This window comes from Hetaerina americana, unplaced genomic scaffold (genome assembly GCF_022747635.1).
Source record: "Hetaerina americana unplaced genomic scaffold, ioHetAmer1.1.p SCAF_6, whole genome shotgun sequence".
In the NCBI taxonomy this organism is placed as follows: Eukaryota; Metazoa; Arthropoda; class Insecta; order Odonata; family Calopterygidae; genus Hetaerina; species Hetaerina americana.
In genome coordinates this window covers 53,165,426-53,226,373 of record NW_027287205.1, presented here as the reverse complement: position 1 = coordinate 53,226,373, position 60,948 = coordinate 53,165,426, and the positions used below count along the sequence as shown (strand labels likewise).

General features: G+C 39.0%; 1 protein-coding gene across 1 annotated transcript; it reads right to left on the bottom strand.

Moving 5' to 3' along the window:
* Window positions 1-409: 409 nt before the first annotated feature.
* On the bottom strand, window positions 410-26,924 carry Iyd (Iodotyrosine deiodinase). Its single transcript, XM_071593809.1, has 6 exons — window positions 26,695-26,924; window positions 15,087-15,237; window positions 4,212-4,297; window positions 3,556-3,681; window positions 1,397-1,587; window positions 410-1,127 (listed from the first exon to the last, which is right to left on the bottom strand). Exons 1-6 carry the CDS (start codon window positions 26,873-26,875, stop codon window positions 945-947), a joined length of 918 nt encoding a protein of 305 aa, XP_071449910.1. The 5' UTR covers window positions 26,876-26,924; the 3' UTR covers window positions 410-944.
* Window positions 26,925-60,948: the final 34,024 nt, after the last annotated feature.

The window sequence follows — 60,948 nt, the reverse complement described above, 5'->3', positions numbered from 1 at the left end:
TTGGTTTGGTAAGTGATGATAGAGTTCAACCAGTTCTAAGCCAGCGGTGTGCAAAATTCACTCTGTTGGTAGGGGGGTGCCAGTCCCTTTCCCTGTGGCGGTTAAGGTTTTCAAGGAAAATCTGGTGCCCAAAAAATCACACAGCATGTGGTGAAATGAGGATGTCTGGAGAGGCTTGCCAGGGAATCAAACCTGGGCCCTCAAGTCAGTCGTCCAATGCTGTACAGTTCCCCACAAGGAATTATATAAACTTTCTAAAATTATTTTTTTTAAATCTAATAATTATAAATATATTGGTTCATTTGAACATTTAAAGAAAAAGTAATTATGATTTGAATACTTAATTATTTTATTTTTATTAAATATAAATGTAAAACAAAGTATTATTAAATGAGAATGTAGCAAATAATTTAATTAATTAAAGGATGGGAATTATTTTCAACAATTACCATGCTTGCAAAGTCGGTCTCATGTAGTTATGGAAACAATTAAAATTGAGTATTTTGAATAAATGTGGTCAAATTTAACTGATGCTTTCCTGAGTAAAGCATTATATGCTTTACTCAGGAATGCCCCATCCAGAAGTCCCTAATGGGTAATAAATTAATGAAGCAAGAGTATTTCCACTCTAAATAGACCAAACCAAAACTCTAAAAAGGCCAACCATGGCTTTCACATTGTTATTATCAATAACATAAGTAAACAATGTGGAAATTAGTTGCCTTTATATTACTATTCCAGAATGGCATATGCATACCCATTTACTTGGGCTAATTAGATAGGTACTCTCAATTGATTTAAAAAATTCCTCAGTACAGTGGAGATAGCATAATGACTAGGTGGGATGGAATATTAATATTTCTGGTCTGGTTTTTAATTCTGTGGTGAGCATAACAAGATGGCTAAAATATAAATTGTGGCATTATTTTGAACTTTTTCATGTATTAAATGTGTACCATAATGTCTTCAATTGGTTTGCGAGACAAGTTTGGGACTGTAGCATCCTTTGCTGGGTATCCCACAGGCAAGAGCAAGGTGAGTTTTTCTGATGCTGGCCTTCCGAGAAGGGTGCGAAGAGCTGGACCACAATTTAGTGGTGTGCTTGTCAAAGACACTAATCCAGAGTACTGGAATGGAAAACAAGGATAAATATGGGAAAAAGCCTCTTAATTTTGAATTGAAACATAAAAGTATATATGGATAGTTTGTGATATGGTTCTTTAGATTCAGTAATTAGTATAATTTCCAGGATTAGAAGTGTACACAAATTGGTGATGTACATGTAAAAATGACCATCATACATTTTTAAACTGTAGAGCATAAGCTACCAGCTAATGACTGAAAAATATTAGCATTAATATGCATATCAATACGATATACTCCATTATTTACTCACATGAACTGCAGTAAGTAAGAGACCTGATGCCATTGCCACACTCATTTCATTATAATAGTGAATTTTCTTTCCTCCATCTGGCTTGATCCCATACATTTGTTTGAATACTAAAATAATGTATGGTGCCTCTGTTAAATATTCCTTGATCCAGTTGGTACGCAAAGGTCTCAAATCTGTGGTCCACTGAACACCTGATAAGTTTTGAAAAGATGAAAAATATTAAATATAGTTTTTCGATATAATGCAAAACTTTTAAAGAGGAAGAATCTATTCTATGTATTATTTAAATGACTTAAGCTAGGATGTTATCAAAATCTATTCATGTAAGATAGGTAGGTGCTAAATAGTTATATATCTTCTCAGGTGACTTTGCTACTCTTAATGAAAACAATCCTCTTTTACAAAAACAAGAAAATTTATCTTCATCGAATTTCTTACTGTTATGAATAAAATTGTGAAATCTATCATTTTCAATATGGCTGGTAGGCGCCTAAAATGGATTTGGTCTCAACACTCGTAGGTAGGTGTTGGAAGGAATTACATTTTCAATCCATATGGATTTCATTCACATTTAAAACAGTATTCAACAGGTAGATGGGTTTAATAGGTGAAGGTAGAACTCATATAATTTTAACGCCAATAGCATGTGAAATTCACTGAGGAGGGGGATGAGTTTCTTTCCCAGTCCACATTTGGTTTACCAGGAAGATATAGTAGTCTAAAAACGCTGCTTTGGTTTAGCTGAGAGTGCTCAGAGGCACCTCTCAGTAGACCAGCACACTACCCGTTGGACCACCACATCAGACATATTAGAATTTCTTTCCCACCCTGTTCACATTCTCCAATTTTCGCCAGATCCATATTTCAGAGCTTTTTACTTTTGTACATTCTATACCAAGCACACCTGCTTAATATATACGCTCTCTGAAAACCATATATTTGCTTCTCTGGCAAGATCATCATTTAAACGATTCTCAATTATTTTATAGTAAATGTCAACCTCACTTTATTTCTTTCTGTCTCTGCCTTTGGTTTTAAAGAGGTATATAGCTTTACCTGTGCTATTTATTAACATTAAATGTTAATGTTAACCAATCGTTAATTCAAAGTAAAATTCCCTTATTTTATTTCAATTTAACTAAAATAGAATTTATCCAATTTCCAATCAATTAAGTCAACCATTATAATTTAATTTTTGTTTTATATGCACCTCAAAATTTTACCATGAAAGTCACTCCTCATATCACATTCCCTAAATATAATGTTTATCCATATTTGTAAAGGTTTCTTTATATGCATTACTTCATAAAATCTCTCAATTGTTTTTCGAGTGTCATTTTACCTGATACTGCTCAAATTCATAGGAACAAATAGAATTTAAAATTATTTTATTTAGAGTGTGAAAATGTCCGTTGGTATTAAAACCTGGCTAGAAGAATAATATTACTTTTTAATGAAGGGTTTATTCTTGATGTAGTAATAGTTAATTCTATTTAATGTGATAATATGTACAGTTATTTATGAGAATACACACAAGGCAATTACGGGAGCAAGGGGTAATGCTGCGAATGTTAAAATTTGAGAGGTTTAGAGGTATTTACGGACGAAAACTACATAATTTGTGTTTAATTTAACAATCAGTTGTTCAAATTAGTAATATTGGTCGGAAAAAGTTTCATAACTCAACTGTTTTCATGTTTGCCATGGAAACGAGGAGCACAGGTGTTTATTTGGTCCAATTACGATAAAACTTTTTAAAAATTAAGTTTATTTGTGGATAACCTAGCGTGTAAAGAGTTTGTAAGTGTGTTATATAAATACGAGTATTAACTCAAATTCAGGCGTCTTTACTAGAAAAATATGTACAATCTCTGATGTCGCGGTAATTTGCAAAAATTACCGCGGTAATTTTCAAACTGCTCTGTCACTAGGTAGGTTCCTAAAAGATGATATGTGATTTTCTGTCAATTGTAATCCGTTGTGATAAAGGATGTGAATCTTAAAATGTGCCATTTGTTAAGCATATAGCATGAATATTATATTAACTCGTGAATGCTATATAGGAACACCAGTGAATCCCATAGTTTTCTGTACTGCCTTTTACGAAGAAATTAGAGATTGACGTGTTCTTAATTGATTTACTTAAAACTTTATCTTACCCATCCTTTTTTTATAGTTTACCTCCTCTTCATCCTCAATAATTTGTCTTATCTTTTCTTTGACCTCTTGATCAGAAACAACTACAAAAGTCCATGGTTCTGTATGTGCCCCACTTGGGCCAGTACCTGAAGAGTATAAGAATATGGTGTACATTAAAATGGTATCATGGGTGATGAAGCCAATTGGTGGAAAAATAAGAAAACAGTTATGACAAAATAGTGAAAAACTATGAACAAGTTTAAGATGCCAAGTAAAAGTGAAGATTAATTGGTAGGTACACTTAAATTAGAAGTTATTTTATATCATATTGTTATCAAAAGGTTAATCTTTAAACTATATATAATTATTTGCTTTCAATAATACTTCTGAAACGTCTGCAGAAATATAAGTGAACAGCATGAGATCAACTTAAAAAGTAATCCAATGAATAACTGATAGAAGCATTTTTCCACTTGATATCAAGTGGCAAAGTGCTTAGATCAGTTATTCATCATGTTGGACTTCAACCACATCACGCCTGAAGCTACTCAACTTGAATCTTTAACTATTAACTATAAATAGTTGGGTAACTTTTGCCTCTTTTGTAAAATTTGAGTATTTAGACGTCTTGACAAGTAACTCCCTAAGAAATAATATAAATTTCAATAATTTTTACCTGCAGCTCTGACTACATTCTCGATGACCTTAAATGGCACTGGTTCAGAACTAAAAAATCTGATTGTTCTTCGTCGGTTCATTAATCTAGAAAATAAATAAAACATCATTTCATAAATAAAACGTTGGGCAGCATTAAAGAATCTCATGGTCATTCCAAATAATTGTATAGAAATTTTTTTACCAAAAAAGGTACAGGTATTACCTTGACATTAATAGCATAAAATGTATCTTGTGGAGTTAGTAAATTATATTGTTATTCTGAAAAGGATAAGGAAATCATCTGGTGCCGTACGTGAATTTTCATCTTTCTATAGCTGCTCATTTTTCTAAATTTCTTTAATGAATTAAATTGTGTTCATCTTTTCAAGATTGTCCATTGACATTGCACAGGAAAATGTTTCAGCAGTGGTTGGAATCTTTGCATCATGATGCCCATTCTATATGAATTAATTCATAACTATGCTAACATATTTCCTAATTTAGGGGCTGTAGTCACTAAGCTTCATTGATCAATTACTCATTTTGTGAGGTTTTACATTTCATGTTTTCTTATTTGAGAGTCTTTTCAATGCTTTGATGATAGAAGGCATTCCTAATTCCTTCTGTTATTTAGATTTTGGATATTTTTTTTTAAGGTAATCTACCGGTTAAGGTAGGTTTTTGGATGGACACAACTACCACACAAATATTTTATTACTCCTAACAAAACACAAAATCCATCATCCTACTCTATATCAGGTCCCTCTTCATCTCTGAGTACTTTCTTCCTCCCTTCATCCCGTCCAACATCCCTATCCTGTTCCTTCCCCTTCCTCTTTTGCCCAACATTCTACCCTCTATCACAGTCTTCAACATCCCACTGCCGGTCAACACCCCCTTCATCCACCTTTCCTGCCTCCATAGGATTACTCCCAACAAACCCCTCTCTTTGCCCACCATGCCAAGTACTTCCTCATTTGTTTTCTTCTCTGTCCATTTCACCTTCTCCATTCTTCTCCACACCCACATTTCAAAAGCCTCCAATCTACGTCTATCCTCCTGCTTCAATGACCGCGTTTCCGCACCCTACATAGCTACGCTCCACATCAAAGTTTTCATGAGTCTTTTCTTAACATCCTTACTCAAAGTCCCTGTCATCAATTCCCTCCTCCTTGTGAAAGCCTCTTTGCCTAGCGCAATTCTTCTCCTTACGTCCCTACTACTTTGACCGTGTTGGTCCAAAACACTACCAAGATACGTAAACTGTTCTACCTGCTCTAGTTTTTGCCCTCCTATTTTAATGTTAAGCTTGGCCTTTTTCTCTCTAGAAAATCGCATAAGCTTTGTTTTATTAACATTGATTCTCATCCCATACCTGTCGCACTGAATTTCCAATTCACAAAGCAATGCTTGCAGCCCATTGGCTGACTGACAAACTAAAGCTTGGTCATCAGCAAACCTAACTGATTTTACGAATTCCACGCCCACTTTCATTCCTACCTCGAGTTCTTCCCATGCCTCTTTGATCATTTCCTCTGCATACAGGTTGAACAGCAACGGTGATAATGGGCAACCCCGCCTTACACCCCTACCTAACACTGCCCATCCTGACTCCCCGTTTCCCACCCGCACCTGAGCAGTCTGAGACATGTACAGGTTGCGGATTAGCCTCCTTTCCCTCCAATCTATTCCTATTTTCTGCAATATACTCATTAGTTTTTCCCAATTCACTCTATGAAATGCTTTTTCGAAATCTACGAAACAGGCAAATACCTCCTGGTTGTGTTCTATATTCCTCTCGATTAATAATCTCATTACTGCAATGGCATCACGCGTACCTCTCCCCTTCCTAAACCCAAACTGATCATCCCCTAAGTAATCATTTGCCCTACTCTCTATCCTTTTGTTTATGATCCTGAGAACAACTTTAGCCGCGTGGGATATCAAACTAATTGTCCTATAGTCCTCACATGACGTGGCCTTTACCTTTTTCGGAATAGGAACTAAAACTGATCTCACAAAGTCTTCCGGCCAGATTCCCTCCTCATAAATACTACGGATCAGCCCATATAGCCTCTTCCTCCCACATTTTCCTAAGCATTTTAAAAGTTCCACGGGAATGTTATCCACCCCCACGGCCTTATTTAGTTTCATCTCTCTTAATGCCCTTTCTATCTCATTGTCTAGTATGCCTGGACCTAAGCTGTCTTCCTCTATGTCATTTTCTTTTTCAATGTCTAACTTTCTTGGTCTAAGTTCTTTACTATACAGTTCTTCTATATACTCCTTCCATCTCTCTTGGATCTTTCCTACGTCAACTATTACCTTACCCGCCTTATCTCTAACTGTTAGCATAGCTCTTCCTTTCTTACTTCCCGATAACGATTTAACTTTGCTGTACAGCGCACCGATTTCACCCATCCTCTGCAGACTTTCCATATCCTCGCACTGCGTCTTCCACCATGCTTCTTTTGCTTTATTTGTTGCCCGCCTCAATTTATTGTTCAATTCTTTGTACTTCATTTTGCCTAATTCTGTATTTGTATTCTTCCATTTTCGCCGCTCATCCATCTTTGTAATCATCTCATCCGTGATCCATGGTTTCCTAGTCCTTTTAGCGTTAATGGTTCCAGTAGTGTCTTTTGCGGCTTTAGACAACCCTTTCTTGATACTTTCCCATTTTCTATTCGATATTACTTATCTCTTTACCATCCTGCATGATTTCCTCTCTCGCCTGTTTGTATTCCTTCCTTTTCCACCCATTTAATGCTTCTACATTCCATTTTCTCACTCGCCGCCTCTGCCTTATCTTTTTGAAACGTACGCTACATTTCCGCATCCGCTCCCAGGAAGCTGTGGGAATTTATCACACTGTTCCTAAACCTGTGTCTAACCAGGATATAATCTAGCTGATATCTTCCTGAGTCGCCTGGCATTTTCCATGTATACTTGCGTCTTTTGTGGTGTCTAAACCAAGTGTTGGTGATGACTAACCCCTGTCTCCTGCAGAACTCAACTTCTTTCTCCCCGCGGTCATTCCTCGTGCCTAAACCGTAGTCCCCCACGTCATCACCATCTCTTCCTTCGCCTACCGTCGCATTCCAATCCCCCATCACTATCAAATGTTTCCCTGCAGGAACACACGCGATCATGTCCTCTAACTGATCGTATATCCTATCGACCTCTTCTTCCTATGGTTACTCGGTGGCATGTATACCTGAATAATAACCGAGTTCGTCGGTTCAGCTTTTATCTCCACCAGTAGTATTCTATCCGTTACCTGCTCTATGTTGACTACGCTTCTTCCTACCTCTTCATTTAATACTATGGCAACCCCTCGTTGGCTCTCGTCCCCACCGCAGTATATTATTCTATACTTATCACTCCAGTAAACCCCGCTATCTTTCCATCTCACCTCGCATAGACCTAAAATATCTATATTTCCCCTTTCCATCTCTCGCTTCACATTCCCCAATTTCCCTGTCCTCATCATTGTCCTAACATTCCACGTTCCTATTCTAACTAATTTGGTATTCTTCTCCTGCGTCTTCTGTCCTGCTGCTGCTGGTGTTCCCTTGCAAGGGTTTCGTGGGATGACGACCGCGGAAGCTTTGCCTCCCCCGCTGCCGGGCACGACACACGGCCGATTGGGCCGAGCCCCGTGGTTGCCAGGACTCAAAATATCTCTATTGTCCATCATATTTTTCTAGGGAATGATAATTGAGGTGGTTTCCCGTTGCCTTCCTCAATAGTGTTTTTAACGTGACACCATCACTTACTGGCCGCCCCACTGGGGTCAGACCCCATTGCAGCCGCCTCACTGAGGAACAGACGCTGCGTGGACTACCTTTCGTCTGGCTCCTAACCTTCGACCTATCTGGCATGGGTGACCCTACCAGGAGCAATAATTATTACTCCCGCCACAGCTCTAGGGATCGTCGGAACGCACAAGCCCTTCCACCACGTCAAGGTTGTAGTCCGGGGAGGGGATTTAGGATATAATAGGGTAAATATTATCTTGCTCAAAACAGTTAAAGGAAAGACAGACACCCTTCAGGAGAATTTGTCGTACTTTTGAGAATACAATTTTGTAGTATGCGTGAATTCCATTACATATTTGTCTTCCGCTTAGAGTCAAAATTCAGTTGGCAATCCATTAAGCTGGTTGTGTAGAATGTGCATGGAAGCTTCTGTAGATCACTGAAGACAATTTAGGCGCAAATTATGGTAAATATTTATTTTTATTTTCATAAAATAATATAGTGGATTTATAACTATAGTTTTGTGTATAGCCTAAGGTCTCATGAGTGTAATGAGTTGATGAACATGTTGTCTCGTACATTATTCCATTGTTAATGTGCTACTATCTCTGGACCATTGGTCGAAAAACGGATTAAAAAGTACTCCTTGTAAACATTTAAAGTATGAGGGGGTCAGATGAAGTGGTGGGTTGCTAGTTTTGTATATCAATAAAATTGACCATTTGGCCTCCTGCTTCAAGGATATTTGGTAATCAATCCAGCTTTTTGAGGATCCCTTATGCATGCCAGCAGCATATTCGAAATGAGTTCTAACCAGCAAGATAATATTTCTCAATGACCTTTTCATCACATTTACTCAATACTCCTTTATTAAACCCTAAGTTTTTGTTAGTTGGTTGATATATTCTTAGTAATCCTTTACTCAGGATAGGTCGTGAGTGAGGGTAACGCCTAAATATTTAATCGAGTTTGCAGTTTCTATTTCGGTGCTCCAGATGCAGTAGGCGTTCGGTAGGGAATTGCTCTTTTTCCGAAAATTCATCACGACACACTTTTTTAAGTTTAATTCTTATAGCCAAGTGTCGTACCAGCGTTGTAAAGCGTTTAGGTCATCTGCTAAAGCTAATTTATACTCAGGAATACGGGTACATCTATAAACCACTGCATCGTCGGCAAATAAAGGTATTTTACTTGTGACTACGGAGTAATTGTAAAATTTCTCTCTGTTAAGGCGATCAGAGCGTCATTCATAGTTTGCGAGGTGACGGAGTACTATTAAAATAATGTATATTTTTGTGATAATCAGCTGGCTGAGTCTTACATATTAATCTTATTAGTATTGGCATCTGCCCTTCTTGGAACCCTATTATGCATATTCCCTTCTCCTAAGTTCTTTAAAATATCATTCTATTAGTCAGCTCTTGTTTTTCGTATGGTTTTTTCGTAGGGGCGTCATTTCCGTTTTCTTTGGAGGGTTGAGGGGAGGATAGCTTAGATAACTTAACGGAATAACCGCTTAGCTTTAACTCGTAAATCAACAACTTCCCATAAATTTTTGAATTCACGTTTCCAATTTACTTCAGATTGTATTTTGCAAGCCGTCGCTCACTGTTAATGTGACAAAAATGATTTTTTTTACGAAAATCTTTGACGCGTGGGAAGGGGGAAATTTCGTGTCTCCGTCCTCCCTGATAAAGCCTCTTCTCTTCCCTAAGTATGGACTTGCTGCATGGTGAATGAAATCCTAACTTTAATGAACTTCAGTTCACATCTTTGTGCCGCCTATCTTTTTCCCTCAGAGTTCTGTCCTTTTGAGATTGAAAAATCAGGACGTAGCCGGACATAACTGGAGGTGTAAACGGGATTCGAATCCGTCACCCTACGTTCGTCAACCGAAATCTCTTCTCACTACAACACGCTTCCTCTTGTTTATATTCAGCTGATTGGTGACCTTTGAATTGCCTCTTCTTTAATATGGAAACATTTCTATGACCTTGCTATGGCTTTAATCAGGGTTGAAAGCGTACAATGATACTGATTATTTTTACCTTAACTTTTGGTCTGCGCCTTTTGGAATTAAAACGATGTTCGAATTACCCAGAGTCGTCCTACTGTGGAGGCAATAGGAGGAATGTAAATACACGAAGTCAACTCGCTGTCAGATGTGTATTAACACCGAGCATCTTTTTGAGGTGGAAAGTAAGGAACAGCCTCGCGAGACTCTTCCCGCCGTTCCAACGAGAATGGTCGAGGTTGTTTCGGGGATAAGCTTTTAGAAGAGAGGAAACTTGATGACGACAAATTAATGTATGGTTCAACAGTGCACTAACACAAAATGCATAGCGCTGATATCTGATGCTTTTCTCATAAACAGCTATATGAACAATGAAACTTGCCATAGGTGTAATTACAGAGGATCACGTCATTTTTCTGGGATGTGTAGATTTTCCGTCTCAGACAGGTTGGGTCAATGGAATAGACGCCCAAGCAAAAAGTGAGGGCAAAATGAAAGGTATAACTTAATTTATTTTAATTGGATAATTTACCTTTCACAGGATTTAAGTCTAGAAATAAATAATTGAAAGGGGTTTACCATTGTAATTAATGTGTATATTAACTTTATTCCTGGATGGCGCTAGCTGTAAAAAAATGTGAAATATCATTTCTGCCCTTATCAGATTTAAACACCATTCGTTTCAGGAATCGATATAAGTGACATTGAATGCTTTCCGTCAGTATTTCACGGTATTCGTGGGTCAGATGTGTTTTTGAGAATAACACTTTCATTATATGTTCTACGATCCCTGTGATTCCGAATTTGGCAGGTTTCCATCTCAGGCAAATTCCTTTCTAAAATGGCTTCACCGTAAATTATTTAATGTTAATGACGTGACTTGATTCCATTATCTTCGGCAAAGAAATTTTGAAATAAACATAGTGGGAGAGTTGGGGAAAAAATTAAATTGCCAATTGAAGTGAGTGGGTGATGTGGAATGCGATATGACGTACTTATGCTTAGAATTAAGTCCAGTTTTTTATTATAATTAGAGTTCGCTTTTCCCAGGACATGTCCCCTTTTAAGAGAGCCCGGGTGGAAATGATTTTTGGTGGAGTTGATTTTCTCCGGACTTAAATCTCAGGACAAACTCGTCTTTGTAAAAGAATTTCCATATTTTGCCCTACTTCGACCTCAAAGGTCTAGTAACCAAACCTATCCTGTAAATAGGTGCTGAAAGTTAAAATCCCTCAAAATAAATCAAAACTCACGATTTTTAGATTCCACTGATATTTTCTTGCTGAAGTTTCGCCATCTGCTTGGCGCCTTTACTGTCTAAAAATCCTGTCTGACTAGTGTATGTAAACTGTGGCACCTTTACTGTCTTAAAAATCCTGGCTGACTAGAATATGTGAACTGTGAGCGTTATGAAAGTTATTCTATACCAGTCGCCCTTCACATTTTGGTATTTCGGTCAATGAAATGCTTTAAGAAGCTTCGATGTTCGATAAATAATTAAAAATACCAATAATGTAAAAAATATAAGGTCTCTTCTAATGAAGCCTTGGAAAAACATCAATAGAAATAGCATCTTCAAACAGAAATAGCATCTTGAATTAAATTGAATGATCCCACCACTAAATTAATCGCCCAGTTGATATAGTTCAGGGATAACTCAGCGAAAATAAGTGTACGAATCTTCATTTTCCTTCAAGGGCTGCACTATTTATTTACGAACTTTCACAGTGCTACCACGCAGGTTACGTAACAAGTTAATCTACCTGATTAGTCGTTAGAAACATATTCCAAGAAACTGCGGGAGATGCCGCGGCAGTAACTTTTTATGGAGTCATCCTCCAAATTAATATCCATAAATTTCAGAGTGTAAAAATTATTCTGCTTGATTGGGATTCGAACCCGGATCCTAGTCAATTATTCTTATAAAAATGAAACGGGGAATGATTTTTACACTCTGACATTATTCCATTGTAATGAGTTGCATGCTTTAGAAGCTGCCAGTAAATCGGGAAAAGCGTTTGAAGGGATGGGAAGGTTCACGATCGATATACTATAATGTGAACATTTTGAACGAGGGAGGCATATGTAAAAATATAACACACGATACAATATGACTCGATGCTTTTTAAACTAAATGACAAAATTCTCGCCACGAACATCCTTTCATTGCCAATGTTTGTTGTTTTTCGAAAATGTACTGAAAATACTTCAACTACTAGTTCAAAACTATTATATCATAATAAGGGTTACGGGGATACTGCTTTCTACTGGATTAAATTTCATTCTATTTTTCGCCCATTTGTCACGCTTGATACCTACTACGATAGCTTGTATTTATTTATAGACAGATATCTTTATTCGGATAATAATAAAAAAATAACGCGCCAATTTTTTGTTTTCCTAGCCATAAATTACGCCTCCCGTGGATGATGCCTTAGTCTACCCTCGTATTTCTAGGCATTTACTGTTCATTGTCCCAAAGACGCGCAGGGTAACCGGATAGAAAATGACTACTTTTTCATTCCCTTTAATTTATGACGAAGGATTTAACCGAGCTACATTACAGTGAGTTGAAGTTTGCCAAAATTTCTAGGCTTCTAGTTTCCCTATCATACGTGATAGTACATAACGGGGATGGGTGGAAGATGTGGTGTACCTGCCTACAAATGAGCGTTGGTAGGTCGAAATTTACTTGAAGGTGTGAGAGACTAGCAGGTCATTATGTTTACCCTTTCCTCACATGTTTTATATCATATAATTGTCTTCCAGTACATGTAGGTACTAGGTTGGCAAAAATGGCTGGAGTGACACTCTACGTACACATTACCTGTACCATATTAGTAGAAGTTTTAGGGGAGGCGATCGACAGCTAAGGTAATTTGCACCATTAAGGATGGATGGGAAAGGAGGAAGGGTGGAGAGAAACCTGTGTCGTCGGCATTAGCCTACTCATAACGAAAGGTGCCAAGGTTTCCGCAGTTTAACGTCCCATCCGATTGACGGCGTACTCACTCAAAGGGGTCTCCATAAAGCACCTAACTAGGGATCGGAATACCACTGAAAAATATCTACCGTCTCCACGTTTTGAACCCGGGCCCTCTGGGTGGCAAGCCACCATGTTAGCCACCGCACCATCCTGAACCCATTAACTATACACTAATACATTTGAATGTTGTAAGAGCGCTGACTATCTATGGAGTGGGGGATACCCGCATACCGTAATCAATGGTAACCTATCGATAAAATGTTGAACATTCCGTGAAGGTCCATATGAATTTGTGTTTCTATTGATAATCTATTTCATTTGTTGTAATACAACAATGTGTAATTTTAATCATGCGGTCCATCTCACCACTAATTAGTAGACTGTCTATGATGATAATATTGGCATTCAAATATCATATTCAATATTGCAGTTAACCCTCTTTATGTTGAATTTGTCAAACGTTATTTTCCTACTTGGCATGCCTGTCATGATAGTCAATGTTTTCCAGCCTAATATTTTTATTAAAATAGGCCAAGAAAAATAATCTAGTGACAAGTTAATGAAATGGGTACTTTGAAGCAGTACATCCGCTTTTCTTTGAGCCAGGCATCAAACCTATACATGTACAGCCTTCAAAAGGGCTCAGTATTTGTGTGCGTGTTTTTTTTAGTTTTCCAGTTTACGGAACTATGGGATATTCCCAAGGAAAATTAATGCAAGGACGTCGATTACTAAGTGTTAAAAATATCACATGTGACGATATAAAAGACTCCATTTATCCCTTGATGCATCTCTTATCTTATCCATCTTAATCTTATCCTAAATAAATAAGCCCTCTTTACCTCCTTACGATTGATCTGGGCAAAGATTTTTCAAATTTTGTCGATGAAGTTATATTTGTAATTGTTTCATTAAATTTATTTTCTTTGGAATGGAATTTCCTAGGTCCTTCGAACAGTACCGAAAAAACCTAGGAAAATCATTGCGACGTCATTTAAATTCTAAAAAACTTGTTTTTCCTCAAATGGGATTTCTATAGATAGGTTCGGAGAAAACTTTAGGTCAAACCATTGCGAAATCATTTGAAATGTAAAAATACATTTATTTCTCCTTAAATTGAATTTCCTGAGCTAGTACTGAAAAATCGCTTAAAATAAATGCGACGTCATTTAAAATCTAAAAATACATATTTAAATTTCACAAACTACCCAGTTGTAGTTTATCACTTATAATCAAACATATCGCATGTGTATCATCATTTTCCAATGGAATGCTTCGTTAAAATAATTATTACATAGATACCTCCAGGTCTTGCAAATTCCAGTATTTGACTTGTTAGTGGGTACCTTTGAGTGCCGAAGTGACTTTATTAAAACCGTTTTATTTCTGGTCAATCACATTTGCATGCATTTGTAGCTACCTCCATATTTGCACTCATTATCAAAAAGGCAGTATAAGAGGCATATTTGGGTGATTACGTTTGAGTTTATGGTCATAAATAACTATAGAAAGATGAGATTTAAATATAAAATTTGAGCTTTGGACATAGCCATGAGATAAGATTAAGGATATCGATCTATTAGTTGTTGCCTGCGAAAAGTTTCTACAATTGTTGGTTTTGACATCCATTTCCCATTTGCTATTATTTTTCCGGATGGACAAATAATAGTAATGAGAAATAGGTGGTAAAACACAAGCAAACCTAATATTGATTCAAATTCCGTTTTAAACCCACCCGCTCATACTTTCTTAAACATTATTTCAATGGAGCATTAGTTACCTTACGTGTAGTGTTTCAAACTTCAGAAAAAATCCTAGTCCTGGCTTCAAAAAGGAGTGAAGTATCAAAAAATATCGTAGTGACTCTTACAGCCTTCACGTGACATTAAACGAATCGGCCAGCCTCCTATAGGCCTTTTTGGTGCATAGGCGCCTAAAAAGGCACTATACATATATTTGAGTAATGAATATTTATTCGTCTAGATACCAGTTACTGAGCGCGTGCTTAGACTGCTTGCCTTGTTCTCAGTAATACATACACCTTAAGCAATGGAGGGAACAATAACGACATGTTCTTCATAAACCAGTAATTCATAGGCTCTAGTTTAGTTAGGCTTTAGTTTAATTTCTTACCTATAAAATTCTTCCGATCTTTTGACCATTTCTTCAGGTGTGAATCGCTCGAAGTTAAATGGTATGTGTTCTAAGTCCGCAGGAAGGGCACTTGAAATATCGGGAAACTCTGTCTCTTCATCCCAGTCTTCATCTTCTTTTATTTCAGCCACTGATGGAGCATAAAAATTGCTTTAATGTTTACATTTTGTTATGAATAATTTGATTATAATAATGGTACCAACAGGTCTCCAAAAAAATTAAATACGAGGATAGGCTGGAAACTAATGCACACATGCTTGTAGACCACAAACAAAATGACCTTCAGAAGCACTCCTTGTGGCTTGTGGAAGTAACATTCCCCCTCAACATGCATGAGCAGGTTAGAGGTTGTTTCATTCATCCAGTGTATTTCGAGAAGCGGAAATATGGGGACGTGTTCTAGTACTATGTCAACGCGAGTTAAACAGCATACTGTTATCGAATCTTTAACTGCTGAAAAAGTGACTCCTACTGAGGATCGTTGTATTTTAAAGGCTGTTTATGGTGACGATGCTTTTAAAAGGTCTACTGTTAATCGACATCCGTCCGCAAAAAAACTTTTTTTGACTGTTTTGGGATGCTCACCGAGTTCATGTGACCGATTTTCTGGAACGAGGGGCAACTGTAAATTCTTGTCAGCATACTATATACAGACTCAAAAATACCTCTCGTAGTTATCATGCGAATACAAAACGTCATCATATGTTGAAATTAATGGTTAGCAATGTTGTAGAAAATACGAACGATCATTTAAGTGATAACCAAAACAATCTTTTCAAGCAATAAGCTCAATATGAAGCACTCTTATCTGATAAATCCGCGCAGTATCATTGAGCAATTCGTGTTGAAATCCCTTAATCAATTTTGATTACATTAAACAAGAGTCAACACGACAAATATAGTTGTTTCATAAGATTAAACGTTTAGTCAGAAGACATTAGTTATCGTAAAAACCAACAAATTATATTCCACAAACGTACCAACATTTTATGTATTTGCTTGGGCCGAACCTCCATCTGCTACATCCATTTGTAGTGTCTGATCTCTATGAGACAAAGAAGGAAATTATCATGAAATGTAAAAAGAAAGATTTTTTCCGGTAAAGGCATCCCATTAATAGAATAGTGTCCGTAAAAAGTCACCCATTTTACTTTTTCCGGCCTTTTATTTAATAGCAAAAATTGTTTTGAGGAGCATGTTCCTAGGATAAAGAGCATTACACCTTCAATGTTTTTGAAAATTTATTCTTTCAGCCTTTGCAAAACTAATCCCGTCAACAAATGTGTATTCTTTTCGGAGATAACTAAACAATTATTATTTTGGAATAACAATCATACAAGGTGTGATCAAAAAAAGACCGGACTGATTTTACTCTGCGCAAACCGTTGAACGGATCGAAACGAGACAAAATGCGCCATCTAGCGACACATCTGACGACAAAAACGAGAGGTGTTCCATTTGTTTATGTTGAGTCGTTACGCAGCAGCAGCGTGCGTGTCTTAGCCTGTTCGTCGCCGCGTGCAACGGTAGCAATGAAGGAGCCAGAGGAACAGCGTGTGTGCGTGAAATTTTGTTACCAACTTGGCAAAACTGCTATGGAGACGTTTGGAATGATCCAGCAAACCTTCTTTGATGAAGCTATGAGTCGAAGCCCAGTGTTTTGAGTGGTACAGTCGTTTTAAATGGGGCAGAACCGGGACAGATGAAGATTCGCGAACGGGGCGGCCTTCCACTTCGACAGACCCCAACCATGTCAAATTGGTGAACGATTGGGTGCGGGTAAATCGCCATTTAACTATTAGGTAGATAACCGAGGACGTGAACATTAGTTTGGGATCCTGACAGACATTTTGGGCATGACGCGCGTCGCATTTAATTTCGTCCCGCGGGTACTGACTGATGAACAGAGGGAAAATGTGTGAACATTTGTCAGGAACTCCTGGAACCGAGCCAATGCCGACCCAGAGTTTCTTAAAACCATCTTAACCGGTGACGAAACCTGGGTTTACGGCTATGATGTTGAGACAAAGGCCCTGTCTTCTCAGTGAAAAGGTCCTCATTCTCCGCCAAAGAAAGCTCGCATGTCCCGGGCCAATGTGAAGGTCATGCTAGTGTGTTTCTTCGATTGGCAAGGGCTGATTCCTTACCAATACGTCCCTCAAGGTCAAACCGTCAACAGAGATTTCTAGTTAAAGGTTATTGTATGAAGAGGCTGAGGGTCGCAGTGAGCCGAAAGAGGCCGGAAATGTGGAAAACAATGCATAGCCGCTCACACCGCGCTGATCGTAACGGCATTTTTCGCCTGAACCGGAACATCCGTGATCCCGCAGCCACCCTACTCTCCAGACGTGGCTCCATCAGGCTTTTTTAGTTTTCAAAGCTAAAATCAACCTCGAAAGGGCGCCGATTCGACTCTATTGCGGACATTAAAACTAATTGTACGGTGGACCTGAAGAGGATCCCTAAGGCGGCTTACCAGGCAGGTTTCGAGAGCTGGAAGAAACGTTGGTAAAGGTGTGTCGTCAGCCAAGACATGTACTTTGAGGGCGACAAGTTCGATTAAGTTGTATCCGTCGAAATAAACAAGGTATAAAATCAGTTCATGTCTTTTTTTGACCACACCTTGTATTCTATTATTGATTTTTCAAGGCATAGAGTAGTAAATAAATTAATCATGAGGGAATAAATGACAATAGATGAAACATTTCCGTGTTTGCGTAGTATTTTGGGAGGAAATGTCCAAATCAATAGGCGAGGGTAAAATTGCTCCTAACAATTCCTCCTGATGATCGAAATGCTAAGGGGGAATAAACGACTATTTAATATAGTGTTTGTTGTATCCAGCCAACCGTGATATGGATGGAGTGGTCATGGTTGTCGAAAATGGCAATGCATGTTTCTTGGAAGACAATGAATAATCTTTTGGTTACTCGCGAAAATTCACATTTACTCAATAATATATGTTTAATTAACAGAAGAAACGAATGTTCACATGAAAGGTTATTTAATTTTCTCTTTACATCAAGAGGCAAAAATTCTTTTTGCAATCGCTGAGCGGTAAATTATGACTGTGAACGCTAATCTATTTTAGGATGGAAATCCATCATTTTCTCGCCATGCGCAGAGGCCAATCATGACAAGTACGAGTATATTTGCTCCCTGCATTTCATTTCACTTACGCGAAAAAAACGGCGATTAATCAAAAATCCAAGATGACCTGTGTCAGGAATGGCATTTTATATACGAGGGTCATCCGGAAAGTAGTACCCGTTCGTGAAATAAAGACACAAAAGTAAATATTAACAAACATAAAAAATTTTATTTGAAAGAGGATACTTTAAACTACTTCTCAACATAATCTCCAAGCAAATTAAGGCATTTGTCATAACGTGTGACAAGTTTCTGAATTCCTGCTGCATAGTCCTTCGCCGCCAGCTCATTGAGATACGCGAGGGACCCATCTTGCACAAATTTTTGCATAATGCAGATGGTGTTTAACAATTTCATGAACAATTGTTCGAGAAACATTGGGAAAATGCTCACAGATGTCATCAATTGTGACGCGCCGATCGTTCCTCACGAATTCGTCAACTGAGCTCACCAGTTGGTCTGTAATGACAGACGGTCTCTCCGAACGCTCATCGTCGTGTGTGTTCCCCCTCCCCATGTTGAAGTTGCGACACCACCGCCGAACAGACGACTCGTCCATTACATTGTCTCCATACACCTCCTTTAATTGGCGATGAATATCACATGGGCGAACGTTTCTTGCATTGAGGAATTTAATCACTGCCCTCACTTCACAACTGGCGGCGTTCTCAATTTTTTTAAACATTGTAAACAATCACAGAAACAACACAGGCAATGCTAGCGTCACGCAACTTGGCTCAGAGAAGGCAGACAAGCCACTGAAGCTATCTGACCTCGTCCAGCGGCTACTCGCGTCGTCAGCACTTCATGCGGCACGAACGGGTACTACTTTCCGGATGACCCTCGTAATAAATGTAGGTAAATTTATATTTTAGGATTATATTTTTTTCTACTTGTAAGTAGTGCATTTTTTATGGTCTATTTGTATGTAATTATCATTACTTTTCCGTTGTTTGGAAATATGTCGGGATAGGAATGAATTTGGGAGCTTATAGGCGCAGGAATTTGATATGCAAGCATAGAGAAGGATGGAGAAAATAAGCCGAATAGAAAAATTGGCGAAGAAAGAGAAGTGCAGTCCTTTTCCTTCAAGGAAAATTTGAAATTAGTCCATGTAGTTTTGAGATTAAGATGAGGTCGAGATGCAGACTTGGTAGTTCTGTGATTGAAAGGAGAATTTTCGACGTGACTAAGAACTCAGACTGCTTAAAGGGGGAAAGACATATGCGGGTACGTAGATGAATAATTGTTGGGAGGAAAGCGTCACGTGTTAATAACAATTTTGGTAAGTCAAAAAAGTATGCACATTAGTTTTAAGCTTTCAGAGACCCTCCAAAATATATTTCTACGCCGTATTCTACTTAGATTTATAATTAGACAGTTAATTTTTTTGATGAAATGAGGAAGGATATTTTAGGGGGTTGAAGGAATTATTTTCAATGAGCGTAGAGAGGATTATATCCGTAATCGTAACCCCTTCCCAGTGCATGTACCCTGATTTGATTAAAGCGTTCCCAGCCCGGCCCTACCAAAAACCTAGGTTCTCGCGCATGCGTATTTGGAATCTATATTGATTAGCTATGCCACCGCGGCTTGGAAGTCATTTTTTCTGCGCTGGAACGTGCTGCTCTTTCTGCCTTCCCATATTCTAACCACGACATCAATTGCAAGAAACTCTCCATTAAACGCCACCGGTCGGCGTTTGCGAGAAATAATCAATTCACTCTTTCTTAGCTCGTCAGCTGATCACTCTACGATCGCCTCAAGGGATCATGACACTCCCATGTCTCGCAAAATGCTTGTATTAGCGTTTTCGGTGACTGTGTCGGATACGCCGTCAATATCAATAGGCAGAGAAAAGCGTATGGAATTTGGGATTGCAAGTCTTCGAATCCTTTTCGTTTAGCGAGAAATGCGAATTGGATTGGAATGTTTCCGGCACGGGAACGAAACTTATCGTCAACAGAAGACCACGAAGGCATTGAATCAACGGAAACTTTGAACTTTTTAAGCATCAAGTAAACAAAACGTCGCCGTAGGCTACGCTTCAACGAGTTGAGTTTCCCTCTATCTATCGAAATTGCATTTTGGAATCTCAAATGGCTGAAAGTTCCTCAACCGATTCAGATTCGTAAGGTAATACTTCAAGCAAAAAATCAGGGACGGGGAGTAACTGAGTAAATTAATTGGGCTACACTAACAATTAATTTGTTGGTGGTTTTACTTGTGATCGTAACATTTCGAAAAAAATTTACATAAGCATTAACTGTAGCCGTTTAAATTTTTTGATTCTGGAATATTTTGACTTTGTCATCTATAAGAGAGTTACTTCATATATGATCCAATGACTCCTTACCGTTTCTGGGAGGTAAGCTTCTTTGAGTCATCCAGAATTCCTTCGAGTCTTGTAATCTTGCTTCTGTCGATACTGTGTTGCTTCGATCTCTAGTTCTTCCTCCTGGAAGGCTACACATATCATCACTTTGATTTCCTAGTATGATTTCTCCTGCCATAGTTCCTTCTCTGTATTCTTAGATTCCTGATTTTAAACTGACACATCATCATCGTTGGGTCATGGTCATTGATAATACGTACTTCACAGGTATTGAAGTTATTTACTTCGTTCCTAAATTTTAGTTGCATGAGTGGGTAGTTCGTTTTGTGGCCAGCTATAGATTGTTTGCATTTAAAAAGTTGCACTTTGGCTTTTCATGTCCCCAGACGTCTTCCAACTTTATTGGAAGGGACCAACTATTTTAGCTTTCGAAAGAGTGTGTTTTCCGTGAGTGAATTCCGAAAACTAAGTGAGCTAAGGTACACATTGATGGATGTTTGTCACGAAGAAATCATTTGACGCCAGGATTTGCATACTGCCGTGGTTGCGCGATCATAACTCAGTCAATTAAATCGATTTTTCGAGGTGGCCTTGTACAGGCAATATTTTACGTCAAAGCTTGTGAAAAAGGGTACAATGTTAGGGTTTTGATGTGGGAGAAAAGATATGCTTTGTAGACATTGCAAATTGTGATTTGGAAGGCCTAAATATGTGTAGATGAAGTGTGTGGTTTAATGCAAAACAAGCGGTTCTGTGTATTTAGCGTAATGTTAAGCTGTGCTTTTCCAGTGGCAATTTCCTTGAACAACGACAGATTTGTGTAATAGTTTTACTGGCTTCATAAAAATTCTACCTCTGCTTGGGAGTATACAGTAATTAATTAGTTTATTGCATTGATAAATAATTTTTATAAACCAATTAATTCTAAAATACTCGTTATGCCCCGTTAAGCAATCAATGTAATTGCATTACTAGATAGAAGTGTTTCCAAACTGAATAGCCGTCAACAATTCTTAATCGTCTCTATAAGATAACTTTTGAACGTTCCCATTGCCACATTTTAAAAAAAGACTAGGGCCAAATACCCCTTATCGATTTCAAATATTACATCTATATTATGAAAATATCGAAATTCTGTACTCCTTACGGAGTATTAAGGTTAACTGAACCGTTCTACTCCCCCTCTATGTTTGCTGATCGTCTGACTACATGTATTCCTGAAGATTAGGTTTTTGAATGACCCCTGTTCTTATCATTAACCGATTTCAATGTATTAAAATGCATGGTGATTTTACATTTAAATACTGCACAGAAAATGAACTAATAACGGTTATGATACTTGGATTGCAGTTGACCTATCAGATGAATACTATTGCTAATTTACTATTGCTATGGACATTTTCTATTGAGGCTTTAATGAGGGAAGACTAACTTTGCCGATTCCAACTGCAGTCTACCCTCATTTAGGATTAGCATGAAATACTGCCACCGAGGAACGTGCAGCTAACCAACGTGTCGTGAAGCTCTAAGCTATTGTTTGAAATTTGCTGTATATGTAGAAAACAATTCCTATAAAATCTTTGTGATTGAAATAGTAGCTACAAACTTTACGCTATAAAATAAATATATATAAGGGAATCCACTACTGAACTGGGAAATTAAAATTCAGAGCACAACAATAGACAAAACGTAACCTCTGGACTTGTTGCCAATAGAAAATTATTTCTTTTTGTCAGTTTTGATGCAATGATGAGATATTAATTTAATTTGAAAATTTCAAGCCGTCTGTAAACAGTTTTGTATAGAGACTTCAGGCAGTCTGATGTCAACATGACAGCCGAATCCTCTAAATTCCGACATTATTAACTAATGAACAGGTGACCTTTAAATCGTTATTGCTTATGGAGGCCTTTCTCATCCTTATCCCGAATCGTGTTACCAAGTTGCGGGTTTCGCATTACTAAGTTCGCGTATGTTTGGCATCCTTCATTGAACACACATTTACAGAGCCTTCCTCACGCAGAAGATAGTGTTCGAACACTTTCACCTCCAGTTGAGGTCTTGCTAGGGTACCCTCAGCAGTTCAAGTTGCTTTTCAGCCATCAAAAGAAGGGCTCCTATCCTAATTAATAACTTGCTCTTCTAACCCCGAGCCAAATTCCTGTCAGGAAAAAATTCGTTTAGTATTTGCTTCAGTTTTATGTCACTTAAGCAGTTATCGCGTAAGATGGAACACGCGAGCATATTTTTAGATTTTAATAGTAGCAAGGACATATTTTTATTAGTAGTAGTTAACCGAACGGAGGTAGATTATTAATGGGCATCGCAACACTATTGCACGGTTTCGTGACTCCCTTAGTAACTTAGCTCTTGTACGATGGACCCGGAACTTTTAAATTTTTATCATCCCGCTTAGTGTTTGAAATGCCCATTTTTTCCTTTCTCAATCGCTTATCTGATTGCATGCCTTCTCTCGCCTAAAAGATCAATCCTCAGCGTAGTACTGCCTCCCAGTATCTCCGTTTACTTTTCCCGGCTTCTTCGAATTTCTCCCAACGTTTTTCACTACCGTTCCTGACACTTGTTCGTTTGTCTTTTTCTTTTCCATCCGCATGAGCCTAGTCCATCCTCAATTCGTTAAAACCAATAACAATCTTTCCACAGCTGAATCATATGCTTTAAACAACTCAACAATCCTACCATCATCATCACTTCATCAGATAAAGGTTCCTTGTTGTTTTAGTGCGATATATATGGGATGAGAATTAAATTAATAAAACAAAGGTTATGCGATTTTCCAGAAAGAAAAAGGCTAAGCTTAACATAGAAATATGAATGCAAAAACTATAGCAGGTGGAACAATTTACCTATCTCGGAAGTGTTTTGGACCAAAATGGTCAAAGGAGTAGGAGCGTTAGAAGAAGAATTGCACTAGGCAAAGAAGATTTCACAAGGAAGACGTAGTTGATGACAGGGACGTTGAGTAGGGATGTTAAGAAAAGGCTTGTCAAAGGTTTGATATGGACCGTAGTTATGGACGGCGCGGAAACATGGTCACTTAGGCGGGAGGATAGAGGTAAATTGAAGGGTTTTGAAATGCGGGTGTGGAGAAGGATGCAGAAGGTGAAGTGGACAGAAAGGAAAGCAAATGAGGAAGTGCCAGGTATGGTTTTGGAGGATAAGGAATTGTCGGGTGATATCCAAAGGAAACAGAAAAAAATTGATGCAAATCATACTAATTGGCAGTGGAATGTTAAAGGGTGTGATAGAGGGGAGAATGTTAGGCAAATGAGGAAGGGGCAGAAATAGGATAGGGATGTTGGACGGGATGAAGGGAGGAAGGAAATACACAGGGATGAAGATGGATCTGTTGTAGAATAGGATATTGAGTTTCTTTTGTTAGGAGAAACAAAATATTTATTTGGTGGGAATGTCCATCCTAAACCTACTATAACCGATAGAGTACCCAATCAATTATGTAAAAAGGAGCAAATAATAAATAAGATTGCTCTAAACTATACTAAAATCTATGTAAGTTACGAAAAATCGTTGTTCTTCTTTACATACATATTATTATTATTTAGTTCATGATTAAGTATTAACTCAGTATATTTATTGTATCTATTCTCAGCCAAGTTGTGAAGAATAACCATAGAATGGTGATATGCTAATATGTAGAAATTATTACTATACCTATTAATTTATGTTTGTATGGTACATGTACCATGGAAAATAGAGTCCATGGATTAATATTATGCTAAAAATTTACTCGAAGGGCGTTACTTTTTCAAATTTAGTTCGCTAAGAACTTAGTATTCATCCCAACCTACTTTAAATTTGGTAAATTCGATTATTATCCATAAACGAAGATCCCATTCATGGACCGTAGTTCCCGTTAAAGGACTGAGGATGAACGGTAGATTATTCACACTCCGCCATATTTGGCACTTATCGCTGAGGTGTGTGCAAGTCGCCCAAGGGAGATTCAGGATTCGGCAATTTAGAGGAAGGATTCGATGGCAACTTCAATCCATGGCCAAGAAGCGATATAACCCTCAATCTCTGTTGCCTTCCGTATAATAGGGTGCAATTCCGTTCCCCAGGCTGTGAATGTTAAAAGTTACATGCATTTTGTTTCATCAGCACTAGTTTAACGCTGCTAATTCGAGGAAAGTTTCGTTCCTTTGGAACGGTAATTAAATTCACATTTCTGTATATTAAATGTATATTACAGATTGACAAATCCGAAAATGATTTTTTAAATGTAATGCGCAGAGTATATGTTGTAACGGGCTAAGAAAGTTGCGATACACCCGTAGGAGTCGAAGCATCCAGAAGCTCATTTAATACCACAGTAGATTGAGATGTGAATTCGATGGTTTGAGGCTCCACTCAGTTAAAATTCTTGATTCTTATGGTATTACTTATATATGAATAATTTTTTTATCAAGTTTTTGCGAAAAAATACGAAGTTTATAATTCAGAGAATGACATGAGATTTATAATTTAAATACATGGCTGGATTAAAGACACCGTGGCCATCAAACTTGAAAATTGGAAAGATATTCTCTGGAAATCAATGAAATATGTAAATAAATGACTTCTACTCTCAAGGTGCCGCTTTGTTAAGGTATTTTTACCTGCCACAATAATCGCAGCCCGAATGTTGTTTTGACTGGTGATTGAAGGTCACATCTCGTTCTTCAAATGTATGTGAAATTTATTCCGGATTTATGGTTTTAGCCTAAATCTTATTCGGTCAATTACCGTTGATTAAGCCAAAATAATGGAAGGAAATCTTGCTGCCCTAATTGAGTCCGATGCACAGAATCCTTTGGCTAGGGACAATTGAGAAGGAAGTCAATTGTACAATTCTGAAAATTAATTGTTTTTAAATATTAAATCCATTAATGTTTACTTCCATGGAAAATGAATGTTTTGCGACGTGCGCCTTTATCTCAAATTATCAAACCTATTTTCACTCTAGAATACTCTGAATAAGTAAACATCATATAAATCAACTTTCGACCGCTGACCCCCTCAAATAATTACTGTCGAGATGATACAGTTTTATCTTTCATGCGGACTGGTTTTTTTTTGACTCCTTATCTGTCTCGAGTGCAGCTTTCACGCCCAATACATGCTCGCTCCCTCGAGATGTTTTCACCATCGATTATTACGTCACCCTTAGTCGATGAATTGAGGCCATGCATAAATATTCTAGACCCAGCTCCACTCTGTCAACGTTCCATCTGCTTTTATGTTACTAAAAAGATATACTTTTATAGATCTTAATCGAATATAAATTGTAATGAATTCACCGAAGAAATCGCCTTTGCTCGCATACCAACGAAAATCCCGTTGAATGAGAGTCTTGGTTTCAAAATTTTGATATTAAGATGACCTAGTTTTTTAAATGGTAACCTTGAGCATATTCTTTTGATCGAAACGGGTTCTTAACAATGCGACAATGTTTAAATTCTGTACGTCCGACAGTGTTTGACTTAGACCGCGTTTCATGTTTTTCTTACGCCCCTAAAAGAATTCCGTTATAAAAGAGCCGTTGCCATGGAGCAGACGTAAATGGGAAAGTGATGGGGCTGTGACATTCTACAAATGCGATTGGTAAAAAAGTGTATGCTGAAAGGCAAGGGACAGCAGTTTTGATGCCGCCAAATTTCTAATGCTGACATTGAAAATAAATAATTGCAGGATGAATAAACAATTTTTGTTGGGCTTACCAACTATGCTTTTCCCATGATTATAATCGATATTTGAAATGCGGATGCCGTTGTGGGAAGTAATTGAAAAGACGTCGGTTAAAAAAAACCGGTCGAGACCAAATAGTTCAAGTCTACTTACAGGTAATAGTAAAGCCCTCATTAAAATGAGAAAAATCGCAGATAATTAACTTGTTTAATATATGAAGTGAGTTATATTATGTTTATGCATTTTCCCAGATAATTCCTAACCCTAAGGACACGTGTTGATCCTCCTTTTAACGTAGATACAAAGACGATATTCAAAATGAAGTTGGACTTAGTCGCAGGGAGGTATTCAGTTTTCTCGATAAATGTGTCACGAATGATATGGTAGAAATACCTTGATCTGGCGTTCTGTAGACTCCAGTCTTCTTAGCGTCTCCTGTGCTGTCCGGGCCATCGGTGCTGGTGGTTTTTTTGAAGAAATGGGAGATCACGCGAAAACTCAAGTAGCATACTAATCCAAGGGTGATTATGGGCCAGTTCTGGCTGAAGAATGGCATCTGAGTAGCAAGCGACATATTTGCGAAGTGTAGTCGTTAATTTACTTTGCCCTACTTGATTGGTAGGAATCCTCTCGACCAGACTTAGGCGAGTCAGCAAAATCACTTTCCGCACAACCGTTCGCCAACTTGATGTACGCTCTTCTGGCGAAAGAGAGAGAGAGGGAGTTTCCGAGGGATTGCATAAGGTCTCAGCGACGTTGTCTTTAGAAAAAACGAATAGCAAGGACAACGCCTTTTATTTTTCTGCTCATGAAATTCGTGGGGAAGGGAAGAGAACCCGACTCACATCTCTATATCTTAAAAATGGCACAAGATAATGCAGTGTCCCATTAACTCTGGGTATTTTTAAATCAAATGACTGCGTGTTATCTCCACCTTGTATAAAATGTTAATCAATGCTGAAAATTGAAGTGGCGAGTGCAATAAAATGGATCACCTAAGGATATTTATTGATGTAATCTGTCTCATCTATTTTGATTTGTCTACAGATTGCTTCCCAAGATACTGAAATGATATCCAACGTGAGTACATTTTGTGTCATTGGGTTTTGTGTCGTATTGGTGTAGCGAACTGCAAATCATGAGTGATTAATTAAAAAATTGGCAATTTTCCACAAAATAAAATTTAATTTAATGCCAGTTTCAAAGTAACTACATCATCTTCAGGTGATGATTGACGATGATGTAGTTACGTTGAAACCGGTCGCCTTTAATTTTATTTTGTGGAAAATTGCCAATTTTTAATTAATCATTATATTACACCATATCACGCCTAAAACCCCTCTTTTTAAATCGTGAGTGATTCTCGCAAAGGCAGTTGAGCAGGCGACAGGATTCTACACGGTGTCTTTGTACCTTAAAGTCTGTTTACGTTTGTTGATTGTCTGAAGCTGATTCCCTTTAAATTCTCCGGTGATGTTCGAAATGGTATCTTACATTTAACCTCCTCTTGATTTTTAATCAACCTCTTGACATCAACGTTGAGAGGGTGGATCTCAGTCAATCAATAAACAACAGTGGCATGATTTTGCTGTCCTCCTCAAACCTTCCTTCGAAAGCGTTTTCGGAGCAGTTGAAAAAGTTATCATTTGAGTGTTGATCTGATAATAATTGAATCATGGTACCATTTCCGTAAGAGAGATGATTATTTGTACATAAAACCCTTATAATTGAAGAAGGTTTTATCTTTTCTATCGAATTTACCGTTCCAATGCTTGTATTTTGGTGAAGTGTGAAGTCTTTCTTATCTTACGGGTGTGATTGCAATTATTGTATACGTGATATGACTACCGTATACATGTACATCCATGTATCTATTTTCACGGTGGGAAAATATTGCCGGCTATTTAAATTCGAGATTTTATTATGTAACCCTGAAATATTCCCCTCTAGTTCAGTTCTGACGATATTAGGTGAGAATATTCAACTTTCAGAATCTAGGATCTGAAGGCCGTGGACTACCAAAAGAGTGCAGAAGTGTTAAAAGAGATAATATATGAAATTAAGACTAAGACCCAAGCAAACTGAAAGGCTTGTCCTCTTTTTATTCATGTAGGGAAATCTCGGATTTGATTTTTCAAGATCATAATGGCTTTTTAGAAGTTAGTCGGCCAAGGGGTTACGACATAACTAAGTACATTGCGGAACTAGTGAATTAGGCATGAGATGAGAGTTAATCATTAGTAAAAGAAAGGTAATAATTTTCGCAAGACTTATGGAAATTGGGGCAAGCAGGATAAGCGGAAGCGGAACGTTTTGAGTGGCAATGGAATGTTAAAGACTAATAGAGCAGAGAATGTTGGGCAAGTGAGGAAGGAAAGATTGCGCTTGATCGGGTTCGAGGCAGAAATTATGTGGAATTGAGGAATGGTTTCTTGTAGCGTTGTGTGTTACAATCAGTGCCGTAGTAGGCCGGGCTTAGAAGTACTTCGCGTAGCCCCCAGGACCATAAAAAACCTACTGAGACCATTAGACTAATGCTAATGCATAATGTTCATCCTTCCCCATTTCCGCGGAGAGGAAAATAATTAATGAACTCCTAGAAATGGCTATGGGCAATGAAAGTTGATGAGATAAATTGGAGCATGGTAAAATTGGAAAGGAGATGTTCAGTTGCATTAGGTGTTGTGAGGTTGTTATGGAAGTTAGATATGATTGTAAGTAAATTTCATTGGAGGTAGTCGAAATATGGGCATTTTAGAAGGAATTATGATCCACGAGGAAAAGTAATGCCTTCGTGTATCATCCAACTCGTAACTATAAACATACGAGGGTCATCCGGAAAGTAGTACCCGTTCGTGCCGCATGAAGTGCTGACGACGCGAGTAGCCGCTGGACGAGGTCAGATAGCTTCAGTGGCTTGTCTGCCTTCTCTGAGCCAAGTTGCGTGACGCTAGCATTGCCTGTGTTGTTTCTGTGATTGTTTACAATGTTTAAAAAAATTGAGAACGCCGCCAGTTGTGAAGTGAGGGCAGTGATTAAATTCCTCAATGCAAGAAACGTTCGCCCATGTGATATTCATCGCCAATTAAAGGAGGTGTATGGAGACAATGTAATGGACGAGTCGTCTGTTCGGCGGTGGTGTCGCAACTTCAACATGGGGAGGGGGAACACACACGACGATGAGCGTTCGGAGAGACCGTCTGTCATTACAGACCAACTGGTGAGCTCAGTTGACGAATTCGTGAGGAACGATCGGCGCGTCACAATTGATGACATCTGTGAGCATTTTCCCAATGTTTCTCGAACAATTGTTCATGAAATTGTTAAACACCATCTGCATTATGCAAAAATTTGTGCAAGATGGGTCCCTCGCGTATCTCAATGAGCTGGCGGCGAAGGACTATGCAGCAGGAATACAGAAACTTGTCACACGTTATGACAAATGCCTTAATTTGCTTGGAGATTATGTTGAGAAGTAGTTTAAAGTATCCTCTTTCAAATAAAATTTTTTATGTTTGTTAATATTTACTTTTGTGTCTTTATTTCACGAACGGGTACTACTTTCCGGATGACCCTCGTATATAGCAATGCGATGAGGTCATTAAATTATCTTCTCCATGCACAGGGTATTCTCATGTTTAAGGATAACGTTGAGTGAATATTAATGATAAAGAAAATAAACTTGAAAATCGATAGAATGTTGTTACTTGCTAAAGACGCACAAGGATTACAAGTAATAATCAACACTAGTAAATAAATGCAATATGTTTTAAGGCTGAAATAGAGGGAATAATGCGTAGCACATTGTGGCGCGACCAGTAGTGATCGTTTTGCCTTCATAAAATTCGTGATCGCAGCATTGTAAAAAGTATCAACGACAGTTTTAACCGCCCGAAACAAACGATACTGAATGGCAATAATCTCCTTGTACACTATTGGCCGGTGACACAACGTTCCCTGTCACACATCATCGTGGCGGCTTACTTGTACATGGTAACATATAGATTTAAATGAAAACCAAGTCTAATGAATCATGAAAGCTGTTTCCCTTATTCTCCTCGTATACTATTAATACAGTGAAGAATGATCCATTAAAATCAATAACACCATCCTTTCGTGCTCTAAAATTGAGCATGCTAACTTCACAAAGTTTTGCCCCTCTATAGTTATTTTCTAGAAAATAAAGCTATATCTGTGGTTTCATTCCTAATACGTATAATAATTAAATAGACTTACCTTAACTTGCATTCTTGAAATAAGTAATAAGGCTTGTTTAATACAGCAATCATATTACCTGCTGGTGTAGCCCATATCACTTGCTCTATTCACTTGGTTTACTAAATTAATTTAGAAGTTTAGGCTTAGCAGCCATGTAAAATATGAAAATTCACGGTGTAATAACTGAAATGTAAAATTGTATGCACTGCGAAAACTCTAACTGCAGCAAATATATTTTTAAGACATTTTTGTTGGTTTCGATGAAATGTCAATCTCTTCATGCTGAAAAAATTGATCTTGTGGTCATATTGATAGGGAACTTCGTAGCCCTGTAGATAGAGCGCTGGGCGATTGACCGAAGGGCCCAGGTTTGATTACCAAGGAGGCCTCAGGGAACATTCAGCTTCACACAAGCGGTGCGATTTTTTGGGTATCGGGCTCGTTGGGTAACCACAGGCGGTGCGGAGAAAGGAAATGGTTCCCCTACGTGAATTTCATGCGTCGGCGGTCTTAGAACTAGGTGAGCTCTACTTCACCTATCAAACAGACCATTGGGTTGAAAACTGTGGTTTAATAATGAAATAATCATCTGGAAAATATTATAACCAACAACAGCCATAATGAATCGTTCAACATGAAATTGCAGAGATAAAGAAGGTGTGGAAAATGTATAATTATTTATTGGCCAGCATCCGTACATGATATCGTCATTTCCAATTTTTGAGTATTGTGCGTCTGATGATAACTTCTGTGTGTCATCTCTTCGCTTGACATAGTTCACCTTACGTCCTGTTCTATTTTATTGTATTTAACGCACCTGCGATGTTTCATTTCAGACAATAGGGAAAAAGCGAAGACATAGATTAACCTGTTAGAAGAAGTCTTGTAAGTGGTATTTTTAGCCTTTAGACCTGCACATTCCTCAGTGAGGCGGCTACAAAGGCGTCTGACCCCAGTGGGGCGGTCATTGAGTTTTGGTGTCACGTTAAAAACACTATCGAGGAAGGCAACGGGAAACAACCTAAATTATCATTCCCAAGAATATAATGATGGACAGTTTAGAGAATATCAGCCCTTGCAACTACGGGAATCAGCCCAATCGTCCGTGTGTCGTGTCCGGCAGCGAGAGGGACAAGGCTTCCGCGGTCTGACGAAAACCTTTCAAAGCAAAGCCGACAGCGGGACAGAAGGCGCAGAAGATGTAGACCTAATTAGTTAGAATAGGAACTTGAAATGTTGGGACAATGTTGTTGACAGGAAAATGAAAGAATATAAAGCGAGAGATGTGAAGAGGAAACATAGATATTTTAGGTCTATGCGAGATGAGATGGACGGAATCGGGGTTTAATGGGGTATCGTTAAAAGGTAGGAAGGAGTGTAGTCAACATAGAGCAAGCAACGGATAGAATATTACTTGTAGAGATAAAGCAGAACCGACAAACTTGGTCGTTGTTCGGGAATACATGTCACCAAGAATTCAAAAGAAGGAAAATTCAATAGGCTGTACGATCAGTTAGAAGACGTAACCACGTGTGTTCCTGCAGGGAAAAATTTGATTGTGACGGGGGATTGGAATGTGACGGTAGGCGAAGGAAGAGATGGTAATGAGGTGGGAGACTACGGTTTAGGCACGTGAAATGACCGCTGGGAGAAATCAATTGAGTTCTGTAGGAGACAGGGATTAGACATCACCGACACTTGGTTTGGACACCACAAAAGGCGTAGGTATTCATGGATAATGCCAAGTGCCTCAGAAAGGTATCAGTTAGATTATATCATGAGTAGGCACATACCTAGGAACATGTGATCCATTCGCACAGCTTCCCGGTATGGGATACGGAGCCTGATCACGATTTAGTTGTGATGAAGTTTAGCGTCCGCTCTAAAAGGTTAAGGCAGGGGCTGCGGATTAGGAAATATAGAAGCATTAACTGGATTGATTCGGAAGGTGTATCAGTAGGCTTTAGAGAAAATTATGAATGAGGAAAAAGAGCGGAGCACTATTGAGAAAAAATGGAAATATATAAAGAAAGGGAAATCGAAAGCCGCAGTAGATACGGAAGCGTTAATGAAAAAATGACCGGGAAACCATGGATCCCGAATGAGATGATTAGAAAGATAGATGAGAGAAGGAGATTGAACAATGTGAACACAGAGCTAGGTAAAAGGAAGTACAAAGGGGTAAATAATACGAGGGTCATCCGGAAAGTAGTACCCGTTCGTGAAATAAAGACACAAAAGTAAATATTAACAAACATAAAAAATTTTATTTGAAAGAGGATACTTTAAACTACTTCTCAACATAATCTCCAAGCAAATTAAGGCATTTGTCATAACGTGTGACAAGTTTCTGTATTCCTGCTGCATAGTCCTTCGCCGCCAGCTCATTGAGATACGCGAGGGACCCATCTTGCACAAATTTTTGCATAATGCAGATGGTGTTTAACAATTTCATGAACAATTGTTCGAGAAACATTGGGAAAATGCTCACAGATGTCATCAATTGTGACGCGCCGATCGTTCCTCACGAATTCGTCAACTGAGCTCACCAGTTGGTCTGTAATGACAGACGGTCTCTCCGAACGCTCATCGTCGTGTGTGTTCCCCCTCCCCATGTTGAAGTTGCGACACCACCGCCGAACAGACGACTCGTCCATTACATTGTCTCCATACACCTCCTTTAATTGGCGATGAATATCACATGGGCGAACGTTTCTTGCATTGAGGAATTTAATCACTGCCCTCACTTCACAACTGGCGGCGTTCTCAATTTTTTTAAACATTGTAAACAATCACAGAAACAACACAGGCAATGCTAGCGTCACGCAACTTGGCTCAGAGAAGGCAGACAAGCCACTGAAGCTATCTGACCTCGTCCAGCGGCTACTCGCGTCGTCAGCACTTCATGCGGCACGAACAGGTACTACTTTCCGGATGACCCTCGTAATTTGTGACGGGTAACGAATAAAGCAAAAGAAACATGGTGGAAGACGCATTGCGAGGATATGGAAAGTTTCCAGAGGAAAGGTGGTGAAATTGGTGCCCCATACAGCAAGGTTAAATCACTATCCGGAAGTAAGAAGGGAAGATCTGTGCTAGCAGTGAGAGATAAAATGGGTAAGATAATAATCAACGCAGAAAAGATCCAAGAGGGATGGAAGTAATATATAGACGAGCAGTATGGTAAAGAACTTAGCCCAGCAAGCTTTGACCTAGAAAGAGAATATGACGTAGCTGAAGATAGCTTAAATCCAGGCATACTCCACGATGAGATAGTTAGGACATAAAGGGAGATGAAATCAAAAAGGCCAGGGGTGTTGACAACATTCCTGCGGGACTACTAAAAGGTGTAGGAAAATACGGGAGCAAGAGTCTATATGGACTAATTCCTAACATCAACAAGGAATTAATCTGGTCGGAAGACTAGTGAGATCAGTGTTAATTCCTATTCCGAAAAAGGTTAAGGCTACCTCATGTGAGGACTACAGGACAATAAGTTTGGTTTCCCACGCAGCCAGAGTTATTCTCAGGATCATCAAAAAAAGGATAGAAAGCAAGACAAATGATTACTTAGGGGATGACCAGTTTGGGTTTAGGAAGGGGAGAGGCAGACGGGATGTCATTGCAGTAAATGAGACCACTAATCGGGAGGAATATAGAATACATACAGGACGTACTTGCTTGTTTCGTACATTTCGAAAAGGCGTTCCATAGAGGGAATTGGGAAAAAACTAATGAGTTTTTTGCAGAAAATAGGAATAGATTGGAGGAACAGGGGGCTGATCCGCAACCTGTACGTATCTCAGACTGCTCAGGTGCGAGTGGGGAACGGAGAGTGCGGATGGGGAGTGTTAGGAAGAGGTGTAGTTGAGGCAGGGTTTCCCATTATCACCGGTGCTGTTCAACGTTTATGGAAAGAAGAAAATTATAGAGGCATGGGAAAAACTGCAGATGAGAATGAAAGTCGCAGGGTAATTCCTAAAATCAGTTAGGTTTGCTGATGACCAAGCTCTAGTTTGTCAGTCAGCTAAGAGGCCGCAAGCATTGCTGAGTGAATGGGAAATTCAGTTCCATATATATGGAATGAGAATCAATATAAATTAAACAAAGGTTATGCGATTTTCAAGATAGAAAAAGGCGAAGCTAAATATTGAAATAGGAGGGCAAAAACTAGAGCAGGGAGAACAGTTTACGTATCTAGGAAGAAATGGATGAAGGGCGTATTGATCAGCAGTGAGATGTTGAAGACTGTAATAGAGGGGAGAATATAAGGAAAACGAGGAATGGTTAGGAACAGGATAGGGATGTTGGACGGCATGAAGGGACGAAGGAAGTACTCAGAGATGAAGATTGAATGTTGAGTAGGTTGCTGGATTGTGTTTTGTTGGGAATCGCAAAATACGAGGTGTCGCAACTTCAACATGGGGAGGGGGAACACACACGACGATGAGCGTTCGGGGAGACCGTCTGTCATTACAGACCAACTGGTGAGCTCAGTTGACGAATTCGTGAGGAACGATCGGCGCGTCACAATTGATGACATCTGTGAGCATTTTCCCAATGTTTCTCGAACAATTGTTCATGAAATTGTTAAACACCATCTGCATTATGCAAAAATTTGTGCAAGATGGGTCCCTCGCGTATCTCAATGAGCTGGCGGCGAAGGACTATGCAGCAGGAATACAGAAACTTGTCACACGTTATGACAAATGCCTTAATTTGCTTGGAGATTATGTTGAGAAGTAGTTTAAAGTATCCTCTTTCAAATAAAATTTTTTATGTTTGTTAATATTTACTTTTGTCTTTTTATTTCACGAACGGGTACTACTTTCCGGATGACCCTCGTATCTATTTGGTAGTTGTGTCCATCCAAAACCTACCTTAACCGGTAGATTACTTAGTAATGTATAAGTATTTGAATAGGTCTAAAATTTCATTAGCTGGAGCAGGTGGAAATGTTTATGTATCTTACAAATGTTTAGGACGAGGATGGCCTTAGTACGAGTAGTTCTTGTGTAGGGGCTGTAGGAACGTAATTGCGTAAGGCGAAGAAGCTTTCACAAGGCGGATTGTTTGCAAGGACGTTGAGAAGGATGGTAGAAAGACTTGCCAAGACTTCATATGGAGCGTGGTTTTGTACGGCGCGAAAATTTGGTTTTTGAAGATAAATAATATGCATAGATTGTTGGCTTTTGACATGGGAGTTGGAGATAGGCAGAAAACTTAAATTCTCATGGTAATCAAACGCATAAGTATAAGGTATGCTGGGGATGGAGAGAGTGTTGTTGGGAGAATTCCAAAGGAGTCTGAAATGTTGGATGCAGAGCATTTTGATGTACGTTGGAATGACGGATGGGGCAATATTTGGCAAGGGAGGAATGTGATGGAATATAGTAAGCATGTTAGTCAAAATAAAGGGAGATTAAAGAAAGTATGCAGCATTGAAGGGTTTGTTGTAGTGCAGGATACCGTGTGGTGTCGTATTAGTCGAGGCTACCATAAATTATAGTAAATAAAAATTTTTAACTTGATTAACTCATTTGGTCTTGGTAGATGGGAATCACTCGTTTGGTCAACGATGACCATAATTTGCGTAGGACGTAAGCTGAAGGGAACAATAATGGAAGCATTTTCAAGAATAGTGTAATGCAGCCTTTGTAGGGAGAATCGTTCAAGTGACGTTCTGGAGAAAAAAACCTGCCGTCTCTAGGGATATTGCATCGCAAAATTTAAAAGGGAAAACGAAGATAGAAGCCATTGCAAGTGGTTTCCCGAGCTGATGACCAAAATAAAATCCGTTAAGGTCTGAAGTGGCAGTATCAGGGTACCAGTATCTGTACATTAGGGATAATATTTTATTTTATAATAATATACATCTCACTCAGAAAGTCAAAATAAGAAGCAGTATATCACTGAGTTACTCCAAATGGCAGCGTTTCGCATACATTGATGAATAGTATTTTGATTCTAACATCCCTCGCTGCATTCTGTAAAAATTTCTCGCTGAATAGCGAAATTATCGGCTTAATAGAAATGCAAATTTCAGTCAAATGTCACACTAAGCATTTTCTTCTTTAGTTGAGATCATTAATTTATGGAACCCACTCCTCTCATTGGAAACGTAAGCGGGATAATGAAAATAAATGACAGATATCCACTCTTTAATACGTATTAGCGCGAGTGCGAACGATATTTTCTTCATTAATGGGCCATTAAAAAAATTACGTCTTTGGCTCATTTTCGGTTGGTTTAATGGGGCTAGGAGCTTATTCCAAGATTCCCTTGGGTTTTAAATATGGTTATGATTAACAGTTCAGGGTCTCTTTGTGATTTCTATCGATCAGCGTGTCAAACGCAAATGATATTGATCATCTCAGGCTAAAACTCTCACCCTAAGATAAAATATCTATGAGATAAAACAAGCTGTCCATTTAAAGCATTTAAGAGGTCATATGTTCTGACATGTTCATGTAATAACCATTCAAACCTACTTTAATGATGCAACATTTTCTCATTAAATTAAATTCTGAGTGTTAACCTGCTGCGTGTTTCACTGTAAGAATTTTGCAACATTTTGCCTTTCATGTGATTTAATCAAAGTATTCTACCAATAGGTAGAATACCGGTGATGGTAGGTTTAGGACCGTCATTCGACGACTATAATCGTCTTTATTATATGTTGGTACTTCTTTTTTCCCTAATTTATTTATTTTTTCGGTTCTGCGAGCATTCCACCTGCCTTCATGCCTAAAAAGACTATTCTTTTCTTTTTGTTACCCTACGTATTTACCTAACTATCTCCCACCTGTCACGTCCCTCAACGTCCCTCTTTAACTGTTTTTCAATATTTTCTCCAGCCACTTTTTTTCTTTTAAAGATTACTCTAGAACCCCCCTCTCTTCTCCACCATATATGAAACTTCTTCCTAGTATTACTATACAGTATGTTCACCTTATATTCTCCATCATTCTCTATACACATTCCTGAAAAGCATCTAATATGCGTCCATCCTCTTGCCTTGTAAGAATAGATTTTACATTATGCTGTGCTAAGCTTCTGCGCTGCCTTCTGTAGCACTACCCATTACGTACATTGATACGCACACGGCATCTGATTCCGTCAATATAATGCACATTAAATATGTCACAGAGAGAAAAAATATTTGAATATTCCACGCTCCATATCAAGTCTTGGCAAGTCTTTCTTAGCATCCTTCTCAACGTCCTTGCAAACAATCCGCCTTGTGAAAGCTTCTTTGCCTTACGAAATTACTTTCCTACCGCCCATACACAAGAACTACTCGTACTTAAGCCATCCTCGTCCTAAACATTTCTAAGATACATAAACATTTCCACCTGCTCCAGCTAATGAAATTTTAGACTTATTCAAATACTTATACATTATTAAGTAATCTACCGGTTAAGGTAGGTTTTGGATGGACACAACTACCTAATAAATATTTTGCGATTCATAACAAAACACAATCCAGCAACCTACTCTACATTCCCTCTTCATCTCTGAGTACTTCCTCTGAAGCTGTGCGATTGGATCGCATGTTCCTAGGTATGTGCCTACCCATAATATAATCTAACTGATACCTTTCTGGGGCACTTGGCATTATCCATGTATACCTACGCCTTTTGTGGTGTCTAAATCAAGTGTTGGTGATGTCTAATCCCTGTGTCCTGCAGAACTCATTTGCTTTCTCCCCGCGGTCATTTCACGTGCCTAAACCGTAGTCTCCCACCTCATCACCATCTCTTCCTTCGCCTACCGTCACATTCCAATCGCCTTCCTAAACTGATCATCCCCTAAGTAATCATTTGTCTTGGTTTCTATCCTTTTTTTGATGATCCTTAGAACAACTCTGGCTGCGTGGGAAATCAAACTTATTTTTCTGCAGTCCTCACATGATGTAGCCTTTACCTTTTTCGGAATAGGATTTAACACTGATCTCAATAGTCTTCCGGCCAGATTCCTTCCTCATAGATGTTACGGATTAGTCCATATAGACTCTTGCTCCCGTATTTTCCTACACCTTTTTGCAGTCCCGCAGGAATGTTGTCAACACCCCCGGCCTTATTTGATTTAATCTCCCTTAAAGTCTTTAGTATCTCAGCGTCCAAGATGCTTGGACCTTAGCTATCTTCCTCTACGTCATGTTCCTTGTCCCTTTTCTATGTTTTCTCCCACTTTATATTATCTAATTTTTCTGTCCTCAACGTTGTCCTAAAATTCCAAGTTCATATGGTGACTAATTTGGCCTATTTTCTGCGTTTCTGTTCGGCTGATGTTTTTCCTTTGCAATTGTTTCGTGTGATGATGACCGCAGAAGCCTTGCCTTTCCCGCTGCCGGGCAGGACACACGGCCGATTGGGCCGAGTCTCCTAGTTGCCAGGACTCGTATTCTCCATTTTGTCCATCATTATTTGTCTTGGGAATGATAATTGAAATCGCTTCCCGTTGCCTTCCTCAATGTGTTTTTAACGTGACACTAAATGACCGCCCCACGGGTCAGACGCCTTTGCTCCATTCTTACTGAGGAACACACGCTGCGTGGACTACCTTTCGTCTGGCTCTTGACCTTCGACCTATCTTACATGGTTGGCCCTACCAGGAGCAACTACAGGATCACATTCAATTGCATTATTTTTAGAATGCACCCTGTATCATTGCTCCTGCAAGCAGAGCTTAAGGTGTCATCGGAACGGACAAGCCCTTCCACCACATCAAGGCTGTAGTCCATGGGAGAGACTTTTAACAAAATAGAACGATAATTGCAAATTATAGAAATAAGTATATGAAAGATAATATAGGAAAATGTAAAGTGGTTAGGAAAGTAAAACAGTATGGCCAAGGTTTTTTTTTAAAACAAGACCGCTTGTATAAGTATAGTTCATAAAGAGGTGCATAAACCTACACATTAATCTCGCTTGAATTTCGCTGCTACAATCCTTACCTTCATGCATTTTACTCAGTCACAAGGTGCGCACTTCATCATGACATTGAATCATTTAATGCTCTTTCCACTTAAAATGCGGAGGACGACGAAAAATGCTTAACCTACGGATAAAATCGCCCTGGCTACATTAGGGCTACCCTGGGACTTTTCCATATATGCAGATAAAATAATGCACATGCATCGAACCAACTCAAGATCGCATTTATCACCAATTTAATTTCAAAGGTTATGCATATTTCTTTAAAAATGTTGATATACTGTAGGAGATAAACATTTTCCGCTTCCATACGAAGGCTTTAGCAATTTTACAGTAGTAAAATCTCTAAAGGGGAGTGTCGTCCTTCATGTCCGAGCCCTGACCATAGGACCACGCACATTTTATTGTAACACACCATTGTTTAGCTGTTCCTCGAGCGTTCTCTTTGTTGAGTGCTTCAGAGAAATATGAATCACTCTGCAGTACGAATCAGCAACCTGTGGCCAACCAAAATGTTTCAATTGTATCAATGCACCCTGACCCACAGCTGTCTCGAAATGCTAGTGAACGGGGTTCATAGTTTGGCCGTCCAGATGACGGGACAAATGCCGCTGCTTAAACGCTTGGCAATGCGTCCACGCATTGAGTTCCCGCTTTAGCCTGTAGGTGTCCCGTTCGCAGTCACCCAATCCGTCAACCACGGCAAGGAGGGGAGGGACGAAATATCTGTGTACCGTGAGTCAGATACATTGAAACGGAATTAGGTTTTCCTTGGAACATATCGTGCGCTTCCACTGGGTAAGTACACACAGATAATTGTGATAATTCCACGAATAAATCCATCGGGCACTGCCTCGCGCGCTGCTCTTTTTAAGTGCGCGCTCTGTTACTATTCCCGCGGGTCCGTGTGCGGTCGGCGAGCACCGGCTCTTGAATGTGACGACGCACTAGCTATATCTGTCTGTCAGCACTTATCACTGGAGTAATGACAGTCAAAACCTCCTTGACAGCTGCCGGCGAACGTATTGCGAACGCTGTTGTCTTCTCAGGGATGCTGTGACCATTGCCGTCTGATAGCCCGGGTAATCGAAGACAGCGATCGGAAACCGCCCCCTTCGACGTGAGTGAACGCATCTGCAGCGGCGGGCGAGCAATCGTGCGACCGGGTGCCGGAGAGGGAAAGGGGCTCTTGGACGGTCTCGGAGATGGAGGAGGCCGGCGCCGCGGCCGGGCCGTCCCGCCCAGCGGAGGAGAATGATATGGAGGCGGGGGGACCTTCGAATGCCTTGGCGGGAATCGCTGAACAACACGAAACCATCACGCACGTCCTCACTTACGGTAAGTTCACTTCTCGATTTCACAACAGCCGCCATAACGAATGCTGGGAAGTATTAATATTCCATTTGGGAGATCGTCGATGAGACAACGATTTAGTGTTAGTCGTGGGGGATATGTAGAGATACGAAAACCCACCGAAACGAAATGGGATCGTGAGTAGTTTTTATGAGGAATATCAGCACCTCAAATACATTATCGATCAGACAATTTCAAACGCTGGACTGTTTCATGATCGTATAGAAGCTCCCTAATGTTGAACAGTACTGGCTTTTGCACTACCTATATTGTCTAGTTGTTGACAATACATGTTGACAGCTCAAGAGTTACCGGTGCTAGGAATATAATAATTTGAGGACCGGATTTCACTCAGATGACCCTAAAATTTTCGTTGAGGATACCATTTTCGTTGGTAATCCCGAATCGTGATGGAATATATTTCGCGTTTCCTCGGATTCTTTCTTTGTCATTCTTTCTCTGATTTCGCCTAGAAATGGGATTTTTCCCACTTGAAGTTGCGTAGGGCAAATAATCATTCCTGTTCGTGATGGGCAGGCGACTGTGTCAAATCCCTGCTCACAGTGCTAGGGAAAAAATTGAGAAAATAGCGAGACTGGAGAAAAGTTGAGGACTCGACCCGGAAAATCGAATAAGGTGAGGGAAACCTACAAATTTGTATCCCTGATTAGTTGTTTACATCTTCCTTTTAGCGGAACTAGCTGCTAGAACAGACCCAAAAATCTCCATTTCTCCACGCAAAATGGAGACAAAGGACTGGTGAAGTGGTGGCTTAAACTGGCACTTCTCAAGCACATTCTGCCATTTATTTGGCAATGGCTTCCCATGTCTTTATGAATCTATTACTGGTTAGCCTCTTCGTCGTTAATCATTCTTAAACGGCCCTGATATGTGTTAACACCCAAACCTCCCCGCTCAAGCCACTATTGCTACCAGGTGCGTGTTTGATGGCTTTCGCGCTTAAAATTTTGAAAACGCCCACGCACGTGAGTCGTGTGTTCCTTCCACCCCTCGTCTCTCCCTTGTAGCGTGTCCTGGCTTCTCGCAGCGAAGGGAGCTACATTTTTATCATTTTTGTTCCTCCCAGCATTCATCCATCCATCCTATCGCCCCAGCCGGCCGCGGAGCCGGCTGTCAAACGTTTGGCCTTGCCCGCAAATAGTTTTTTTTCGACACGAGCAGAAGCAACACAATAACAAACGCTTTCGGAATAGAACATTCATCTCCCCGGGCTGGACCCCTCCAGCCTTCTAACCGTTTTATCGCCTACCTCCGGCTGGGATGGCACTGACAGAGGGGTCGATCCTGCTTGCATCGTCCAGGAATTGGTGGTATCTGATTGCTTCGTGGAATCCTTGGGCCGATAAAAAATCACCCGTTCGCATTTGTAGGGGAGGGATATTGATTTGATGTCAATACTTTCTCGTCGTTTCTTCTTTGGAGGAAAAATTGCGTGGACGAAAAATGCGTTATTAATTTCTTCATGGATGGTTATTTTTTGGTTGTTTTGTGTCTTTTTCTAGTGTAAAGTGTAGACGGTATACTCATTCGATCTCGCAGACTTAAAATAACGTTTACTTGGTAATTATTGAATACGCTCTTTTTTGGGACCATTGGGTGCTTTTTCAATGAAAGAATTGCAATCTGTAATCGTTAATTTATGCTATGATGAATCATTCTTCCCTGAAGTTTCAAAGTATAAATAACATCTGTACGTTTGAAATTTTATGTGCCATATCTTGTTGATCACTCATGGGCAGTAGGTTTGGCTTGATCACTTCGCCTTTTATTAATTATAAATTTACAATATGCCGAATATATATATTTATACTGTTATATATATATAATATATTATATATATATATATATTATATATATATTATATATATATTAATAAATATATATATATTATATATTATATATATATATATATTATATATATTAATAAATATATATATATATCATATATATGTATATATTATATATATATTTATACTGTTTTGGGGGCAACTTTAACAGTCTTTGCTTTGGTTACTTGGCCTTTCGTTCCAGAGTTTTCCATTCAGTTTTCCATGTTTACATCTCTCTGTAAGTGAGTATGCTTAAATTGAAAAGAAAAAAATGCATCTACAATTCCTACCGACTCAATCAATTCGCTACTGCTTGATGAGTGACATTCTCGTATGCGCGTACGAGTAAGTTGTACTCTTTTGTATAGGCACTCCAAAAACAAATTAAAAAACCAAGCTTAAGAAGAAATTACCCGAGTAGTGTTACCCCCGTTTGTAATGTTTGAATCCGTTGTATGTAAGAGAATGTATAAGGGGATACTCTTCATGCTATTAAATTCTGGGAAAAATTTTTATTACAATTTTAAAATGTCATATGCTCATAATATTTCATCTTTTCTCGATTAATCCATTTTTGCAGTTAATTTTCAATTGTGTTCCTTCACGTCAGATTAGTTCCGTACTCATATAGGATACGCGTAAAGAACATCCTCACATTATTCATGGATTAATTAATAATAAGATTTAAACCCGAAGATTAGAAACGCCTGCCCAATCTTCCCCGATCACTTTTAATTACGAGGGTCATCCGGAAAGTAGTACCCGTTCGTGCCGCATGAAGTGCTGACGACGCGAGTAGCCGCTGGACGAGGTCAGATAGCTTCAGTGGCTTGTCTGCCTTCTCTGAGCCAAGTTGCGTGACGCTAGCATTGCCTGTGTTGTTTCTGTGATTGTTTACAATGTTTAAAAAAATTGAGAACGCCGCCAGTTGTGAAGTGAGGGCAGTGATTAAATTCCTCAATGCAAGAAACGTTCGCCCATGTGATATTCATCGCCAATTAAAGGAGGTGTATGGAGACAATGTAATGGACGAGTCGTCTGTTCGGCGGTGGTGTCGCAACTTCAACATGGGGAGGGGGAACACACACGACGATGAGCGTTCGGGGAGACCGTCTGTCATTACAGACCAACTGGTGAGCTCAGTTGACGAATTCGTGAGGAACGATCGGCGCGTCACAATTGATGACATCTGTGAGCATTTTCCCAATGTTTCTCGAACAATTGTTCATGAAATTGTTAAACACCATCTGCATTATGCAAAAATTTGTGCAAGATGGGTCCCTCGCGTATCTCAATGAGCTGGCGGCGAAGGACTATGCAGCAGGAATACAGAAACTTGTCACACGTTATGACAAATGCCTTAATTTGCTTGGAGATTATGTTGAGAAGTAGTTTAAAGTATCCTCTTTCAAATAAAATTTTTTATGTTTGTTAATATTTACTTTTGTCTTTTTATTTCACGAACGGGTACTACTTTCCGGATGACCCTCGTATTTTACCCTCATGTATGTATTTCTCTCATTCTGCGGGCTGAAAAAACCTACAAATTTGTCTAAAAATACCGTTGAAATTATGTTCTATCGAAATTCATGCATGAAAATGAATGAATTTGTGAAAATGAACCTGTAGATCTTATTGGTAAGGGTGATCAAGTAGGTGACTGAAGTAGTGATTTTTTTCATTCGTTCAAATCAACGTAATTTTAATATTTCGCCGGTACAAACTATATCTTGTTAGTTCATTCCTCGAGCATATCTTATTACACTCATTAATAATCCAAATGTCTTCGGATCGTTCTCGTACTTCGGATAAAAAATGAGTGAGACTCCATTGTTTCGATTTTTATGTTCACCGTTATCTTTTATTTCAAAATTATAGTTATCATTCTGACTTCTGAATGGAAAAAAAATAAAATTTACGGTTAGTAAAACGAGTTATGTTCTGGTAAGGGAAGACTGATGAGGTGAAGCAGAAGAAATTGTGAAGAACTATAGATTAGGATTACAAGCTAATTGTGCTATATCTACATGCTTGAGGCTGTCGAGACGCAGAACAACGCTCCGGCAACGAAGGTATTCCTCATTTCTCTGGGGAAAAGAAAAGAGGGGCTGCAGCAGGTGGATTACTCCATGCCAATAACCAGGGAATGGATGATACAGATTTAAAACAAATCAATGGCAGATATTAATTTCAATCTTGTAAACTGAGATAAAGCGTCATGCAAACCTTATACGTATTTAGTCGGGGGGATGAAACTCTGACTGACTCAATAGTCCCAACGATTTTCACATAATAATTGTATTCCCACTCGTCTCTTCATTCAGGGCGGCATTCATTTTCCCTGGAATTAATTACCCTGAGGATCAAATACAGGTATAGTGTGTACACACATATACCTGTATATTAGTGTACACACTCGAAACATTCAATTGGGAAAACGATAAGCTCCATTTCTCGAACCAATCTTTTTTTACTGTATTCAATTAAAGTTGGATTAACGCCAGCATACAGGTTTGTATCTCTTCTTGAAGAATAACAGCAAAAAATAACTATGGAAACGACCAAAAGACAAAAGTTTCTTTTATTTTGTCATTTTAAAGAAAGCTGAGAGTCTGTATAGGGGTAGATTTTAATCGATCGCAAAAAACCAATTCGTGAACTAAAGGCTTACGAAAGAATTGTAGTACCAGCCGTTTTATTTTATATCATTGGCTTCTCCGGCTCCTTTTAACTTGGACACCATACCATTCAAATCAGATGCGGGAAAGCTACAGCCGTCTGCCTCCCCGAATACTTTACTGCGGCTCGCTAAGGAGACAAGAAATGGCTCTGCTAGCCAAAACAACTTTTAGAAACACCTTATATTTATTGCTTTTCGCACTACACTTGGCCCTCTTGCTGGTAGGCTACTAGAGGCTACTCATACGGCCATCGTGCCGAAAATTTTCCTAAATTGTATTACGACGCAATTTTTGTCTTCTCTCCCCCAACGAATCCATAAGATACATTACAAAATTCATTAATTACCTTGTTTGAATGTTTTGGAAGCATTAAATTGTTTTATTAATGTGCCCTGCAAGTCACCACTGGGATGTGCGGCAGGAGGTGAATACACACTAGACTAATTTTTACCCGAACATGGTCCTACCGCGGTCGGACAATGTTATTATGATCCCTTATCGTTCGTGGAAAAAATGATATCTTAACTCTAACTGTCCCTCACTTAATCTCTCTAATTTTATTGACATGATCTGTCCTGCCGTAGTGCGATGGGGGTAATAATACATTTTCAACATCAGTGCTAAAAAGGCGCCCTTCCAATGTATGCAAGAAATTGAATATGTAATTTAACCTTCGCTCCGGGAGTGATCCCAGCCTAGCTGCTCTAATACTTTTGATTCGCTACTAAGTTTATCATAACAATGTTTTACAAATCCAGCTCCTCTACGCTGCACGCGATCCAATGCGGAAATTAATCCAACTTCGTGAGGGTCCCATATACTTGCAGCATATTCTAAATGAGGCCTAACCAACGACAGATAGCATTTCTCTTTGACCTATTCATCACATGTACCCAGTACTCTTCTGAAAAATCCTAATTTTTTGTTAGCTTCTCCACATATTCCCCGTACGTGTTTCGCCCAGGAGAGATCATGAGTGAAGGTAACGTATAGGTATTTAATTGAGTCTACACATTCCATTTCGGTGTGCCCAATGCAGTAGGCGTTCGGGAGGGAATTGGTCTTTTTTCCAAAAATGTATGACTACGCCCTTTTCCAAATTTAATTTTAATTGCCAAGTGTCTCACTAGGGTTGTATAGAATTTAGGTCATCTGATAAAGCCGCTGTGTCCTCAGGATCACGGATATCACGGTAAACCACTGCATCTGCGGCAAATAAACGTATCTTACGAGTGGCTGCGGAGTCAGTATCGTTAACGTAAAGCAGGAATAAAAGGGGTCCGATAACACATCACGGGGGAACACCTGAAGTAACTTATACAGCATAAGCATAACAGTTTCAGGTTTAAATTTGTGGAATTCCTTCATGATGAGTGTAAAGAAAGAAACTTTACACTTCCACATGAATATCTAATATTTCACGACCATGGTTTCGATGCTGCGCCATCATCAGGTGATGATGATGCACGGCATCGAAACCATCAGATGATGATGATGCACAGCATGGTTGTGAAATATTAAATCTTCATATGGAAGTGCAAAGTTTTTTTCTTTACCCTCATTCTATGGTATAAATTATTTGAGAAAACTCTTGTGAATATCATTAATAGATTTCAGTTCGCTATTTTAGGAGTAGGTTTAGGAATGGTCTAATGCAAAGGTTTATGGATTCTGAAACACTACGGACACATTTTCAATTTTTTTTATTCTTGCGGCTTCTGTTCTTTTTGAAACCCCGTCATTCCTGAAAAGATACTAACACGTATTCCTCTAACTAATCTCTCACACTTTAATAACATTCCCTTTTTTTGGTTTAGTATCTCCTAAGAATTTCTTCTACGCACTCGTATTTTTCCCTGTTCAAAACTTCAAACAACGCTTCATCTTCTTCCTAACCTATGGCCTGGTCAGTCGCCCGACCACGATCTCTCCAAAATCACTATCGGAACTATTTCTCCCTCCATCGGAATATGAAAAAATAGCGATAAAACTCGATGAAGCTGCAACTATAAAGAAAAAGACAAAACACGAGTGGAAACGACTAGTCTGCCTCAAGGTATAAATAACATTTCGGTATTTTCCTTCGAATCGGTACACAAATCCACAAGTAATCTTTTTTGTGTTTACAAAGTTGGTGTTATCAGTGTGGGTTATCTTTTCGATTTCTCCTTGGTAACACAGAAATTCAGTGACAGCTTACGGGACATGTTTTATTTCCTACAACGGTTATCTAGCTTTAACTCTTTGCGTTTAGTTTCCTTTTCAAAATATTGCAAGTCGTTCTTCATTCTAATAGTGCAGTGCATGTTGTTTGCGACGTTTCATGAAAGCTGTTTTAGGAAAAAGTACAGGCGTGGGTTGGAGACTTTCGAAGTAAGCTTATGGTGAAGGGCGGGGAAAAGAAGCTAGATTGAGACGAAGACGTACGAAGTAGTGTCGGGTATGGTTGGAGCAATGAGGAAGTTGGTGGGGGAAATTCAAATTTCGAAGAAAGAGGAAGTAGGTGGAGCAGATATTGGGAGCATTAGGATGCAGAAGGTTGTTACAGAAGGGAAAGTGTTTGGTAAGCGGAGAAGAGGGAGGAAAATAATAGATGCATTGTGTTTCATTTGAGTGGAATGGAAGCTATCCCGGGACCCAAAGGAGGAAATGGCGAAGGACAAAGATGCTTTTTCGGCGCAGAAGCGATTTAGAAGTCCACGATTATGAATGAATATTTTCTGGGATCGACGAAAAAATCATATTCGTGAAAGTGGCGGGCTAACTAAATGCAACATTTCACGGATGCTACACTATGGAGAAATTGGGGAAAAGTCGGTAATGTAATTCGAATTTTTCAAAAGACCGAGAAAAGGGCCGTATTTCTTCAAAAGGTCGAGGATTTTGTGAAGGAATAAAGTATGAGATATAGAATATGATATTGAAATTCGCAATTCCTAACGATAACGACGTTTATTTTAGTTTTGCTATCAGTCCGTGTTTGCCGTAGTCCATGACGGTTGAAGTTTCCCGCATTTGTTGAAACTGTCAAGAAGGACCTGGTTCGGTATTAGCAATGGTGTTGAGGAGTGGCCCAAATAAAATTAGATTAAAAACTTTGGGGAGAAAAACTGCAAAGAAAACGACGGCAAAATTGTCGGAAAAATAAAGGAATTCAATGTAGAGTATTGAGTGGCCACATTGTATAGAATAGAAGTGGTCAACATTTTTACTTGAAATACCCGGCAAGAGTAAAATTGGTAACGCTACGCCTAATAAAACTTATTTTTCGGTTTTCAGTATGCTCGAATGGTTGCGTGTTGAAATTGCCCGGTGCTTTCATAAGAGTAGACCTCACGAAGGGTTTCTCGGGTTTCAAGCCGAGTAGCGTCTCAGAAGCTCGACTTTTCAATGGCTGGCATCGCCATCGTCTTCCGAATGTAGTGTAGACCAATCACAGGTGCAAATAAAAGGAACAACTTGATTCTCCAGATGGTTTTTATTCATGAAGACTTGGGTTTTGGCGTCTCGCGACAACATCAGGCATCGGGAATAAATTTTTAGTGGGAAGCTAAGTTACTTCTTTTGTTCTCGGCATGAAATAAATCTACACCATTAACAACTTCTCAACAACCCCTATTTCTACTGTCATACTTTACCGATATTCCACCTATTCTTATAGTTGTAGTGAATATATCTCCGATTACTTCGATCTAGTGGAGACTCGGACAAAACACGCGTGGGAGTTTCCTCGTACACTAAATAATTTTAAAGTTGAAATTGCACCTGCGCACCACTTTTTGTCTGACCTCAGAATTTACCCTCCCTAGCGACCCTGTTTAATTCCCTCACGGTGACCTCGTTTCAGCTCTCACTGCTTTCTTCATATCCCTTCGCTAGAGTGGAGTATTTCCTACGCAGAAGTTGAGGAAAGGAGATTTCGCCAAATCTCGTTAGCCATGCTGACGAAAAAGGATATTTTTGTAGCTCTCCTAGTTAGAGGATAACGAACAACTGATTATACGGTGTTCACTTTTGTTAGTTTAAGGGATATTAGTAGACCCGCTTTCATCGGAGCAGACCTGGATTTAATTGCCATCCACGACAGTTATTAACTAATCGTTAATTGTCTCTATTAGCTTTGATTTTCCCCATTAGATGGCATATCTACGTTTTTTTTTATATTTGTAAATAGTAACTGAAGAACTGACAAACAATACAATCTCTAAGAATGTTTGAAATTGGAGTATTGCGTAAGGATTATTGTCCATTTTACAGGTACATTCGCGTTGCTTCAAAATGTCTCCTTTGAAATGTTCCTATAATCTCTTCTTTGCAAAAGAAAATAAACAGATAAATGTCGGTGTTCTATTCAAGGTCTTAGGAGTGGATTCATATCATCCTTTCAGGCTCTGCGTGTATACATTAGATGTCTGGAGTAGGTGATCTTATAAGTTTGAAATGCCTAGGCATGACGAAATTAAAACTTCAAAAAACAGAGGTCCATCCCGTATGTAGGGAGTTTGCCTCTGCGGGTCGTATTTACGTTGATGAGCTTAGAAAAGAAGTTGCCAGGAACTTTTTTTACTCCAGATATTAGTGCAGTTGCGTTCTAAAACGCAAACATTCAATACTTCTGTAAACCACGGAATACGGCAAAATTTCCCATTGCGATGGCAAAAAATCCGCTATGTGCATAATCAGGATTCATTATTTTACGAATGTTGAACTGATAAATTTGTTTCTAATTGCTATGAAGAGGAATCAAGGAAATTCAGTCACCATCCACTACCACCTAGGATCTTTTCGTGGTAGGATTAATGTTGAATTCCTGGAATGCCTAGGAATTTTAAATGAATTACCTTTAACAATTTGTCAATATCGTAAGTGAATGAATGATAATTATATATATAATCAGTAGATTTTAAATTGCTTCTGATGAATTAAAACATTTGCTTGAATGATTGCGTTCTCTTTATCTCACATTATGGACTTCTCCTCTTGGAAATCACATGAATATAATGTTAAATGTCAGGTGAATAAATCAAGTGCAGTTGCGGAGTCCGGCCTTTTTCCGGGTGTGATTGTATATTCAAATTGACAATTCCCCCCCTACAGTCCGCCTTTTCAACTCATAAAGCTTTGCCCCATAAATTATCCTTGCATAAGTATTTCGTGCCGTAGAAGTGTTGTAGAAAATTTGCAAAATTAATATTGCTGCAAAGTAACTTAAAACTGGGTCATCTATACTAAAGATTCTTATCGCAGATCGTTATAACTTTCGCGTCTTTTATCGTCATTCTCTGTTTTGACTTTTGACCCCATGGACAATGCAACTGCAATGCTTGTTAGAAGAAATCCATTGTGAAATAAATTACACTATTCGGTCACCAGCACTGCAATTTAATGCAATTTTTAGACTGATTAATTGAATCGTATGGTGAGGAAGTGATATTAACAGGGCGAAAAATGGTCGGCGATGACTACCCCTCGGGAGAGTTTTGTCCGAGCGTGTAGATTCCTTACGTCGATTGGATAAGATGCATTATATGTTATTTTGTAACATTTCCTGAATTTTTAGTTTTAAGTGCTCTCTATTAAATGACGATGATCATAGGGGATATTTCCGCGTTTGTTTTAGTAAAAATTGGCATCGGAAATCCAAAATTTTATACACCCTCATATGGCAGTGGAAGACTTTCACCAGTGGAATTATGGCTTAATTGTGCAGAAATACATGTTGTTGTTTTTGTCTCAATAATCCGATGAACCATAAACAGTAATCAACCCATAGGTCGGTTTGGTAGATGGTTGTTGAGTTCACAAGCCCAACGGCGTGTCCCACACATTAGACCAGTGCCTTTCCCAATGCCGGCTATGATTTTCCATGAAGATTTAGCACCCGAAAAATCATACAGCTTTGGTGGAGCTGAGGGTACCCTGAGAACCCCAAGAATCGAACCCGCGCCCTCCGGTCACTAGTCCAACGCTCTACCCTTGGACTACCGCGACCCTTGATTATCTGATATCATATGCGTAATTATGTAAGAATTGCAATGCTTTTAGCACAATAGTACCCCTCTTTGTTTAACTAAAAATAATTGATTTTTGAAAAAACAACCGAAATCGTGCAGTTAGGAAAATTGGCGCCTTCGAGGCAGTCCAGAATAAGTTTCAGAGCACGTTTGAAAAACTAATAAGGACTTCGCACTGCCTAAAAACTCGTATGCTCACATCATAATTGCTTGTGAAATACGCATGAATAGGCGTTCAATTTCTTTTCATCTCTCGTTGTCACTACAAGAACTAAGGAGATATCGTATTCACGTTCCAACCACCTTAAAATATTCATCGAAGTCTCAGCAAAATGAGAATGGTAAAAGTCTTGAACACGGTTATTAGTATCCGCGTGTCATCATTAATTATCAACAATGCATGTATTTCTTAAACGGATAATCATCAATTTTAATTACAGATATATGTGTAGAAGATAAAATCGTAAGGAAGTAGGTCACTCCTCATCTCCGCCACTTGGGTATGTGAGCGAAACATTCCCACACCGCGATTGAAACCGTATCCCGACGCCCCCTCTCGGTGCTTTCGACTGAAGTCGCATTCCCTTTGAGGCCATTTGTCAAATTCCAAAGAAACTGCGGGAGATGCCGCAACAGTAACTTTTAACGGAGTCATCCGCTAATGTGCATTACAATGCAACAATTTCAGAGCGTAAAAATCATTCGCCTTGACTGGGACTCGAACCCAGATCCCTCAATATCCGGTCGAGTGCTTTAGCCACTTAAGCTACCGAGGCGTCCTCTTAAACTCTGAAATTTTGGGGCTTTTACCTCGTGGACAGTGGCGCCTCGCGCACGACTACGAATGCATGTGACATTGTATGTACGGTATTTCGTCATAACATCTAGTTCCTTTAAAAGCCCCAAAATTTCAGAGTTTAAGAGGACGCCTCGGTAGCTTAAGTGGCTAAAGCACTCGACCGGATATTGAGGGATCTGGGTTCGAGTCCCAGTCAAGGCGAATGATTTTTACGCTCTGAAATTGTTGCATTGTAAGGCCATTTGTCATTTTTTACGATGCGTCCGTAAGCGACAGCACTTTCACTCACTTTCTCTTCCACAAAAAAGCGTGATCGGACAGAAGTTTAGTGGCCCGAAGGCTAAGGAAACTTCCAAGTCATTTTATTTCACTCCTTCAATCGATGGGTGGCCGATTAGGTGTTTTTCCAGTGAGTTCGAGGAGGAGCGAGGAGGTGGATTGAGGAAGCTTCATACTTTTTTTATTTCGATTACCTCCTGGAAGTTCTGTAGATGGTGACGGAAAGGGAACGTCATCGATCCCTTCACCCTTGAATGAAGAAGGATTTAGGGTCGTCTCATTCCGTATCCCGGCTCTACGTGCCCTGTTTAGGTAAAAGGTACGGTTATCTATCCCACGTGGCTAGATCATTCGGCGATGAAAGTGCTATTCTACGCGAGCCTATCAGAAGTTCAATCTTTAGATGAGAAAAATTTCGAGAAGGGAACTTTTTGACTATCATTTCGGCGTGGATTCCCGAAGAATTGGAGTAAAAGAAGGGAAAAGGGTTGCACCATTGCAAGAAAATTACGAAGTAGGGTATCAACAGATTACTGGAAATCTTTCATAGGAAATCGAAATGTAATTCGTAATCCCCAGGATATCTTCCGGTAAGCTCTCGCGACGGAAGCAAATGACGTTTGGATCAATTGGCTACTCTAATGACCATAGTCATGTCGCATCATCCAAGGTAAGTAATTATTCACTGAGATTTCATCATTAACCCCCAAAAGAAGCTAGTAGCCTTTGCAGTGAAGGCTGTTGCGTCCCACTGATTTAGTTGGCCGCACATACTGAAAGCCCGTTTAGAATGCCGCTTGATCCCTATGAATAATGATGTATTGATTGACCCATTTGATATTTATTTCATAGTTACATAGAACTAAGTTGTTTATGAACCCGATGCTGGCTTAAGTTTTCACAGTGTAAACATTCCCGTGTTATGTAAATTTTCTAAATGAAATAGTTGTGGTAATATTATTCTAAACCAGTTTCGAAATTTGAAAAAATTTATATTTATTTTCCTACAGAATATCGGCACCGAGATAATTATCAAGTAATATCGACATTATCGTGAATTCGAAGTAATAGCGGTTGATAACTAATTAATCTTACCCCATGGACTGCAACCGTCTCGCGGTGGTTAGGGCTTGTGCTTTCAGATGACCCCTAGAGCTCTGCTGGCGGAAGCAATGAAATTTGCTCATGGTAAGGTCACCCATGCCGGTTAGGCCGAAGGGTAGGAACCAGATGAAAGGTAGTCCACGCAGCGTCTGTTCCACAATGGGGCGGCTGCAAATGCGTCTGGCCCCAGTGGGGTGGCCTTTGAGTGATGGTGCCACGTTAAAAACATAATTGAGGAAGTCGACGGGAAACCACCTCAGTTACTGATGCAAAGACTTTGAGCATTGACACCATAATGAAAATGACTCTGGCAACTACGATGGTTTACACACCACAAAAGGTGTGGGTATGCATGGAAAATGCCTGGGGATTCAGAAAGGTATCAGGTAGACTATGTACGTCATTATGGTTAGGCACACATCGAGAAACAGCGTGATAAATTCGCACAGTATCCCGGGAGCGGATGAGGATACGGATCATAATTTAGTGCAAATGAAATGCAACATCAGATCCAAAAGGATAAAGGAGGTAAGATGAGGAAATGGGATGGAAAAGCGTTATCCGTAACAACCGAAACAGGAGTATCTGCAGACTGTAGAGAAAATTATCAGTGAGGAAATGGAGGTTGCTACAATAGCAGAAAATGGTACCATATCAAAAAAGGATGAAGGGAAGAAGGAAGCATATGGAGATGAAGAGGGGATTGTTGTAGAGTGGGGTGTTGGGTTTTGTTTTCTTTGGAGAGTCAAGAGAATTATTTGGTAATTGTGTCCATCCAAAACCTACCTTGACTGGTAGATAACCTATAATATAAAAAAGGCATATCAAAAGCTGCAAACGGGAACTATAGTAAAAGGACAATATGGCTAGCGAGTTAAAGGATAGGAGGAAATGAATGGAAGTAAAGATTTGGTTAGAAGAAAGTAAAATAGTTAAATGATAAACCAAGGTGGAAAACTATGAGAGTGAAATGAGCGTGTTTGAAGATTCAGTTTGAGGATGTGAAAAGTTTACAAAGATTGGGTGAAATTGGTGCGCTGTTTAGGAAGGTGGAAGCACTTCCAGGAAATAAGAAAAAAAATCCATGAAAAATCAAACATAATTGTGGGCATTTTTTAATTGAACAAAGGCAGATTTTATAGAGATGGAAGAAGTAGAACTACGACGTATAACGGTATTTGACTTGGAGGATTAAATTGACTCAGGTGAGAATTAGTCCAAACATACTTGATGATTCATAGAAAGGGCATTGAAGGAATTGAACTCAAATAAAGCCGTGAAAGTAAATCATGCTTCAGCGGATTTATTCTAGGGTTTAGGAAAATGTGGGAAGAAGAGTTTTTACGTACTAATTCGTAGCATTTATGAGGGAGGAATTTTTCCAAATCAGTGTTGGTGCCTATTCCAAAAAAGAGGCAGATGTGAGGGGTATAGAACAATATGTTGGTGCAGCTTAAGTTGTGTTCACGATCATTGATGAGAGAATGGATAGGATTGAAAATGATTACTTAGAGGATTATCAGTTTTGGTTTACAAATGCGAGAGGCACGCATTTTCTTGTTTGGTAGATTACCAGAAGGCGTGTGATGGAGTGATTTGGGTGTGATTGATGAATGTATACCAGAAAATAAGAATGCCTTCGAGGGATAAGAGACTTATCGCAACCTGTATATGTCTTTTCGTAAAATGGTCAACTTGGTTGGAACATAAGGAGGAGAATTGTGTTAGGTAAATAAGCTTTCATAAGGATGTGGGAACTGATTACAGGGACATTGAGTAAAGATGTTAAGGTAAGGCTCGTTAAACATTTGTTACGAAGCTTGGTTTTGTTCGGCGCGTAAACAGCCGTTGAAGGAAGACGCTGGACGTAAATTGGGGGCTTTTAAAATGTGGGTTTAGGGAAGACTGGAAAAGGTAAAATGTACTCGTACAGATAGGAAATCAAACGAGAAACTGCTAGATATGTTGGGGGAAGAGAGGGGAGAAATCCAAAGTAGGCAGGTAATATAGATAAATGAAGAGCGTTCTGGATGCAGTTGGGATGTTGGAGACTGTCATAAAAGGGAGGACCTTAGATAAGCGAGAAAGGGTTAGGAGTAGGTTAGGCCTATTGAACGGAATGAAGGGAAGAAGGAAGAGTTTGTAATCAAATAGGTTTATTATAGTGTCGGCAGATTGTTTTTTGTTATGAGAGGCAAAGAAATAGATCGTTGTGCCTTGGCCTGTGTCCATCAAAAGTTTACCTGAAACGGTATAATACGATACTAATAATAAAAATATGGTATTCCTTAATATCGTCAATGTGTGACATCGATAAATATCGAAAATATTCTCTCAGTCATACTCTGCGGTTAGTACGTGTCGAGAGAATACTGTCCTTGTAAATCTTATTTTCGAGAATGTTGCCATATTGATAATATTTATCATATCATATCTACTCTCGACGTACAGTAATTCCTTGAAATGAAGCTAATCTGCCAGTTCCATTTGAAAAACAGTGGGATTGAATCTCGTATAGTTGCATGGTGAAACTTTTTACTCTTACTACAGTAATCGTTTCGCTAGTTCAGTTCGGGAATTAAGATATCATATGATTCTGAAAATAACCTATCGCTCATGTTCTGTTCCAGCGGAGACCTCGTCCGTATGTATCACTGCGGTTATTTAAATAAACGACTTGATCACTACAGAAATGTGATCTCATTCATCATCCCCTTATGCTCTGGATTTACCGAGATCCCGTTTCCCGAAAAAACGGCTCTATAAAGAAGACCATTTAAATTCTCTTAAACCGAAAATAGTCCTCTTTCTAAACCATATCCCGTGGATGTTAGATAAATTATTGCTATAGCACACGTATCATCATTAGAATAAACAAGTAGCATGGAATTGAAAAATGACTTATAGGCATGAAATATGGACCATTATTTGATCTCTCCATTATTATAGTCATTTTCCTTATTTTTTTGTTCCCAGGACAAAACTCTTCTCTGAAAGAGATGATAAACATTAATTTTTTTAAAGTTTAAGTGGATAGGACTCGCTTCAGACTAGGCACTAAGGCGCACGATATCGTTTAAGCTATGGAAGGTCATTTTCTTATCCTGTCAGTATAATTTGTGGTAAATTTGTCATCTAGAATGTTGTACAACTTCGGTGTTCTTGATATTTTTTATAAGTTTTCGTCGAGTTTTGAGTCTGATATTTCTTGCTCACTTAAAATTCTTCTGACTGAGTTGGAAAAAAGTTTCTCCTCTCGACCCACCTCATGACTACGGAGGCTCATTTATTTTAGCATGTACAATGTTTTCCTAGACAAAACCGTTCATACCATCACAGCAGCTCCTTGATTAGGTCAAATAGTCATTATTTTCGTTCCAAACTCCCCACCAGACGACAATATCTACCCTCTTATATATGGAAGGTTTTAACATCTATAAATAAACCCCCCGCCGTAGCTACCCATCGATAACATTTTTCTTTTATGAAAATTATATATCGATCCAAAATGTGAAGATTCTCAAAATTCTCAAGCAGAGCAAACAAAAATCCCAATCTCAAAAACCTCAAAAGTATCAAGTGTTCGACTTTCTTGTGTTAAAAGTTTTAAATGCATATATTTTTCCTCATAGATTTTAGATCTGTCCTACAAATTCTTTTTTATCTCCGTTTTATGATTAATTGGTTCAACTTCTCTTGTGATGTCCCCATTAAAAACTTTATCAGGTTTTTGCAGCCCAGTCTGAGCGAAGACCTGCTATCTTCGCACAGTATCGGTCTTTTAAATTATTTTTATATTATCAGTCCTAGAATGCGCCATAAACTCTCGTCCTTCTCGGGCTAGGAGCTTCCTTCTTGCGATAAGGATTTCGAGCCCCTTAAACAACGTTAATCCCGCCGCTCCGTCCCGGTTTTCGCTGTATCTATAAAAAAACTAATAAAATCAGTCATACATTCTATGAAATGCCATTACCCTTTAATATCATCTTTAAATGCCATTTAAAAGTACAAAATATATTGACTAAACTAATACAGTCCACGCGTGACAGAATGAGAAAGGTCTACCCTTAAAAGCCATAGTATACTAGAGCGTGGAAGAGTTAACAGGGTGACAGAAGATGCCTGGGAAAATACAGGCACCCCTTACCGTTGATGGCTGAGAGATGGCTCTCTCTTAACACTCACTTAACGCACGGCATCATTCTTTTGTCACATTGCAAATAATTGATTTCTGGTAATTCCAAACGGTGGCGAACCCGGAATCGGAATTAGGAGTGTGCCTCATGTGTAACAGGATGACAACATAGCATGACTTATTCAATGACTGCTACGCTCTTTAAACCCAAGGTCAAAGGGATTGGCTCTCCCGGAGGAAAAGCTGCAGATTGGCAGTCATTGCTGAGAAGCAAACTGTTAAATGATTTTATCAGATGTCTTTCTTGAAAATTCCTTATACATACTTGCACATTTTCGGTCTTTGAATGAAGCATTTTCTAGCGTATGAGTTGTTTCCCTAAGTTCCAGGGTTCCAATGCTGAATAGGTTATGGAGCAGGGACCTCAAGCCCTCAAACTTCAAGGTAATAAATCGATTAAAAACCATTGTTTATCCTATGGTACCGGTTGTATCGTCGTGCACACAGACTTTAACGAGATATTTTCTTTTGTACATAAATTCTATTCCGGGACAATGCGCGCGGTTACACATGTTCATCTATATTTTTTTAGAGTTGCTGACACTGTACGGTAAAACATGTATTAATTTGGTTACAACTTGTGTGTTTAAAACCAGTGATGATTTTCTCGGCCCTCTCCAATTTGTCGATGATGTCATATGGCGTATCTTTTTTTCTTAATTTTCATGTGGCAACGCTGATATATCACTGGCCTCCATGGAGAGCTGCGTGGTGATTCCTTCATTTTTTTCGATGTTATTCTGTGAATGAGCTACTCTATTGCACCGGTGTCCTAATGGAGAGAGGGAGGTGGTATTAAGAGATTTTGAATTAAAGGCAAATGAGAGTGTTGTCCATTAACTAAGACATTTCCAATCCGAATGCAAAAAGAGTTTCAAAAGTTCATGTGTGTAGATCCCCGACCCGTACAAAATAAAACATATCTCTGCATCTGCAGGTGCGGGGAAGAATGGCTCAATAGAGTTTTCCAAATCATATCCTTAAAATCCCGTAGTAAGTAATCCTAGTTCCAAAGAAACTGCGGGAGATGCCGAAATAGTAACTTTTAACGGAGTCATCCGCTATTGTGCATTTCAATGCAACAATTTCAAAGAGTAAAAAGCGTTCGCCTTTACCGGGACCGGGAACCCGGTCAAGGCGAATGATTTTTACACTCTGCAATTGTTGCATTGAAGTAATCCAAGGATAAGGGAACTAGGATAGGGTTAGATGTAGCAGAAAAGGAAGTGAGTTCGCATTTCTCCCGAGTCGAAATCGTTTTTCTTTGGTTTCCCCGGAACCGATCGAACAGGTGTACTATTATCTCTGCAAAACGTACACGCAAGCTGCATCTTGGAATCGAGATGACTGGGATGGAGGAAAATAATTCCTACAAATGGGTAACTTATCCAGCGTCTTTATATTACCGATGATAATTAACCTCTATATCTGAATTTAACCTTTATGCACAAAATAATATTCCACTTTAAGAGGTTTTACTTGTAATTTTTTTACCAAACTTTGAGATAATACTACTCGAAAGTGAATTTTTCATGTCACACGTTTGATCAGCAATAAATCTTTATTAACTGAGGATATTAAAGCCTTTTAAGGAAATAGTTGACGAGGAAAAACAATTTAACTTGGAAACCAGTTTTGAATCTCAACGACTCCAAAGGAGGGCAGAGCGTACTGAAGAGGAGAGAGATCTTTGAAAAATATGAGAAAGTGAGACGGCGCCGCCCGAGAATACTCGTACAAATAACTGGGCGCCAAGGGCGATGGGGTTATCCTTCATATCAAGCCGCCGACCATACTAAATGTTGAAATAAAGTGACCAGGGGAAGCAAGGAACTGCCGCCTTTATATTTTAAACCTAATAATTAAAGACGGTAATTTATTGTTGAAAATGGCTCTATTGTTTTTCGAAGTATTCTCCATGATAATCAATACACTTTTGCATGCGCCCGAACCAATTTTCGTAACACTTTTTCCACTCCGATTGAGGTACCTAAAGGGTCTGTAGGCTCATTTTATACTCCCTGTCTTTTGCATGTGTTTCGGAAGAATCCTTTCGACCGGCACAAGTTCCTGGAAATCTAAAGGAAAACCCTAAATTCGAACTCTCTATCTCACTTTCGCAGTGCTAACAAGTGATTCAAAAATGAACAAAAATTATAAACCGTAAGAGAGTGGGAGATGAGCATTACACAAAAAGCATGGTAAATATTAAAACAACGGCAGATTAGTGATTTTTCATTCGGCTTAAGTACTGACTTAAGGATACGTATGCCGATTTATTAAGGGTTCATGTTTTGGGATAATAAAAAATAATCGTGAATAAGAACCATATTACGGCTTGAATCTACGTTTTACATCCATTGGCTGCATGACAGGTATTTTTATTTTCGCGTGTATTGAAGTCCTTCTTGCAGTTCATCATTTAATAAAATTATTTTCAAAACACTGACTTGAGAACTTGTGTCATCGTTGTACAATAAGGTAATTAACGATATTTTCCTAAAAAATTTAAATATTTATTGCACGTTGAAAAAATGCAACGTACTGCACAAAATCTCCAGTGTATGTCATGAGGCCGTCATAGCAATCAGAGTTCGGCTTTAATGATGAACCTATAGGGATTGAAAAATTAGACATTGAAATTAACTATAAACAGCAGGGAGCATGTATCATAATGCATGTGATTGGCTGTAAAATTTATTGTTCGGTAATTTCCCTTGCTGTTCAAGAAACTCGAAGCTTGCATACGCATAAAACCAACGGATTTGCCTGTCATTCATTTGCGGAAAGTAGAGTTATAAGTAAAAATAGTTTTAGGAGTAGGTTCTTAAGAAATTATCTCGGACAAAAAGAGTTGTAGGAAGCTATTTCAATCAATATTATCAACGAAATTAAGCCCTCCACTCAAAATCACTAAGTTCCTTATCCCAATAGAAGGCGAGTAAGGTGAGGCTCCTAGGTGTTAGGAGTTCTCTTGTTCTCGTCTCGTTTTGGCATTTAGATTTTTTTCATTTAATGAAAATATTCTCTGAAGAAAGTCTTAAATGACTACATAAGTTATTCTTCGTTTTTACTTGTCATTTTCCGACTTTTACAGTTGATAATTATAAACTTGGCAGACCTGTCCTTAATAGACCTGGTTCTCTTTTCCCTGATTCCACCTCTTGTATATTATTTCATTTGGGAAGGATTGAAAAATTAGCATTAACATAAAG

Excerpts from the sequence above, each read along its gene's own strand:
- Iyd (XM_071593809.1), bottom strand. The coding sequence starts at position 26,875 with ATGTCGCTTGCTACTCAGATGCCATTCTTCAGCCAGAACTGGCCCATA. Across the intron at positions 15,238-26,694 it reads CTACAGAACGCCAGATCAAG|TGGCTGAAATAAAAGAAGAT; the intron begins GTATTTCTACCA and ends ATGCTCCATCAG. Across the intron at positions 1,588-3,555 it reads AAACTATAAAAAAAGGATGG|GTGTTCAGTGGACCACAGAT; the intron begins GTAAGATAAAGT and ends AAAACTTATCAG.